This window comes from Lactuca virosa, chromosome 8 (genome assembly GCF_052849685.1).
Source record: "Lactuca virosa cultivar CGN04683 chromosome 8, Lactuca_virosa_CGN04683_v6, whole genome shotgun sequence".
NCBI classification, from domain to species: Eukaryota; Viridiplantae; Streptophyta; class Magnoliopsida; order Asterales; family Asteraceae; genus Lactuca; species Lactuca virosa.
In genome coordinates, this window is record NC_136433.1 from 259,505,891 (window position 1) to 259,577,979 (window position 72,089).

Genomic DNA, 72,089 nt, shown 5'->3' on the forward strand with positions numbered 1-72,089 from the left:
GGGGGGTTAAAAGAGGGCTTAGAGAGAGTATCGGGAGTGAGAGAGTAAGGGAGGAGCAACCAAAATCGGCTGACCCTTGATTTCTATTTATAGGGTGAATTTTCTGGGTTCACGTCGTGGGTTTCAAGTTCTCACGTCGTGGGGCTTTATCGTCACTGCATGCATCATCACAAGTGGGGTCTGACAGAGTCCAGGTGACGTTTTTCTGAGTTCACGTCGTGAACACAGTGCTCACGTCGTGAGTTCTGACACAGGATCAGATTTCGTGCCCCGAACTTCAGAAATTCATATCTTTCGCATACGAGCTCCGTTTTCGACGTTCTTTATATGCACGCGTAGGTGAGATTATGCTCTACAACTCTCGTTTAGACTTCATTGGCTAATTTTGACTTTATTTTTATTATATTATTTTTAGTAGGCCGGGACAGGAAAACTCCGTTAGAAATTCATAACTCCTTCATCTGACGTCCGTTTTCGTTTCTCTTTTTACCGTTGGTATACTATCAACGAGATCTTCGATTCTCGTTTAGATTGTTTCGGCTAAATATCGCTCGATCTCATATTCGAACTTCGGGCTGTACACTGCTAAGCCGAAACTTCGAAAAATCATGACTTCCTCATACGAAGTCAGATTTGGGCGTTATTTTCATGCACGCTCTCTGTTTAACGTATTCTACGACTTTCGTTTAGATTGCTAAATCCAAATATCGCTCTATCGTAAATTCACTATTTACATCGCGCTTTGTCGTGCCGGTTCTGTCGCGAAACTTCGACATGTCATAACTTCTTCGTTATAACTCGGATTTCACCGTTCTTTATATTTTCGGAAACCTTGAGACATATACTACAGCTTGGTTAATATTAATCCTTCTAAATAATCTTCCATAAAAAAATCATTTTTGATGCTTATCATCTCTAAATTGACTAGCCCGGATCTACGGGCGTTACAATGGGCTACACTGATGTTCTTACCACCGTCACGAAGGTTAAGAAATCGTGTTTGCCGCCCCAATGGAATGGATTGCTTACTCTTCTCATCAAGAGTTTGGCGGAAAGGAGTGTTGGGTCTGATGGTACCAGCAAGGGTTTTCTGACCATTCTATATGGTCTTTACAATGGGCTAAATCTCGACTATGGGTCGATTATCTGGTCACAGGTGGTGCAAAGTCTCAATACTTCAACAAGACACTCTGAAGTTTCTTGTGGTCGCTTCTGGACCATCATCACACGTAGGGCAATTGATACTTTGTAGATTCCGGTAATGAAGGATGCCCTTGTCTCATCTGTGGCTACTTTTCACACGAAGAAGATCATCTTCTCCGGTGCCTCGAAATTCTCTCACATTGGTTCTATTCCTGAGACGATGTACCGATGTGTATCAGCCGAAAGTAATGTGATGGCTGATTACCGAAAGCTTCCTCCCAAGGAACCGAGGGTATTGACTCCTGAACACCAAGCTGCTTTGGATGCTGTGGAGAAGCCTGGAAACCGAGGAAAAAGGGCAACCACCAAGAAAGGAACAACCGATGATGCTTCGTCTAAGCCTGCCAAGTCTAGGAAGCGAAGGTCTGAAAAGGGTGATTCTTCTAAGCCAAAGAAGATTAAGAAGATGGCGAAGAAATCCAAGAGTCCTTCCCCTTCGAGCTCAGACAACGATGACGAGGATGAAGAAGAGGAAATTCAGCATCATGAATCACCAAGAGGTAACACACCTCCTCAATCACCAATTCCAACCGAACCTCTTAATGATAAGATTCCAACACCTCCTCCATCTCCACCGAAAACAACTGTTCCAATTTCGGTTGCTCCTATTCCCCCACCTACCACATCTCAAACAATAACTTCTATTCCACCACCACCAACAGTTAGTACCATACCTATTTCTACAACTCCTTTACCACCTCCTATCATTTCCCAAGCAACTACCACCACTACAACCCAACCGACAGTAAACGTCAACGTATCTGATACGGGGGCGGATACTAAAACCGAACCTCCTGTTACTTCTAAACCTCTTTCACCCTCACCTTCAACCGATTCTGGTGCAACTCTCGATGGTGATAATGTTGAGTTTGACTCGACTTATTACAGTCCCTATCGTCTTCCCACCGACGATGATGAAGAGGCTCCTGTCACTCGTCATCAACTGCAGAGTATTGATGAGAAGCTTGATCAACTGCTTGCCGCTAACAAGCCCTACAATGATGTTGTGCTCAAAGCTTTTATGGACACCACTTTTGAGCAATATACTGGGGCCATTGACAAATCGACGAAGGATGTTGAGGATTCTACTTCTTCTTGCAAGAAGGCCACTACTGAAGTTGCTAAACTTGTTCACAACTCTCAGATTTTTCTCGAATCACTCAAAGGACATGCTGATTCAAATACAGCCAAAGTAAATGCTTCAGTTGATTCCTTATCCAAGTCACTAAAAGAAGAGCAAGCTAAATTTGAGCTTGTTCGTTCTTCCATTCAAGCTGAGAACACTTTTCTACTAAGCTCAGTGACTTCTCATCTTACAACCCTTCAAGCTGATTTAGCAAAGGAAAGTGCATTGAAGGAAGATCTTGCACGCCAAGCCTCTACTATAGAAGTTCAGAAAGTGCAGTTAGCTCAAGCTCAAAAAGGAAATCTCACTATTAAAGACTGAGCGAGCTGTCTTCAGGAGCTGTGCTGGGGATGTGAAGAATATGCTTACCAATCTTCTTGGTGCTCATGATCCTATGCTTACTCTGACCATCAAGAATCATTTAACTTCAAAGCTTCTTCCTGCCCTTGCTCTCTTGCATGAAATGAAAGGTGTTTCGGAGAGATTCATTTCTCCAAAACGAGGGGGAGAAGGTGCTCAATTTACTCAACCGAAAGTCACAGTTAAAACCGAACCAAAGGGTAATGAAGCTTCGGGTTCCGGGAACCAAGATAAGAAGAAAGGAATTGATGATGACAGTGATGAAGAAGAAGAGACAATTGCTGAGGCCCTAAAAAGAAAGAAAAGGGACAGAGAATTGGATGAAACACTTCGGGTTGCGAAGGAAGCTGAAGAAAGGGAAAGAAGGAACAAGGAAGAACAAGATGCTATAAACTGCAAAAAGGCCTTGTTTCCTCTCTGGACAAGAGAAACGCTTATCAAAGAGGCAATAGAGTTTCCAAGCGTCTACTGGCTGGAACCTGTCGCTTCTTTTGATTGTGAAAATTCAAAGGATTTATAGTTCGATATGCCTATAACACGAAAGGCATTTACATTTCATTGCTTTGATTCGACTGTTGAAGTTCCTTTCCCTCATCCTAAAGTTGATTGCGGAATTATTGATTTCTATTTGAAGTTCGGTCAGCCTCAGTACTTGACATGGAGTGCACAGAAGATTGTTACTGTCAAGGTACTGAAACCTTCTCCTGCCGGGAAATTCATAAATGTTAGTTTCAAAATCACCCGAGGATCAGCAAACTCGGTTTCGGTTATTTCCCTGGCAGATCTTCCAAATTTGAATCCTCATGATTGGATCCTGTTGTTTAACATTCTGCTCACCAATCTAAAAGAATACGAGCCGATCCTGGATCATTTAAAGAGGATGTTGGCCTCCTATATCCATGAAGTAGCTGCAATGGATCAGGAGATAGCGAAAGTTATGAATAAGAAACCGACTGTAAAGCCAACAGCAAAACCAGGAGATGTGAATAAAATGAGGATGGGCCAGATTGATTCTACACATCTTACTGTGATGTTCACAAGAGGCGAAGCCAATCGTTTTCTGTTCGCTCTTGTTGACAAACATCTGTTCTCAACAGACTGCTTAGAGCACATTATCAATATCATCCATCGGTGCAAGCAGAACTCTGAGGCAGACAAGAAGAACTTCACGGACATGCTTCGGTGGTATATCATGTTTCGTCATACTCTTTTGGCCATCATACCGAAGGTGTTCAAGACCATCAAGAAGTCTTCTATAGCTCAACCGAACTGAGCTTTCGGCTCCATTGACGCAAAGGGGGAGATTGTTGGGTATTGTATGTTGCATCATGGGCTTTATTTTGAATATCCGGATTGGGCCTGTCCATCTGTGATTATTATAGGGTTTAGCTATAAATAGTGCATGCATGTATGCCTTAGAAACTAACGTGATTATAGCGATTATTGCTTTTGTAACCCTAAACACCTCTACAGTCGAAGTTCTTAATCGAGCTCTTCTGAGGTGTTAAAGTTTAATCATTCGACATCTTTAAAGCCATTCCTGTGTACTTAATTGTGTCTTTAATTGTTTATCTGCTTAGAATCTATCGATCCTACTAGAACTTTGTTCTAACACGAAGTCATCAACTCCTTCAGGTAACGAAAGAATCGGTGCTTCGCACAATCTCTTCTTTAACTTCTCAAAGGCTTCCTTATGCTTCTCATTCCAAGCATAAGTAGCTCCTTTGTGGGTCAAAGCTGTTAATGGAGTAGCACTCGAAGAAAAGCCTTGGATAAATCGGCGATAATATCCGGCTAATCCTAAAAAGCTTCGAATCTCCGTAGGACTTTTTGGTTGTTCCTACTTCATTACAGCTTCAATCTTTGCTGGGTCAACCATTATTCCTTCTTGGTTAACCACATGACCTAAAAATTGGACTTCTTGAATCCAAAATTCACATTTGGAGAACTTTGCATACAACTTCTCCTTTTTCAGAACTTCTAGCACTTCGCATAGATGCTTTTCATGCTCCTGCTTGCTTTTCGAATAGATCAAGATATCATTTATGAATACTATCACGGATTTATCAAGGTATGGTTTACAAACCCTGTTCATCAAATCCATGAAAGCTGCTGGGGCATTGGTTAATCCGAACGACATAACCAAAAATTCATAATGTCCATATCTTGTTCTGAACGCAGTCTTCTTGATATCCTGCTCTCTCACCTTTAGTTGATGGTATCCGGACCTAAGATCGATCTTCGAGAAATAGCTCGAACCTTGCAACTGGTCAAACATGTCATCGATCCTCGGCAACGGGTACTTGTTCTTTATCGTCGCTTTATTCAACTCTCTGTAATCGATGCATATTCTCATGCTCCCGTCTTTCTTTTTTACAAATAACACAAGGGCTCCCAGGGTGATGAACTAGGTTGAATGAAACCTTTGTCCAATAACTCCTGAAGTTGTGCCATAAGTTCTTTCATCTCTGTTGGTGCAAATCGATATGGTGCTTTTGCTATCGGCGTCGTTCCTGGTAACAAGTCGATACGGAATTCTACTTGTCGATCAGGGGGCAATCCGGGAAGATCTTCGGGAAAGACTTCCGGATAATCACACACCACCAGAATATTCTGCACCTCCTTCTTTTCCTTCTGAGCATCGATCACGAATGCTAGATATGATGTACATGTTGGGTTTTGAGCATTCCAACACTCCTATGGTGTACATGCAACCCTATAAACCTTGGATCTATGTTTTCTCTATTATACATGCAAATATTAACTATTCCAAGGTTTCATCCTAACTAGCATATTATGAAGCACCTATACTACAAAGTTCTAGTTAGATGACATACCTTTTGATGTAGTTTGATGTCTTCAAGCTTTAAGAGCTTAGCCCCAATAGTGTGGAAGCCTCAAATGGAATCACAAATCACCAAAACACCTTGGAAGAACTTGAGAGAATATGTATGCACACTAAAATCGGCCCACTCTTATTTTCACACACTTGTGTCAATTTTGTGAGCCAAGGACCCCTTTATATATTACGGAGGATTAGGGTTACATCCATGTAAACCCTAATACCCATGACCTTTCATTTACATAGGATCCATGGGTTAAAAGCTCCATGGACCATCCATGAAAGCTTAGCCCAACCTAAATGAACTTGGCCCATTCCATATATATAAGAGTCCATATTTAATTAGTTCTTTTTGATCACTTAATTAATTCTAAATTAATTCTTGATCAATACTAATTAAATAATATGATTCCATATTAATATATTAGAACTTATAATATATTAATATAAATCATAAATATACTATTCTCAAAAGACTATCCATATCAATTGTGCCGGTGAAGTGCAACCCAAATGGACCATGCCGGGTCGGGTCAAGTACATACCAAATATAGTTATGGACTTAGACATTAATCCAACAGTCTCCCACTTGGATAAGTCTAAAACTATTATTGAGTATGACTTCAAAACCTAACTGGCAATCGTAGCTCTTAAAGCCGCTGTCGAACTCTGACCTTGTCAATGACTTGTCCATTAGATAAGGGATCATATATTCCTCCATTCTAGATATAATATGGACTGAGACATGGATTATAATCATTCTCTCTGTCCATTTGTTGTTTCTCGATTTTCGATTTATGATGACTGTCTGATTGAACAAATCAAATCAGTCCTGGCTTGGCCAAGCACTCACATGTGTCATCGCTAAATCATCGAGGGGCCCACATATATCGCTTTTATCCCGAAGGTAAAAGGAATGGATAAACTTCGACTCATATGGCTTGTTCTACTACTTGTTGAATCATACACAAAGGCACGTTTTATAACATTGAGTTACCAAATGCGTTTTCGTGCAATCAATGTATAACCAACTCATAGTAACAACTCATATCTCCAGGTTTGAAGAATATAAGATATTATCGTCTCATGATCACTCGTGATAAAATCCATGAAGTGATTCAAATGAGCGCGGGTTGAATCCAATACTCAGAACTTATGAGCACTCATGAGTGTTGTAGCACCACTTTGTCCACCAACTTGGACCTCTACAAACCAACCCATGACAGTCTTGATTCATATCTACTTCCAACATATGACCGACTGTGGATGGTTTGAATAACTTAATCATTCAGGAAGAGCGACTTAGTTATTCTGGAAGTCAAAACATGCAAAGTGAAACACAAGAATAAATGAATCAAATATGGTATCAAACCCTATGAATATAAATAAACACTTTTATTTATCACCATACTGATTACTCATTATTCATTGTTTCGGTTTTATCAACTTTATACTTGAATTAAAAAGACTAGTTGTCCCATGCTTCAAGCATGTACACTATGTTTTTCTTAAACAATAGCTTTGCCATACACCAAGTATGCACTCTATGTTTGTCTATGATCCTTACTTTGTGAAATAAACCAATTGAACATAATTTCAATGATTCTAATTTCACACTCCCAAATCCTTACCGAAAAATGTGAGAATTTCAAATTCCTATCATTTATCGAAATCTGTTTAGATTTTAAACTTATATGCACTGACCCTCCTGTAATGAATATGTACAAAGTCACAAAGACTTGTCAACAGTCATTATAAGGTATTCCAATGGAGATCAACTCCATGGAAACTAAGTCTCATATTCAAAATACATTGCTTTGGACATGCTTCTTGCATTAAGTTTTCTAATCTTACACAGATAACTTCCACCTATGGAGACAACTCCATATTCTCATTTTGACTATCACTTCTGAATAAGAGATGCCTCTTTTCAGAATATGTCAATATGGTCCTTCCAAAATTAGCACTATACTTCCAACTGTCTCTGAGCAACCAATCTTTGGTAAACCTCAGATTGTCCTCGACAATTGCTTAATCATTTTAGTCATATCCAATTCTAGACCTTTTCCCTTCTTAATGCCTCTGGGCATTTGGAAAAATTTAGAAATGACAAATATTATAGCACATGCAATCGATCCTGTACCCAAAGCAAATGGTACACGATTCATGATGTCTCACATAAAGACATGATTCTAGACCAGTCTTTTGCTACAATATTTTTATTTGCCATGTTTTCAAAATTTGACTATGAAGAGGGATGCCGTAATCATAATCGAATTTTGAGAACGCAATATATAGAATTTCCTTAAGTTGAACCAATCCAACATGAAATTCATATATATATTCTTGACTAAAGATGATTAAGGTCTTAATCTAAGCCTTTAGAACTGAAATGAAGTATATCCTCTCCCTTAATTATAGCAAAACAACTTTTTCAATCCCTGTAGCCTCACGAATCGAAACTTTTGTTTTCTATAATTAACATTGCTAACTTGCAACACTAACAATAATTATCATGCTCCCACTAACATGATGATTATTAGCATAACACTTATGCTCCCACTAGCTTTCACATGTACTCAGAAATCAGCTGGACTTCTAGAAATCAATACTTTATTGACTTTCTTACCAAAGTTCAGATTTATGATACGGGATGCTTTGATAAAACTTTATCAAAATCATACACCTTTCCTTAGATAGCATGCATGTGTGTCTAAACAATTTCAGAACTATGAAAAGGGATGCCGTAATCATAGTCTCAATTGTTTAGACCTTTTGCCATCTGCTTCAAATCTACTTGGTGGAAGTGTTTCCTCACCATCATTTTCATGAATCGGAGAGAAACCTTATGACCCTTAGATTTTATGGTGTATGTGTTCTTATCCATGTGAATCGTCAAAACCATAGTCACAAGACAAGGATAATGACAAATCCAAACTCATATGGACTGAACTTATGCAATCTTAACTTCTTGCCACCTGGCAGTACAGGGCCTGCCATTGCTTCCAAGTTGTTATGCAACCAATTGAGAACTTTCAGAACTCCTATGCAAAGCCAACTTTAACTGGAATGGGCACAGAATATGTCAACACGATAGGTTATAAACCTCAAGTCGTGTGCTAGTGAAGAACCTCAGGTTTTATTCTTGATTAGTTCTTGAAATTCTTTTTAGGATCTTTAAGACTCCCACTATCCTCTTGACATATAAGACTATCTTGCCAAATATTCAAGAGATAGTGCGGATTCTTTATCAAGACAAACACTTCACACAATTGGCCTTAGTTTGTCTTTGTTTTATCCAAAACATCACAACTTACCAATTTCAAATGTACAAGAGTAGGACACTTTTACTTTTACATTTGACAAGTGTTTTAAACCTTTCTTTAAGATATGTCACTCAAGTTACAATCTTGGAGTATGACTCTAAGAATTGTTTTGGAACGAAGTATGACTCATCTTCCTGATCTAACCATTTCAACAATTCATGACTCCTCTTCTTAGTCATAAGAATGCACTAAGATGACCTTTAGAGGACTAATTGTGATATGATTTCTAAATCATTAAGATGATCACAAACATGTTACTAAAGTACTCTCCCATCTTTTCAGATTTGAGAAACTTTTATCTTTCTGCCTAATTTGATTCTTCCTATTCGTTCTGCCATACATTGAGACTTTTCCAATGTTTCAGAATTATACTTAAACTTGTAAGTATAACCATATTTACTAAACTTTAGTAAATCAAATAGTCTTAACGAGCTTTATGGTGGACATGACCAGCGCACAAGAATGTGTACTCGATCCCTTTAGTCCTTCACTTGACTCACACATCCATGTGAACAAGTAATTAGTCTTGATTTTCCAATACTTGAAAGTTCTCATTCATCATACTATTCAACTTGCATGATTCCAAGTTTCGGTCCAATTGAAACTTGGGCGATGAGGAACTTTCCTGATTTGGTAAATTTAGACACTACCACAAATGAAAGAATCAAATCCATTTTCCAATATTGCTGTCAGTGGAATCATATAAGCAACAATTTTCCACAAGTGCCATTGTAAGGATACTTCAAATAAATAAAATTAAACAATTTTCTTTTATTTTAAAACTTTGCAGAAAAACTTATCCTTATAATCCACATGGAAAATTGTTGTTATCTATTCCTTAGCAATATATCATAACTTTTTAAGCAACTGCTCAAAATTCTGATGCGATCGAAATCCACCTTCGCGATCAGAATCAGCATATACTTCCTTTAAGATTTCTCTCTATTCTTTGATTCTTAAAACATCAACATGTGACCCAGTCACATCATGTAATGAGGATCTCAGAATAGAACTTAACAGAGTTAGATAATGGGCTCTACCTGATGTAGAGTCAAACTTATTGACTTTAACATCCTTAGGTAAATTTGGCAGCTTTGCAATCAACGCCCCTTCCTTTGGCAAAATTAACATATGGACCCTTTGGTAATGGGACTATCTCAGACTTAGCCTTTCTATTTACCATTTGGTCAAACGGGTTGACTATGGCCAATCCCTTTCCATTGGGAAGAGAATGCTTTTTCTGGATTTCCAGTGTAACCATTGTCACTGTCCATAAAGTTTTTGGGAAGTTGATCTTCTAATCAAATTTACTTTACTATCGTTCCAAATCATTGCTGATTCAGCAGCACCAAGCAAATAGATATGATCATTAAGGTTCATGTCATAGTCTGTTTCATAGTAGTCCCAAAGGAACTCACTATGTGACTTAGAAAGTGATTGAACATCCAACTTTCTCAAGACTTTGACACCCAACTCTCCCGGCTTGTCAATATGTGACTTCATCTCTAAGATGTGATCACACATAGACCTTGCTTGCCATTAGGGCTTGAGTGGCCTTGAACTTGTGGGTTAGGGAGAATAATTGGAGGAGGTGGAGGAAGAGAAGTATGACTTCCATGAGCCAAACTCGGGAATTCATATTCATTAGGAAAGCTTGGTTTGGGAAGATCATTGTTGTCTAAACCAGACATCAATAATGGGAGAAATTCACGTAAAGTTGATTTAAGTCCTTAATATAACACCCAATATGATATATTAAGGCTAGGACCCAACAAACTATTTTATAACTTGGAAGAGGGATGCCGTAATCCAAGCTATAAAATATTTGAAGGTAGGTGAATGACGATTCACCAATTTCCACCAAGATAAACGAAATGTATTATTAGGTTTTAATTGGTTTTGAAACTCCTAGATTCTTTTGAGATTCATTAAACTTTTCAATGACATGTTTCAATCTCGAGTGTGCCCTTCAGGTTTTGTGACTGGGATGCCGATGATCACAAAACAAGGTGTGAAGTAACCATGCAAATATACTTGGTACCCTTAATATTTACCCCTCAATCGATGTGCCGGTTAACCACACACGCTCCAACGATACTATGATAAACATTAAGTTACCCTTTGCCTACCTTGTTAAGTCCAGGTTAGTGTGCCGGTTAACCACACACGCTCCACTAACAGCTTAAACAAAGTGCAAAGTGTAATTTCATGGATTAGCACCTTATTCACATTTTCCTAAGTAACTAAGATTGGGAATTTATAAGTGTTTAGTTACTTAGTATTTATCATTATACTTATAATGAAGGGAGAATTATAGTCCTTGTCCTACCTGTTCGGCTAACGACCCTCCACCGGTCAAGGAAGCGGTGAGTGAGAGTGGACACCCATTAAACTGCCATTTTATAGGCAGTAACCTTATACCCCCCCTTATAGACCGGCTTCGTGAATGAGGCCTACTAATGGTAAGACGACTTGCTCTTATACATATAATATATTAAACTTTTAATATTATAATAGTATAAGGGTGTATTTTAGAAATTTAAAATACTTGGTGGTTTAATCTATTAATTAAACTAGACTTTTAATTTAATTAAACTCAAACCATATATTTATGGATTTAATAATACTCTTTTAATTAAACGCTTTAATTAACTATTAATAAAGTCCATAAGAGTTAATTTGAACTATTCAACAAAACATCATAATTCCAATTATTAAACTCAAAATTAAAACCATTTAATTAATTGTTTAAGTTATGAACCCAAGAGTTTTAGAATTCAATTCTTTTTTTCATAAAAAAGTTTTCTCAAATTCCAAAACTTGAGGGCAAGTTTTGTAATTCTTGAAAACCTTTGGATTCCATAACTTATGGAATTAATGGTGTTTTATGATGAAACTTTCCATGTTCCATAACTTAAGAACAAGTTATGGAATTCTTTAAAACATTAATACCAAATTTTGTAACTCCATAAAAACTTTGAATCAAATTTTTTTTTTTTTAAAAAAAAACTTTCATATCCATAACTTATGGAAGTTTCAAAAACCCTTAAGATCACAACTTTAAAAAAACTTTTGAGCTCCAAAATTTTATGACAAAATATGTAACTCCTTAAAACATTTAGATCAAACTTTTAAAACTAATAAAATAATCATATCATTTTATCTTTTAATAAATTTGACCTAATTCAACTCATATAACAAATGATTCAAATTTTACAAATAATTCGTTTTTCACAAAACAAGTAATTATCTTAAAATTTGACAAACGTCATGTTTTTTTTCCTTTTTTTTTTCAACTTGAAAATAAAACATTTGCATCAATATAACAGAAAACAACCTGGCTCTGATACCACTGTTGGGTTTTGAGAATTCCAACACTCCTATGGTGTACATGCAACCCTATAAACCTTGGATATATGTTTTCTCTATTATACATGCAAATATTAACTATTCCAAGGTTTCATCCTAACTAGCATATTATGAAGCACCTATACTACAAAGTTCTAGTTAGATGACATACCTTTTGATGTAGCTTGATGACTTCAAGCTTTAAGAGCTTAGCCCCAATAGTGTGGAAGCCTCAAATGGAATCACAAATCACCAAAACACCTTGGAAGAACTTGAGAGAATATGTATGCACACTAAAATCGGCTCACTCTTATTTTCACACACTTATCCAATTTTGTGAGCCAAGGACCCCTTTATATATTATGGAGGATTAGGGTTACATCCATGTAAACCCTAATACCCATGACCTTTCATTTACATAGGATCCATGGGTTAAAAGATCCATGGACCATCCATGAAAGCTTAGCCCAACCTAAATGAACTTGGCCCATTCAATATATATAAGAGTCCATATTTAATTAGTTCTTTTTGATCACTTAATTAATTCTAAATTAATTCTTGATCAATACTAATTAAATAATATGATTCCATATTAATATATTAGAACTTATAATATATTAATATAAATCATAAATATACTATTCTCAAAAGACTATCCATATAAATTGTGCCGGTGAAGTGCAACCCAAATGGACCATGCCAGGTCGGGTCAAGTACATACCAAATATAGTTATGGACTTAGACATTAATCCAACAGTACATCCCTTGGCCAAACACTTTCTGGCTTTCATTAGGGAAATGATTCCAAAGTTTACTCTGCGTTTATCTCCATATACCATAAACGACTCCTTCCCTGGGGGGGTTTACTTTTACTATCTTCTTCCTACACAATATTTCGGCATCATTGGCGCTAAGCCAATCCATTCCTAAAACTATGTCGAATCCATTTAACTCGATAGCCAATAATTCCTCGTGGAACTTATTCCCATCCAAGTCAATGAGGATGTTTTTCATACGATGGCTAACAGGTACAAACTTGCCACTAGCAATCTCGACTATTATAGCATTAATTAGTCTATCTACAGGCAAAGCTAGTTTTCTACCAAATTCATGCGAAATAAAGGAGTAATTGGCTCCAGAATCAAACAAAATTTGGGCAGGCAATTCGTTTACGAGAAAGGTACCTGAAGCAACATCAGCTTCTTCTTTCGCAGCTTCGAGTGTCATCTGAAAGGCTCTCACCTTCGGCTTTGGTGGCAGATTGGGTTTCGCTGCGTCTTTCTTCTTCGGGCAATCCCTCAAAATATGCCCTTCTTCATGGCACCCATGACAGTCGTTATCAGTGAAGGTGCATTCATTGGCATAATGCCCTGGCTTTCCACATCTGTAACAAGTGAGTCCCACGTTGCATCTCCCAGCATGTTTCTTCTTACACTTGTCACACCACTTGGCTTCGGCTCCTCCTCCGAATTTTCTCGAACCAGACTTCGAGAATTTGTTCTTTTTATTGGAACCTGAAGCTCCTTCAAACTTTCTCTTTTCGCCAACTTCAACCTTGCTTGCAACTCTCCCCTTAATCATATCTTCAACAGACTTGGAAGCCCAGATAGCTGCCTCCAAAGTAAGTGTCTGACGTACTGGCACCACATACTCCCATGGAAGTCCCTTTGCGTACCTGTCAATTTTTGCCAGCTCATCTGGGACAATTCGCAAAGCAAACTCCATTTTGTCTGTGAAGTTATTCGTATACTCGTCAACGGTCATTCTCCCCTTCTTCAACGTTAGAAATTGGTTTTCTAACTCAAGTACGTTTTGGGCCGAGCAGTACTTGCGCTTAAAGTGCACCAAGAACTCTGCCCAAGTCAGTTGCAGTGGCTCATTAGGGATTAGGGTTTTCCCCAAAGTGTTCCACCAACGAGCAGCACTACCCCTGAACTGACGCACTGCAAAGGTGGTTTGTAACTTGCCTTGTCAATCACAAGTCATGAAAGCCAATTCCATTTCCGAGATCCAGTCCATTACTCCGACATGATCTTCTTTTCCAGTGAAGGTCGATGGCTTGCAAGTCATAAAGTCCTTATACTTGCACCCATTTCTCTCCACTCTATCCTCGTGGTTATTCCTCCCAACCATGAGCGGTTCACTATGACCAACCGATCTGCTGTTGTTCCCTTCTTCAGATCGATCGTCATTTAGTTCACGTTGTTCAACAGGAACTGAAGGTTCATCCCTGTTGTTCAGCAACATTTGCCTCAATTCCTCCCTCTGTTCAGCCATCATGGTCTGAATCATAGTTCGTACTCCAGCCATGGTGATGGGTTCGGGTGCAACTCCTACTATCGGCACCTGTTCCACCACTTGAGGTTGAGGTTGTTGGTTTCTGTTTGCATTTCCTGCTCCACTTCGAGTTCTTGCCATTACAATCTACATACCGAATAAGGCGAATTTAGGTCTTTATCCTTGTTAGACATTTCAATTCCCTTATCACTCCGAAACGTTTACGTGTTAGTTCTAATCTCGTAATCATACGCTTAGAATCCTACACACATAAGGTTTCCAGATCCGGTCGGCAACAGACCATAGATCCGAACAATTAATGGCACATATGGCAATCATACATCATTTAGCACATAAAAGCATTTTAGGCACCTTTCCTAAAATAAACTAGTGCTTGTGTCTAAAATATGGTAGACACTCATATCACAATCATCACTTAGCATTCTAAGTTTAAGTCTAGAAATTTTACAATTTCTTAGTTCGCTTAAACTAATGCTCTGATACCAACTGTGACATCCCCTAATTTCTCGGCCAGAAAAGACCGATTTAATTTATGCTTTTTAAAATAAAATCAGAGAAATCTTTTCAAAAGATGTTGCGGAATAGGTCCCCAAAACAAAACATGATAAAAGTTTACCAAAACCTTTCTATAAGAAATGTATAGTTTCATTTCATATCAAAACCTCGGGATGTCATGTTCCGATACAGATCAAAAGCATAAACAAGACATTATAAGCCTTTTAACAGTTATTTACAACTACTGGCCTATAATCCAAAAATCTCTCATCGTCCTCCGACTATGCTCGGGGTCCACTACCCGTAATCATAAAAAGCTGAGTGGGTCAGGCTTGGGAGCCTGGTGAGCATATAGGGTTTGCAACCCACAATAATAATAACTTATTAAGTTCACCAATCAACAATAACCCTGATTACCCATTCCCGTTGTCCTCACTTTACGTCCCTAAACACCTATCACAAGGGACCTAGCCTAAGGAATATCATCGGGATGGACACTACTGCTAAGGGGTTTCCTCAGCCATACATGTCCTAAAGGCAACCATGAGGGGGATTGGAGTACGCCAATGAACATATAGTTCATCAACACCTACAAGTTGCGAACTTGTTAGTGTACAACTGGACTGTCTAGAAAGGTCCGTGATCGTCATCTATACTCCGCTAGACGACTTCAACAACAACAACAACAACACCGAGGCCTCTGATCATTTTAACACCCATCGACTATTTCGTCTACCCATGTTCTACCCAACATATTTGTAGATAAAATACATATACAATTTAAAACTTGTATAAAACATCTATTCATCAGTCACCTCAAATAAACAATTAATATATTTACACAGAACACGTATTTTAAGGTAAATACTTCATATCTATGTGTAAAGTGAAAATAACTACACACTCACATGTTTTGATGAAAATCGGGCAGCAATTCGTTTCCTAAAACGATCGTTTCTAATAAAACCGGGAGTTTTATTGAGAAACCGGGCTCTGCGAAGGTCGGGCTTCGAAACCGAAAAGATAAATTTTTCGGGCTTCTCGGGCACTTCGTGGCGTATTCCGGGGGTTATAATTGATACCGAGGCTTTGGGGGATGTTAAGATGAAGAAAATATGAAGAAAGGGGTGAAAGATGGTGATTTTCCAAATGTATCCGAGAAGGCTTGCAAGCCCTCTATTTATAGGAGTCCGAAGTCGGCTAAGGAAGAGAGGAGTCAGCAGGCGAGGGTGCGTGGCAGCAGCTGGGCGAGGGTGCACAGGTGGCTCGCACATGGGTTGCGCATGCGAGGGGCTCGGTGTCGGCCTCTGATTGGACCGCGGTCTAGTCCGAGGCTTCGGACGTGGCACCTCCTCCGAGACTCGGACACGCCATAAGGGACACGCGTCGGATTCTCACTGGACCACTTCGGATGACTCAACAGCTTGGATGACTCAGCAAAATTTCGGACACGTGGCGTGTTCTAAGCGAAGGTAACGTGGCCGAAGTCCACGTATGCGAAATTTCCCGGTTTTGGCATTTTTTCTCGATTTTCGCGCCAAAACTTCTAAATTCCATAACTTTCGCATACGAGCTCCGTTTTTGACGTTCTTTATATGCACACGTAGGTAAAAATTACGCTCTACAACTTTCGTTTAGACTTCGTCGGCTAATTTTGATATTAATTTTTATATTATTATGTTTAACAGACCGGGAGAGGAAATCCGTTAAAAATTCATAACTTCTTCATCCGACGTCCGTTTTCGTTAGACTTTTTACCGTTGTACTGCTATTGACGAGACCTTCGATTCTCGTTTAGGTCGTGTCGGCTAAAAATCACTCGATCTAAAATTTGAGTTTTTAGCTGTCTACTGCTAAGCTGAAACTTCAAAAAATCACAACTTCCTCATACGAAGTCAGATTTGGGCGTTCTTTTTATACCTACTCTCGGTTTAACGAACACTACAAGTTTTGTTTAGATCACTAAGGCTAAAAAGTAGTTTATCAAAAACTCACTTTTTACGACATTCAGCACCGTGTCGGTTTTGTCGTGAAACTTCGACAGGTCATAACTTCTTCGTTATAACTCGGATTTTGGTATTCTTTATAAATCTGTAATCCTTGTCACGACCACTACAACTTTCTTAATAGATATTGGCTTTATCTAATATTTATTTTCGACGCTCATTTTTATTCTTAATTAATTAACATCTAGTAATTAAGCATAAAACACATAAAACACATAATATTCACATAATTCCTTTTCATTTCTTCAAAATGAGTTACAAAGGTTAACCTAGACTATCTTATCAATATTAATGCCTAGCCTAGAAACACGGGGCATTACACTGTTCGCCTTCATCTCCCTAATCACGAAACCCTAATTATATACGGAGACAAACCCAGTACGAACCTTCGTCTTATCTCATGCATTAAGGCACAGAAGTGTCTACAAAAGAAGGACTTGGCGTTTCTGGCTCACATAGTGGATAAGTCCAAGGAAGAGGTCAATATTCGAGACATCCCAGTGGCTTGCGATTTCCCAGATGTCTTTCCTGAAGATCTTCTGGGGATACCCCCAGAAAGACAAGTCGAGTTCCGAATTGACCTTGTGCCAAGAGCTACACCCATTGCCAAATCAACCGATAGGTTGGCTCCTGTGGAGATGCAAGAACTGTCAAGCCAACTCAGCGAGCTCTTGAGCAAAGGATTCATCCGACCTAGCTTCTCACCCTGGGGAGCTCCGGTCCTTTTTGTTAAGAAGAAGGACGTATCCTTTAGGATGTGTATCGATTATAGAGAACTGAATATGCTCACTATCAAAAATCGCTACCCACTTCCACGAATCGACGATCTATTCGACCAGCTCCAAGGAGCAAATTACTTCTCTAAGATAGATCTGCGATCCGGCTACCACTAACTCAAGGTCCGGGAAGAGGATATCCCCAAAACCGCTTTCCGAACCCGCTATGGACATTATGAATTCGTTGTAATGCCCTTCGGTCTAACGAATGCCCCTGCCGCATTCATGGACCTGATGAATCGAGTCTGCCGACCATTCCTCGACAACTTTGTCATCGTTTTCATCGACGATATCCTGGTCTTTTGTCGAAGCGAAGAGGAGCATAGCCGACATCTCCGGCAAATCTTGGAAACCCTGCGGACCGAAAAGTTATACGCAAAACTCTCAAAGTGTGAGCTCTGGCTCCGTAGCGTAAACTTTTTGGGTCATGTTGTCAGTCAAGAAGGGATACATGTGGACCCTTCTACGATCAAAGCCGTTGAAGGATGGGCAGTCCCAACGACACCCACAGAAATTCGTCAATTTCTGGGTCTCGCAGGCTATTACAGAAGATTCATTAAGAACTTCTCCAGAACAGCCAAGCCACTTACCCTGCTTACACAGAAGGGCGTACCATTTGAATGGACGGAAAAGCAGGAGGTTGCCTTCCGAACTCTGAAACGAGCTCTCTGTAGTGCACCAGTACTATCCTTACCAGAGGGAACTGAGGACTTCGTAGTTTACTGCGATGCTTCGAATCAGGGTTTAGGCTATGTACTCATGTAGCGTGGGAAGGTGATAGCTTATGCATCCCGACAACTAAAGACACATGAGGTGAATTATACCACCCATGATCTCGAATTGGGAGCCGTGTTCTTTGCTTTGAAGATTTGGAGGCACTACCTTTATGGTACGAAGTGCACCATTTTCACTGACCACAAGAGTCTCCAACACATTTTAAATCAAAAGGAGTTAAACATGAGGCAACGAAGATGGTTTGAGCTGCTAAACGATTATGAGTGCGAAATCAAATACCACCCAGGCAAGGCTAACGTGGTAGCTGATGCCTTGAGTCGGAAAGAATACTCAAATCGTCGTGTGAAAACTATTTCAATAACCATTCAATCCCATCTGTCCTCGCAAATCAAAGCAGCCCGGTTTGATGCCATGAAGACAGAAAACAGAACAAGTGAAGTGTTATGTGGAATGGAAAAGAACTTCGAAGTCAAGGAGGACGGAACATATTATTTCATGAACCGAATTTGGTTCCCTAAACTTGGGGGATTCAGAGAGGTAGTCATGAATGAGGCTCATAAGACACGATACTCCATCCATCCGGGATCAAATAAGATGTACCTGGATATTAAGCAATGTTATTGGTGGCCTAACATGAAGGCATAGATTGCCACTTACGTTAGCAAGTGCCTCACTTGTGCTAAAGTGAACGTAGAGTATCAAAAGCCCTCGGGACTATTACAACAGCCGGTAATACCCGAGTGGGAATGGGAAAGGATTACCATGGACTTTGTGACCAAATTACCCAAGACAACTGATGGAATGGATGCCATATGGGTAATAGTTGATAGGTTGACAAAATCCGCCCATTTCCTGCCAATAAAGGAGACATACAAGATGGAGCGACTGACAAGAATCTACATCAAGGAAATTATGAGACTCCATGGAGTGCCAATATCTATCATCTCAGATCGGGATAGTAGGTTCACTTCACGCTTTTGGCAATCACTTCAAAAGGCTATGGGAACACAACTTGACATGAGCACTGCTTACCACCCACAGACGGATGGTCAAAGTGAGCGAACCATTCAAACGCTTGAGGATATGCTTCGAGCATGTGTGATAGACTTTGGAAGGTCGTGGGATACCCACTTACCTTTAATTGAGTTTTCGTACAACAACAGTTATCACACAAGCATCAAAGTTGCTCCTTTTGAAGCATTATATGGTCGTAAATGTAGATCACCGTTGTGTTGGGCTGAGGTAGGTGACACTCAGCTAGCAAGAGGACAGACACCAAACAATGCATTAACAGGACCAAAAATCATACGCGAAACGACAGAGAAGATAGTTCAAATTAGAGCTCGACTTCAAGCATCACGAGACCGACAGAAGAGCTATGCTGAAAAACAACGAAAGCCCTTGGAGTTTCAAGTCGGGGATCGGGTGTTGCTAAAGGTCTCTCCCTGGAAAGGAGTGATTCGTTTTGGGAAACGGGGAAAATTAAACCCACGGTACATTGGACCATTCGAGATTCTTGCCCGAATCGGTCCAGTGGCCTACAGGCTGAAGCTACCTGGCAAGCTCAGCAGTGTACACCCCGTGTTCCATGTTTCCAATTTGAAGAAGTGCTTATCCGATGAAATTCTCATCATCCCATTGGAAGAAATCAAAATCAATGAGAATCTCCTGTTCATCGAGGAACCAGTTGAAATCATGGACAGGGAAGTGAAGCGTTCTAAGCAAAGTCGCATTCCGATTGTGAAAGTTCGGTGGAACGCCAAACGTGGACCGGATTTCACATGGGAACGCGAAGACCAGATGAAGCAAAAGTACCCTCACCTATTCTCGCATTCTCAAATCTAGCTCCAAAAAGAATTTCGGGACGAAATTCCCTCTAACGGGGGGATGATGTCAAAACTAGCAAATTGGCTAGGAAGTTCTATCTTTATGTAAGCATTATCAATAATTGTAAACATGACTTGAAAACATGATGTTTATTCAATAACAACAAAATTCCATCAAACACTCTATACAACACTTCAAATAGTCAACAAAAGATTGGAAACCCTAAAAATCCCGGTTTAAGTCCAATAAGGATTAGGATTTTCTTATTTGGGCCTAATGGACCAATAAGTCTCCAATTTGACTAGTTTGGGCTTAGAACTCGTAATTGGGTTCTAATTCAACCCACTTTCATGAAACTTAACTTTCATGAAACTTAACTTCACATTATGGAACTCAAGCACTAAAGGCCCAAATTCTTCCTCTCATTTCTCCCTCTCGGCCCAACTACATATTAAAAAAAAATAGGAAGAGTTGACTTTTATGATTGCCACCTCCTTATTACCCTTCATACCTCCATGTATAATCCAACATATATCCATAATGGTCATTTCACTCCTTTCTCTCCCCTCTCTTCTTATCTTCGACCGAGAGGAAACACACACACACACATTACACAAATTTTATCCATTACTCTTAAGGATCATCTCCTTTCTTCATTCAAAGAAATCTCGAAAATTTAGCTTGGATTCAAGGATCTTCATCAAGTGTTGTCAATCTTTGCTTTTTAAGTTCGAAATCAACTCAAGGAGGCTTGCTAAGACCAAAAATCTTCTTCACATCTTCTTCAAAACCGAAACAACTAAGCAAGGTGAGTTCATACCTCTTTGTTTTTGGTTTTTACATGATTTATGGGGGAGAATACAAGTAAAATGTGTAGATCCATGTGTTTTTGGTATGATATGTGTGATTTCTTGAATTTATTTGATGATTATGTGTTAGAAACTTGATCTATTCGAGATTCTTAACCTTGTTAAGGAAATATGTGACCTAAGATATCTTATACATATTATTATCAAGGCAAAAGTATTATACAAGTTCAAACTAAGTAAAACAAAACACAAATTCTATTTATTAACCATTTTTGACAAATAAGCAAAAGATGGAGGAAATGATGTGATTTATGGTTTTTATAAGGGTCAAAAGGGTCAAATCACTTAAAATATGAGTTATTATGAAGATCACGGTTTTTAAAGGACTAAAAGTGTAAATTTTAGCCTAATGGGCTAAAGTTTGGGCTTTTAGGCCCAATTTGCGAAAAATATGAAACTTAAGGGACTGGAATTGCAAGTTTATCAAAATATGAGTTAAAAACATAAATAAACAAATTTCAGGGGCTGAAATGTCTTTCTTACCAAATAGGACTAAAAATGCAAAGTTTTTGGATTTTGGGCTAAAATTGTAAAAATTGCGAAAATTTGCTCTACAAGTGTAAATCTTTTTAATTAAAGGGCTGAAACTATCCAAAACCTTATTTTGGGCTGAAATCATGATTTAAATGAGTGTTTGGGCCGAAAATGTCAAGAAACATAATCTAAGGACCTAAAACGTCATTTTTCATAAAAAAGGGTAAAAATTTGTCATTTTTACTAGAAAAGGGGCTGAATTGGTCAAACAATTATTTCTGGGTCAATTATGTTAATATTAAAATAATTGGGTCAAAAATACATAATTTTTAATAACTTATGGATTTATATAGAAAAATATATATATTTTTTTATAAATCTAAATATCATTATAAAACAATTTGGCGAATGTGGTGACTTTTCGATTAAACAATTCGTATGAAACAAACCTTACGACATTAATACTATACAAAACAAGTAAACATTATACCGGTTGGGCTTTAATACTTCTAATCATGCTTATTGGGCCTTCGTGACCATTAACATGACTATTAGGCCCAACATAAATAATACATGTTTATTGGGCCTCAGGTGACCTAATTACATGACTAATGGTCCCTCAATGGTTTTTACATGCTATTGGGCCGTAGTGGGCCATTTGCATTGCTAGTAAGGTCCAAATCAATCATATGTGTGATGGGCTAACGTGTCCGTCCCATACTCGACAACCTATAATAACATGCGTGATTAGTGGGCCCCCGTAGTCCTCTTCTCTTCGTCTGTTAGGCTTACCTCTTATTCAAGTAAACATAAATCAGGTCGTTAAACAAGGTTATTCAATTTCATTTGGATTTAGTGAAGTAATAACGGGCGACACCAATAAGTGTCGGTCGTAGTCTGTAGTTATAATCAAAGTCTCCTGGAGGGAGAGCGAGAGTTTGTGTATAGATCTATACGGGGGTGACTCCTCCACACCTAAGCTATTCGATACAGTTAGACTCGGCCAGTCTAGGGTGACAAAATATTAAATTCTATACCGGCTTTCACTAGAATGCCAAGACAGACGAAATAGTCATTATTATGCATGGTTATAACGACTCACATAGAGATCCAAATACCATCTAAGTAATCATGGGAAATCATATTTATTTGTGATGATACAATAATACAAAACGATCATATTATTTATATCGGAAAACATCGGGTTTTTCGGGGGAACAACATTATTCACTTTCACTTTCGATAACTATAATGCAAGAATTCATACTACTTTTACACGTTTTGAAATTATTCACGCATATACTTATGGATCATCACACCTATTTTGTAAACACTTGTCTTTTCAGAAAATATCGGATTTTCTGGGTTTTACAAACTACACAAAACATTTTCATATCAAACCTGCTTATGAACTCACCAACATTATATATGTTGACCGTTTTCAAAATAACTTGTATTCTCAGGTAACAGATAAGCTGAAGAAAATTGCCAAGTGTGTTAGGATGTTATGTTTTGTGACTCTCAAACAATTTATGCTATGAATTATGTAATGTAAACAATGTACTGGATGTGAACAATGACGGTTGTAATGTATTAATGCATGGGGATGTTTATGTTATATTTCATGTATATTCATTGTGATGATATTTCAATTTAAGTCACACGAGCCCTCGGACGTTTCCGCCGTCTGGTTCGGGGGTGTGACATATATATATATATATATATATATATATATATATATATATATATATATATATATATATATATAAAGGAAACCAGTTCAAAAATATTATGCCATAACCCTTTTTCTTCAAAAACATCAAACAAACTTCAAAACTTCAAATTTTGGGGAAACCATTTCAAGAAAAGATATCTGTAACACCCCATTTATTAAATAAATTAATAAATAAATTAATGAATGTATAGTAGCCCTAAAATCAATAATTATATATAGTAAGGTGTTGGTCTCGAGAAGCTAATTGTCATAATTTTAGAAGTTGGGGGTTGAAAGTGTAAGTGTCGGATTGATTTCGTAAATAATTGTGAAGGCAGGGACTACTTGGTAAATTATTGGGACTTAATAAAATGTAGTTGCGCACCTACACCTAGTTGTGATAGGATATATGCACATATAAACTTTAGTTGGAATATTTGATCTAAATCCTTGAGATCAAAAACATTCCGGGTATTAAGGTGTATTCTCATCGCGGGTCTGAGTCTTTATATATGACTCTATATTCTTATTTATTGTATTCTCGCTTTAACGATTGTTTGTTACTTCAGGTCTATCTGATAAGGCTCTGGCTAGTCAGGACAGTCGAAAGGGCAGGATCAATTTAGCATATAGCCGTTCTGAAATCTAGCAACCCAAATCGACATGTCTATCCTTGTCACCGCTCCCGTAAGTAGTCCTTCAGTAGAATAATTAATAATACTTTTTATTTGTAGGCTAAGGGATATACCTAAACCTAATAGAGTAAGCCCTAAACTATAGACGTGCTTTCCTAAGAAAGTACTAGTTCACTATAGTTAATAGCTCTGATACCAATTTCTGTCACACCCCCAGCCATCGGCTGAAACACCGGGTGGTGTAACGTCATTCTTCGTATCATAGTTATATAACATACATTGAACAGTACTAAAGAAAATACATACCTTTATTGATAACTGAAAGTTACATAACTGTTTTTCTAGAACCTATTACATAATATCCGACTATGTCATACTTCTTAATGAACAGAAAGGTAATAGTAAAACTTCTTCTGTTCGAATACATACCAGCTTTTCAAGTTCCTGAAAACACATGCATTTTAAAATACGTCAACATAAATTTGGTGAGTTCACAGGTTTTCACTCCGTAAAATAATACATTTTCCATGTTCAAAAGTATACTTTTGAAAGTATCATTTTGACTCTCCAACGTTTAGTATATATATCCTAGGTATAATGGTTTACTTACCAAATAAGTATATACCTATAAGTCTCATATATTATAAATATAAATGTTTGTAATTCCATACAAACGAAAGTTGCTACGTATAAATCTTATTTCAATTCTATACGAGTAAAACCGCTACGTATAAATCTATTTCAATTCTATACGAGTATGTGTGTTAGGTATAATTATCTACTTAATACACAAGTAGTACCTAGGGTATAAGTAGGGGAAACTTATACTTAACATTAATACTTGTATACGACAAAGTATAATGTTTCTAACAATTTGCTACCATGAGCCTGTAAACGCTGCTACGAAAGAATACCTCTGATAAAACACACTCATGATTTCCATGAGAAACAATACACTCATGATTTCCATGAGAACAACACCGTACGCTTCATCGACGCCAGAACAATAACAGGTAAAAGGATAGTTCGTCACTTGCTTATGGTTGACTGTAGCTAACAGTCACAAGTGGGGTGGTCAACCCGTATACTAATTATACACGACTTCCTCGCTCACACGGGATTAACGGTTACAGTTCAGAGGATTTCCGCTAAGATCCCCAATCTTAGTTGATGAATACAATTACTCATGTAGACTTCGACGGCTTCCTATAGCTCTAACAACAAAAGCATCTTCATGTCTAAAACCCTAAATTACTAGACTATGCTTTTAAACATTACTCCTAACTTCATAACATTTAGGCAGTATAACAGCTATAGCTTGAAATAAAACCAGGTTTTATCTTGACATAAAACAAATAACAACAACAACATATAACATACCAAGTTTTATCTTTTCATAAAACTAACAATAACAACATACTTTATAAATTAACATATAGAACTTCCGAATATAACTTCGGAACTATATCGCACACAACATATATATATATATATATATATATATATATATATATATATATATATATATATATATATATATATATATAGAATCCTAAGTATAACTCAAGATCTACATTAGTATACTACTATAACAATAACATGCTAACAACTTTACAATAGTTGTATACTTTTAAATACGAAATAACTATATCCCGGTTATTATAACTATCTACGTTGATGCTAATATACTATCATATAGATATAATAATAACGTATATATAATATTTAGCATGCGTTTCCCCCGAAATATTAGAAAGTGGGTCCGTGAAACTCACCCTAGTAGCGTGATTTTATGTAATCTAAGCAGAAACAGTCAGCGTACGAGGTCGTCGGGGCTCGAGATACAAGATGGCTTCAGCAAAGGAGAAAGGAGAAAGAAGTTCAGGTGTAATAATAGCTGAAGTCGGACCTGCTATTTATAGTAAGGATTTTGGACTCTCACGTCATGAGTTTTATAGTCTCACATCGTGAGTTTGGATCTTATCCCCGTAGACTTGCCATTTGCGTCCCTAGCTTTGGAAGGTGGCCATGTGACTCATCACGTCGTGAGATATCCTTGCTCACGTCGTGAGTTTGGATCTTATCCCCTCGCAGCCTCGTCACACACCTTCTAGATTCCGATATGTGGATAAACGACTCCTCACGTCATGAGTTCTGTGCTCATGTCGTGAACTCAGTCAGATTAGGGTTTCTGACAGCTGAATCTTCAGAAGGTTGTAACTTTCACATACGAACTCCATTTTTGACGTTCTTTATATGCGTGCGTAGGTATTTACATGTTCTTCTAAAGAGTTCCATCGAACTTTCACTATGGGAATACGACTTTGCTTTAATCGTTTGACTTCTCGATCCATGATCTCAACAGGTTCTTCTATAAAGTTGAGTTTCATATTGATTTGTATCTCTTCGAGAGGTATAACAAGAGTGTCATCGGAAAGACATCTTTTGAGATTTGATACGTGAAAAACATCGTGCACATTAGTTAGCTCTTGAGGAAACTTGAGTTGGTATGCGATAGAACCAATTCTTGCTAGAATTTCAAAAGGTCCTATATACCGTGGGTTTAGTTTGCCTCATTTCCCGAATCGAATTACGCCTTTCCAAGGAGAGACCTTCAACATTACTTTATCTCCAACTTGGAATTCTAAAGGCTTACGTCTTACGTCAGCATAACTCTTTTGACGATCACGTGCAGCCTTTAATCGATCCTTAATTTGCACGATCTTTTCAGTTGTCTCGTTGATTATTTCTGGTCCAGTACGTAAGGTATCGCCTGTACGTTCTCTGGCCATCTGCGTATCTCCAACTTCTGTCCAACACACTGGGTAACGACATCTTCGTCCATAAAGAGCCTCAAACGGTGCAACCTTGATGCTGGTGTGATGACTATTGTTGTAGGAAAACTCAATTAACGGTAAATGAGTATCCCACGCATTTCAAAAGTCTATTACACAGGCTCGGAGCATATCTTCTAAAGTCTGAATGGTTCTCTCACTCTGACCATCAGTCTATAGATGGTAAGCTGTACTCATATCTAGACGTGTTCCTAAGGATTTTTTTAGAGATTGCCAAAACCGTGAAGTGAATCTACTATCTCGGTCAGAAATAATAGAATTTGGAACTCCATGCAATCTGACAATTTCCTTATGATAAATTCTAGTTAGCTTCTCCATCTTGGCGTTCTCCTTAATTGGTAAGAAATGGGCGGACTTAGTCAATCTATCGACTATTACCCAAATAGTGTCGAACCCACTAGGAGTTTTAGGTAACTTAGTGATGAAGTCCATTGATATTTGCTCCCATTTCCATTCAGGTATTTCCGGTTGTTGAAGTAAACCTGAAGGCTTTTGATGTTCTGCCTTTACTCTAGAACAAGTCAAACATTTGCTCACATAAGTAGAAATTTCTGCCTTCATGTTTGGCCACCAATAATGTACTTTTAAATCTAAGTACATTTTGTCAGATCCTGGATGCACGAAATATCTGGACTTGTGGGCTTCTTCTAAGAAAAAGTCCCTGACTCCACCGAACTTAGGCGTCCAAATTCGGTTCATAAAGTGTCGCGTTCCGTCATCTTTTTGTATAAGTTGCTTTTCCATTCCTCGCAAAGCTTCGTTCTTGATGTTTTCTTCTTTTAGAGCCTCAAGTTGAGCTTCTCTAATTTGTGCGGTAAAGTTAGAATGGATAGTTATAGTTTATGCTCGTACCCGACGGGGTTTAATATATTCTTTCCGGCTCAAGGCATCTGCTACCACATTTGCCTTTCCGGGATGATAATGAATCTCACATTCGTAATCATTCAACAATTCGACCTATCTTCGTTGTCTCATATTAAGATGTTTTTGGTTGAAGATGTGCTGGAGACTCTTGTGGTCGGTAAAAATAGTACACTTAGTACCGTATAAGTAATGTCTCCAAATTTTTAGTGCAAAAACTACAGCTCCCAATTCAAGATCACGGGTAGTGTAATTATTCTCATGCACCTTAAGTTGTCGTGATGCATAGGCGATAACTTTTCCTCTTTGCATCTGTAACGACGTAAATTTTCAAAACAATTTTTCATTTTTAAATCATACTTTCAATCACACGATAATCATAAAACATAATGTATTCACTGTGTCGTAACAAAAACATGTCGCAGAATCTCAATAACATAAACTCCATAAGTGTGTACGGATCATGCCGGCGCCTTCCCGCGATCATCACTAGTACCTGAAACACATAACATAACAACTGTAAGCATAAATGCTTAGTGAGTTCCCCAAGATACCACATACAACACATACCTTTCCAGGCCATAATTCTATAGGATCTTCCGATCCATGTGTCTCAGGGGACTTCCGTCCCGAATCCCGGTAGACCTTCCGGTCCTACCCGTATCGACCTTCCGGTCCGTAACCTCTTGACCTTCCGGTCCATGTCATCTTGACCTTTTGGTCTATATCATCTTGACCTTCCGGTCCATACCATACATAGCATACATAGCACATACATATCACATAACCGCATATAGCACATACATCTCATAGCATACAAGACCTTCCGGTCACACATAGGTACCCTTCCAGGTACAGTATAGTGAGAAGACTCACCTCAATGAAGTCGGATAAACTCTCGTGCTCAACGTCCCGACCTAGCCTCCTCCTATTATTCAAATAACATTCCCGATCAATATTCTCTCATAGCCTCATCTCTACAGATTGGGTAGAAGGCCATTCTACCCTTCCCTGAACTCTCTTGAATCAGTCTTGACCAGAACCCTAAAGTCAACGAAAGTCAACGGTCAAACTTTGACCCGACTCGTCAAGTACACAAGGGCGACTCGGCGAGTCCATGCGGGTTCTCTGAATCCTTTCAGCCTCTCTTGGCTCATCGAGTCATCGTCCCACTCGACGGGTTACACCTGTCACGAATCGCGGGGCAACCCCGACTCAACTCGTCGAGTCCACTTATGGACTCGGCGAGTTGCTTCCATGTTCTTACTTAAATGACCTTCTAAGGTCAGATCTGCTTCCCTAACTATCAGATCTACCCTTCAAGTGTTCAAATGTCACGTAAAGGTGCAACCTTTACGTGCATGCAACCCATAACAAGTCACAAATGGAGAAATAACTCTAAAAATGGCAACCTAGTCCCCAATCTCTCATTTGCTTGCATAAAGCTGAGGGATAGTGACTCTGTGGACCTCTAATCATCCAGATCTGATGCTATTAACACAAAGGGGACCTCATACTCACTAGATCTTACATAAAATGGAGGTAAAAACCCTAAAATCATGAAATCTATCATATCAACATGAAATAGAAAGGATTATACCTCCAGAGATGAATTCTCAAGATGATTAGCCTAGATCCAAGCCCCCTTCACGCTCTAGATGGGTGTTTCCTTCTTCCTTCTAGCAAAACTACACCAAAAGTGATGTATTAGCCTCTTCTTGCTCTCAACTCTCCCACTGCTCTCTCTACGGTTTCTCTGGGATGAAGTGGCCGCAAATGGAGGCTATAAAGGCCTTTAAATAGGGCACAGACCCCGAGAGTTAGGGTTTCAAATTACAGCGTGGACTCGCCGAGTCCACGCATCGTCTCGTCGAGTCCTTCATTAAATCAGACAAGAAATGCGCGCTCCTACTCGGCGAGTCTGAGCGCCTACTCGCCGAGTCCGTCCATAAAAGTCAAAATAAATGAACTTTATAGCGTACCTAGAAATCCGGATGTTACAATTCTCCCCCACTAGAATCAGATTTCGCCCTCGAAGTCTTGCTCGTCAAACAACTCTAGATGCTGCTCCCGCATCTCCAGCTCCGGCTCCCAAGTCAGCTCGGACCCTTTCCGATTTTGCCACTGGACCTGCACCAGGGACACTTCCTTGTTCCTCAGAACCTTGATCTTCCGATCCCGGATCGCGATTGGCCTCTCAGCATAATTCTGGCTTGCATTTACCTGAATATCCTCCAGTGGTACCGCTGTCGACTCGTCGACTATACACTTCCTCAACTGAGACACGTGGAAGGTGTCATGAATCTGGCTCAGCTCCGCAGGTAGCTCCAACCGATATGCTACCCTGCCGACCCTCGCGGTCACCCTGAACGAACCGATGTATTGGGGCCCCAGCTTGCGCCTCTTCCTGAATCGGATCATTCCTTTCCAAGGAGACACTTTCAGGAGTACGAAGTCTCCCACCTGGAACTCAAGCTCGGATCGTCGCCTATCCGCATAACTCTTCTGACGACTCTGATCCGTCAATAACCTCTGTCTAACCTGTTGTATCTGCTCTGTCGTCTGAAGCACTATCTCAGTGCTACCCATCACACGCTGCCCTACCTCTCCCCAGCAAATGGGAGTCCGACACCTCCTCCCATACAACAACTCGAAGGGAGGCATACCAATACTCGAATGGTGGCTGTTGTTTTTAGAAAACTCAGCCAACGGCAGATACGTGTCCCAACTTCCCCCGAAGTCCAACACACATGCTCGGAGCATGTCCTCGAGCGTCTGAATCATCCGCTCACTCTGCCCGTCCGTCTGTGGGTGGTATGCGGTACTGAAATGCAGCCTCGTACCTAACTCCTCATGGAACTTCTTCCAGAATCTGGAAGTGAAACGTACATCTCGATCTGACACAATCGAGATCGGTACTCCATGACGCGATACCATCTCGATCTGACAGAATCTGGAAGTGAGCGCTCTTCGTCAGCCGGTTGACAATCACCCAAATCACATCGACACCTCTCGCGGTCCTTGGCAATTTGGTGATAAAATCCATGGAAATCTGTTCCCACTTCCACTGGGGAACCTCAAGTGGCTGTAACTTGCCATGCGGACGCTGGTGCTCGGCCTTAACCCTGCGACAAGTCAAGCACCTCTCAACAATCCATGCAACATCCCTCTTCATACAGGGCCACCAATAGTCTTTCTTCAAATCCAAATACATCTTAGTGGCTCCGGGATGGATCGAGAACCTCGATCTAGGCGCCTCCTCCATCAGAATGGTACGTGCCCCGCCTGTATATGGCACCCAAATCCGACCTTGAAAGGTCATTAGCCCTCATCTATCGGTCACGAACTCAGATACCTGCCCAATCACCCGCTCTCTCTTGCGGTTTTCCAGTCTCACGGCCTCTGCCTGGGCCTCTCGAATGGTGTCCAACACCGGAGTCATCACTGTCAATCTCAAGCAAACATCTCGTATCGGGGCACTCTCCGCCCTACGGCTCAGGGCATCAGCTACAACATTAGCTTTGCCCGGGTGGTACGGGATCTCACAATTGTAATCCTTTACCACGCCCAACCATCTCCTCTGGCGCATATTCAGATTGGGCTGATCCATCAAATACTTCAAGCTCTTGTGGTCCGTGTATATGGTACACCGAACCCCATATAAATAGTGACGCCATAACTTGAGGGCGAACACCACTGCCCCCAACTCCAGATCGTGGGTGTGATACCTCATCTCGTGAGGCTTCAGCTGCCTCGATGCATACGCTATCACATGCCCCTCTGCATAAGTACTGCACCCAATCCTGATATCGATGCGTCACAATACACCACAAAATCCTCCATCCCTTCCGGGAGGGCTAACACAGGGGCTTCGCATAACTTCTGACGAAGTGTCTCAAACGAGGTCTGCTGCTCCGGACCCCATGAAAAAGCAACACCCTTGCGGGTCAACCTGGTGAGAGGCACGACGGTCTTGGAGAAATCTCTGATAAATCTCCGATAGTAGCCGGCCAATCCTAGAAAACTCCTGATCTCGGTGGGTGATCTCGGCACCTCCCACCTCATAACCGCCTCAATCTTGGCCGGATCGACCAAAATCCCATTCTGGTTGACGAGATGCCCCAAGAACTGGACCTCCCGTAACCAGAACTCGCACTTGGAGAATTTGGCATAAAGCCTCTCCGTCCTCAATACCTCGAGGATCTCTCTTAGATGCTCCTCGTGCTGCTCTCTAGATCTCGAATACACTAAAATATCGTCAATAAACACGATCACCGATCGGTCCAACATCGGTCTGCACACCCTGTTCATGAGATCCATGAACGCTGCCGGTGCATTGGTGAGCCCGAAAGGCATCACCACGAACTCGTAGTGCCCATAACGAGTCCTGAATGCCGTCTTCTGGATATCCTCATCACGCACTCTCATCTGATGATATCTAGACCTCAGATCAATCTTGGAGAACCAAGACGCTCCCTGCAACTGATCGAACAAATCGTCGATCCTCGGTAATGGGTAACGGTTCTTGACCGTCAACTTGTTCAACTCCCGGTAATCAATGCACATCCGGTGTGAACCATCATTTTTCTTGACAAAAGGGATCGGTGCTCCCCAAGGGGAACTACTCGGTCTAATAAACCCCTTTCCCAGTAGCTCCTGAAGCTGCGAGGATAACTCCTGCATCTCTGGCGGTGCAAGGCGATAAGGCGCCTTGGCGATAGGCGCTGCCCCCAGAACCAAGTCGATACATAACTCTACCTGCCTCTCCGAGGCACACCCGACAACTCCTCGGGAAAAACATCCGGGAACTCACGCACTATCGGAACGTCATCCATCGAACTCAGCCTCCCAGCGGTCTCTCGTGTGTCCATCACATAGGCTACAAACCCGCTGCAGCCCTGCTGTAAACTCTGTCTCGTTCTGGCAACCGAACAAAACGCTGACCCACATCCGGTACCCTCGCCGTACACCGTAAGTACTCCCCCACTAGGGTCTCGTATCGTCACCAACTGTCGCTCGCAGTCTATAACAGCCCCAAATCGGCTCAACCAATCCATGCCCACTATGACACATACGTCCCCCATTGCAATCGGGACTAGATCTATCGGGAACTCAACACCGAAGATCTCGAGTATACTTCCTCAAATCACATCCGTAGCATACACCGATCGCTCGTCAGCTATGGAAACGCGTAGAGGTCGACTCAACGCCTCTCGTCGGCTACTGATGTGTCGACTAAACGCTATCGACACAAATGATCGACTCGCACCCGAGTCGAATAACACTAAGGCAGGTACAAAACTCACAAGAAAAGTACCTACGCATATCATAATATAAGCACGATATCTCAACTCAGCATAAATAAATAAAAAAATACATACCAGCCACAACATCGGGCGCTGCGTGGACCTCCTCCACTGTCAACTCGAAAGCTCTCCCGCAAACCTTCGGTGCCTCGGCCTTCGCTGGCTGAACCTTGGTAACCCTGCAGCAGGTGCAGATCCCTGTGCTGATCCCTGATGTAACTGCGGGCACTCGGCCTTCCGATGGCCAGTCCGGTTGCAATGAAAGCAAACCATAAACCCCTTGGGGCAATCCTTGGCGATATGCCCCTCCTTGCCACATTTGTAGCAAGCACCTGATCGACAGACCCCATCATGTCCCTTTTCGCACTTCCCACAAGTGCGGCCCTTCTGGCCTCCAGATCTCGTATCAGCGGACTTTGCCCGCTTGGCTGCCGGCTGAGACTGTGTCGGCCGCCGATCCATCCTCTGAGACTCGGCCTCCTCCCTGGCCTGAGTCTCCAACTCAATCTCCCTCTTCCGGGCATTTTCCTGAAGCTCAGCAAATGTCCGGTAAGTCGAGTTCGATACGAACTCCCGTATATCCCTCCTCAAAACGCCCAAATATCGGCTCATGCGTGCCTGCTCAGTAGACACCTGCTCAGGGCAGAACATCGCCCTCTCATGAAACTTCCTGGTAACCACAGTAACAGAATCAGTACCCTGCTTGAGGGTCAAGAACTCCTGAACCAACCGTTCCCTCTCCACCGGGGGAACATACATATCTCTGAACGTAGCGGTGAACCTCTCCCAGATCACCTCTGAAATCTCTGCAAGAGTGAAGCTCTCCGCCACGAACTTCCACCAGTCCTTCGCTCCCAAGCGAAGCTGGTTCAGCGCGAACCGTACCCTCAGATGCTCCGGACATGAACACGTGTAGAAGCATCCCTCGATACCAGAAATCCATCTCATCGCAGCGATCGGATCCTGCGTCCCATCAAACTCTGGTGGCTTCGTGTTGCTGAACTCCCGAAACAACAACGAGTCACCTCCCTGAGGCCTGGCAGCAGCCACAGCTGCAGTAGCTGCAGCAGCCGCAGCCTCAGTCACCGGTGCGTACCGCTCATCAAAAGTCTCAATCAATGTGGTCTTGATAGAACCAAACATCTCCGGAATCTCGGCTCGAATCGCCGCTGCCACCTCATCGTGGATCATCTGACGAAGCTCCTCGTCACTCACGCCGCTCGTCTCAAGTCTGTGGCGTGTCCCAACCATGATGTCTCTGAAATACAACATAATAATATCAGAAACTCGCTCGAGCATACTTGCGCTCGATAACTCAACCCTACTTGTTCCCCAGTACCCTAAGGATTCTTACTTGGACTGTGCACTGATCCGGTGTCTTCAGTAGTACGGGCCCTATACTACCATCCACACCGCATCAATTTTCACCCCAAGTCCTCCTCCTAGGATCCCAGATCACAAGTACTCTATATCTCACTGGCATAGGCTACCCTTCGGTAGACCTCTCATCAGCTCCTCACTGCTACCTACTCGCTCTCAAGCATCACATAGCAGCAAAATCCTTCCTAGGCTAAGGCATCACAAAATCAGGCCACTCTAGTCCTAATATGAATACCTAGCCAACTCTAGCATGCATATCATATCATAACATATCTCATAACACATAATGTAAGGGTATTTTGGGAAATCACCGTTCAGGCGCTGGCTGATCGTACACACTGCTTCCTACTGCCTTTCTCAAAATCTTTTACTCTTTTAGAAAAATTGTTTATCTTATGAAAAACTTTCTCAAATCCTCAGTTTGAGTTCAGATTCATCCGAAGATGCACCCGAATCCCTCAAACCAAGGCTCTGATACCAACTTGTAACGGCGTAAATTTTCAAAACAATTTTTCATTTTTAAATCATACTTTCAATCACACGATAATCATAAAACATAATGTATTCACTGTGTCGTAACAAAAACATGTCCCAGAATCTCAATAACATAAACTCCATAAGTGTGTATGGATCATGTCGGCGCCTTCCCGCGATCATCACTAGTACCTGAAACACATAACATAACAACTGTAAGCATAAATGCTTAGTAAGTTCCCCAAGATACCACATACAACACATACGCCTTTCCAGGCCATAATTCTGTAGGATCTTCCGATCCATGTGTCTCAGGGGACTTCCGTCCCGAATCCCGGTAGACCTTCCGGTCCTACCCGTATCGACCTTCCGGTCCGTAACCTCTTGACCTTCCGGTCCATGTCATCTTGACCTTCCGGTCTATATCATCTTGACCTTCCGGTCTATACCATACATAGCATACATAGCACATACATATCACATAACCGCATATAGCACATACATCTCATAGCATACAAGACCTTCCGGTCACACATAGGTACCCTTCCAGGTACAGTATAGTGAGAAGACTCACCTCAATGAAGTCGGATAAACTCTCGTGCTCAACGTCCCGACCTAGCCTCCTCCTATTATTCAAATAACATTCCCGATCAATATTCTCTCATAGCCTCATCTCTACAGATTGGGTAGAAGGCCATTCTACCCTTCCCTGAACTCTCTTGAATCAGTCTTGACCAGAACCCTAAAGTCAACGAAAGTCAACGGTCAAACTTTGACCCGACTCGTCGAGTGTACAAGGGCGACTCGGCGAGTCCATGCGGGTTCTCTGAATCCTTCTAGCCTCACTTGGCTCGTCGAGTCATCGTCCCACTCGACGGGTTACACCTGTCACGAATCGCGGGGCAACCCCGACTCGACTCGTCGAGTCCACTTATGGACTCGGCGAGTTGCTTCCATGTTCTTACTCAAATGACCTTCTAAGGTCATATCTGCTTCTCTAACTATCAGATCTACCCTTCAAGTGTTCAAATGTCACGTAAAGGTGCAACCTTTACGTGCATGCAACCCACAACAAGTCACAAATGGAGAAATAACTCTAAAAATGGCAACCTAGTCCCTAATCTCTCATTTGCTTGCATAAAGCTGAGGGATAGTGACTCTATGGACCTCTAATGGTCCAGATCTGATGCTATTAACACAAAGGGGACCTCATACTCACTAGATCTTACATGAAATGGAGGTAAAAACCCTAAAATCATGAAATCTATCATATCAACATGAAATAGAAAGGATTATACCTCCAGAGATGAATTCTCAAGACGATTAGCCCAGATCCAAGTGTTGGATTAATGTCTAAGTCCATAACTATATTTGGTATGTACTTGACCCGACCCGGCATGGTCCATTTGGGTTGCACTTCACCGACACAATTTATATGGATAGTCTTTTGAGAATAGTATATTTATGATTTATATTAATATATTATAAGTTCTAATATATTAATATGGAATCATATTATTTAATTAGTATTGATCAAGAATTAATTTAGAATTAATTAAGTGATCAAAAAGAACTAATTAAATATGGACTCTTATATAGATGGAATGGGCCAAGTTCATTTAGGTTGGGCTAAGCTTTCATGGATGGTCCATGGAGCTTTTAACCCATGGATCCTATGTAAATGAAAGGTCATGGGTATTAGGGTTTACATGGATGTAACCCTAATCCTCCATAATATATAAAGGGGCCCTTGGCTCACAAAATTGACACAAGTGTGTGAAAATAAGAGTGGGCCGATTTTAGTGTGCATACATATTCTCTCAAGTTCTTCCAAGGTGTTTTGGTGATTTGTGATTCCATTTGAGGCTTCCACACTATTGGGGCTAAGCTCTTAAAGCTTGAAGACATCAAGCTACATCAAAAGGTATGTCATCTAACTAGAACTTTGTAGTATAGGTGCTTCATAATATGCTAGTTAGGATGAAACCTTGGAATAGTTAATATTTGCATGTATAATAGAGAAAACATAGATCCAAGGTTTATAGGGTTGCATGTACACCATAGGAGTGTTAGAATGCTCAAAACCCAACACCAAGCCCCCTTCACGCTCTAGATGGGTGTTTCCTTCTTCCTTCTAGCAAAACTACACCAAAAGTGATGTATTAGCCTCCTCTTGCTCTCAACTCTCCCACTGCTCTCTCTACGGTTTCTCTGGGATGAAGTGGCCGCAAATGGAGGCTATAAAGGCCTTTAAATAGGGCACAGACCCCGAGAGTTAGGGTTTCAAATTACAGTGCGGACTCGCCGAGTCCACGTATCGACTCGTCGAGTCCTTCATTAAATCAGACAAGAAATGCGCGCTCCTACTCGGCGAGTCTGAGCGCCTACTCGCCGAGTCCCTCCATAAAACTCAAAATAAATGAACTTTATAGTGTACCTGGAAATCCGGATGTTACAGCATCTACACACATCCCAATCCTTGATTTGATGCGTCGCAGTATACAACGAAATCTTCTGTCCCATCTGGAAGGGATAGGATTGGTGCACTACACAACATTTGCTTCAGTTTCTGAAAAGCAGCTTCTTGTTTGTCTTCCCAGTTGAACTTCGTATCCTTCTGGGTTAGTCTTGTAAGCGGCTTGGCTATTTTGGAGAAATTCTCTATGAATCTGCGGTAATAGCCAACAAGTCCTAAGAATTGACGCACATCTGTTGGCGTCTTTGGTGCTTCCCAATTGCTGATTGCCTCGACTTTGGATGGGTTAACATGAATTCCTTCATTGCTAACTACATGACCTAAAAATTGTACTTCTCTAATCCAAAACTACATTTGGAGAATTTAGCGTACAACTTTTCTTTTCTTAGTAGTTCCAAGATTATTTGCAGGTGTTGACCATGTTCTTCCTTGGTTCGTGAATATATCAATATATCATCAATAAATACGATCACAAATTTATCCAAGTATGGTTTGCAAACACGATTCATGAGATCCATAAACACTGCTGGAGCATTGGTCAATCCAAAAGACATAATTAAGAACTCATAATGACCATAACGAGTTCTAAATGTTGTTTTTGGAATGTCGTCTTCTTGTACTCTGAGTTGATGGTATCCTGATCTGAGATCTATCTTTGAGTAGTAGCTGGATCCTTGCAGTTGATCGAATAGATCATCAATTCTTGGAAGCGGATAACGATTCTTGATCGTTAGCTTGTTCAGCTCCCGATAATCAATACACATTCGAAAGGATCCGTCCTTCTTCTTGACAAACAAGATTGGTGCTCCCCAAGGTGAAAAACTTGGTCGGATAAAGCCTTTGTCAAGAAGTTATTGTAGTTGGCTAGACAATTCTTGCATTTCAGATGGAGCCAACCGATAAGGAGATTTTGCTACTGGTGCTGCTCCTGGAATTAAGTCGATTCGAAACTCGACTTGTGGGACGGGAGGTATTCCAGGTAGATCTTCAGGAAACACGTCAGGGAAATCACATACTTGAGGTATGTCCTTGATTTCTTTTATTTTTCTCTTCCTATCTACAATGTTGGCTAAGAATGCGCTACATTTCTTATGTAGATATTTCTGGGTCTCAGTACAAGAGATGACTTTGAGGTTCTTCCCATATTTATCACCATAGATAATCAGGGCTTCGCCGTTTGGTAAGGGTAGTCGTATGGATTTCTCATGACATAGAATTTCGGCATGGTGTGAAGATAACTAATCCATGCCAATTATGACATCAAAACTACCGATAGGCATTGGCATGAGGTTGACGTGAAAAAGGTAGTTATTAAGAGTTAACAGACAGTTTTCTAGGATTTCATGTGTTCTCTCGGTTTGACCATTAGCGATTTCTACTTCATAGATTTCTTTTAATTTGCTAGACTTATGACTTAACAATTTTCTAAACGTCGGAGTTATAAAAATTCTATCTGCTCCAGATTCGAAGAGTATAGTAGCATATAAATTATCTATGAGAAACGTACCAGATACGACCGAAGGGTCCTGGATAGCCTCTCTGCTTCCGATCACAAACGCCCTGCCATGTCCTATGCCTCCTTGACCCCTTAACTTTGGACATTCTTTCTTGATGTGTCCAACCTCCCCACACTCATAGCAGTTTCTTCCTTCACCACGGAATGTTCCAGTATTTGTTTGCTTATTGACTGTTGTAGGTGTTGCGCTCCTGCAGTAACTAGCAGTATGTCCCTTCTTCTTGCACTTCGTGCAGACAAAACAGTCACCTGGATGATGACGGTTGCACTGATTGCACCATGAAGATTTTGGTTGCGTAGGTATTTCTGTTGTGGCTGCATAATTGGTTGCCACTTCTTGTCTTTTCTCAGATGATTGTTTGGGATTCTTCCTATTAAACTTGCGCTTGTTTGTTCCAGATTTGGGAGACTCAGCCTTTGAGACCAATTCTGTTCCTTGGATCTCTGTGAGGGTTAGTTGATGAGCTATTCTCTTGGTGTTGTCATAGGTCGTAGGATTTGATGCGATCACCATGCCTTTGATTTGCGATGCTAAACCCCAAATATATCGCTCAATCTTTTTATATTCAGGGGTTACAAGTGCTGGAAACATTACTGCAAGATCATTAAATCTAGCGGTATAAGCTTTTATCTCTGAACCCTTCATGGTTAGGGTCCACAATTCTTGTTCCAGTTTATGTATCTCCTCCCTAGGACAATACTCTTCTACTAGCATCATTTTTAGCTCCTCCCATTTCATGGAATTTGCAGTATCAATTCCATTGTATTCACATGGCTGTTCCACCATGTGAGTGCTGCATCAGCGAAAGTACATGCTGCAAATCATACTTTACAATCATCTGGACAAAAGCTTATTTGAAAGACGGACTCTGTCTTTTCTATCCACCTAGTCAAATTAACTACCCCTTCATTTCCATGAAAGCTTTTTGGCCTGCAATTCATAAAATCTTTGTAGGTACACGTTCTAGCGGTCCCTACATGGCCTTCATTTCTAACTCCATCTCTTGTGACATTAGATAGAGCCGCAACAATTCTTTGAGATATGATTTCTTCAAGTTGTGCTGCACTTATTGGGGGGTTTGGTTCTAGTGCTTGTTGTTGTGGTGCTGATGGTCGGTTAGGGTTTAGCCGAGCACTACTCCTTCTAGGCATTTTGTTTTAGTTCCTATTATAAATAATAATAATTTTATAAGTTTCATGAAGAATTAGTCATTTACTATACGAGTACTTTAATTATTCTTCAAAGTGTAAAACATAATGGATAACACAATGATTACTGTAATATATGCTTCATATTATTACCAGTGGTTACATCAGTTTATTTAGGCTTATAAGAGAAACGTTTCTATAAACATTGCAAAATTTGCAAGGTTTTCTACATCCTTACTATAAACTTTCCTCCTTTCGCCTTAACTAGTCTGATTTCTCTATTTACACAACCACTAGTTTTAGCTTATCTACCAGAACCTAAGTGATGACCTAGCACGTCAGTGACATTAACCACTTGCTCCTCAAGTGCTTGAGTTCTCTTCTCAAGACTTCCCGTGCGTTCTTCATTTCTTGAGTTTTGATTGTAGAGCTCTAACTCTGCAATCCTTGCATCGTGAGTAATCATGTCGTTATAAGCGAAATTTATACGATGATGGACATCCATCACCGATTCCTGGTCTCGAGTCCTTTGTCCTTCTAGCCTTCGTACTCTTCCAGAGAGATGAGTAGCCCTTCTTTCGACAATTTCCATCTTATCGTCAATTTTCACACTTTTCTCGAACAATTGAGATAAAGTGTTAACTTCGGAAGAATGTGGGAGATGTGGTCGAGATGATTGACCAGTCTCATACATCTTAGCAGCTCTTTCTTCCGCCACCCACCTATCAACGGTTTGTTCGATTCGTGCAGGTTCATCTTGAACTCTATGACTTCCTGAAGATGTCGCCTTCTGATTCTTCTTAATCCTTTTCCATATTGGTATGGATTTACATGCCGTGCGTTTCATTTTTGCTCCTCCTGGAACTTGACGGTAAAGAGTGTTCATTGGTGGTAAAGATGATGCCACCGATTCTGTTTCCTCCATTGGTTCGCTTTCTTCCATTGATTCACTCTCTTCCCATTCGTTGGAGGGTAAAGGTGCTCCATCGTCAGAAGGTATTGGATGAAAGGTGGTTGGATTTATAGGGTAGTAAGGATCGCCTACCATCATAGGGAATGAAACTTCCTCTTCTTCATCCGTATCCTCGATGATTATCCATTCACGTGAATGTGCCAAGTCGAATTCCTATACATTTTGGATCACCAAGAGTTTTAGTCTATCAAATATTACTCCCAAATTAAATAGTTCATATGATCTGATCAAATTAAAATGTAGTTGCGCACCTACACCTAGTTGTGATAGGATATATGCACATATAAACTTTAGTTGGAATATTTGATCTAAATCCTTGAGATCAAAAACATTACGGGTATTAAGGTGTATTCTCATCGCGGGTCTGAGTCTTTATATATGACTCTATATTCTTATTTATTGTATTCTCGCTTTAACTATTGTTTGTTACTTCAGGTCTATCTGATAAGGCTCTGGCTAGTCAGGATAGTCGAAAAGGAAGGATCATTTTAGCATATAGCCGTTCTGAAATCCAGCAACCCAAATCGACATGTCTATCCTTGTCACCGCTCCCGTAAGTAGTCCTTCAGTAGAATAATTAATAATACTTTTTATTTGTAGGCTAAGGGATATACCTAAACCTAATAGAGTAAGCCCTAAACTATAGACGTGCTTTCCTAAGAAAGTACTAGTTCACTATAGTTAATAGCTCTGATACCAATTTCGGTCACACCCCCAGCCATCGGCGGAAACACCGGGTGGTGTAACGTCATTCTTCGTATCACAGTTATATAACATACATTGAACAGTACTAAAGAAAATACATACCTTTATTGATAACTGAAAGTTACATAACTGTTTTTCTAGAACCTATTACATAATATCTGACTATGTCATACTTCTTAATGAACAGAAAGGTAATAGAAAAACTTCTTCTGTTCGACTACATACCAGCTTTTCAAGTTCCTGAAAACACATGCATTTTAAAATACGTCAACATAAATTTGGTGAGTCCACATGTTTTGACTCCATAAAATAATACATTTTCCACGTTCAAAAGTATAGTTTTGAAAGTATCGTTTTGACTCTCCAACGTTTAGTATATATATCCTAGGTATAATGGTTTACTTACCAAATAAGTATATACCTATAAGTCTCATATATTATAAATATAAATGTTTGTAATTCCATACAAACGAAAGTTGCTACGTATAAATCTTATTTCAATTCTATACGAGTAAAACCGCTACGTATAAATCTATTTCAATTCTATACGAGTATGTGTGTTAGGTATAATTATCTACTTAATACACAAGTAGTACTTAGGGTATAAGTAGGAGGAAACTTATACTTAACATTAATACTTGTATACGACAAAGTATAATGTTTCTAACAATTTGCTACCGTGAGCCTGTAACCGCTGCTACGACACAATATCTCTGATAAAACACACTCATGATTTCCATGAGAAACAATACACTCATGATTTCCATGAGAACAACACCGTACGCTTCATCGACGCCGGAACAATAACAGGTAAAAGGATAGTTCGTCACTTGCTTATGGTTGACTGTAGCTAACAGTCACAAGTGGGGTGGTCAACCCGTATACTAATTATACACGACTTCCTCGCTCACACGGGATTAACGGTTACAGTTCAGAGGATTTCCGCTAAGATCCCCAATCTTAGTTGATGAATACAATTACTCATGTAGACTTCGACGGCTTCCTATAGCTCTAACAACAAAACATCTTCATGTCTAAAACCCTAAATTACTAGACTATGCTTTTAAACATTACTCCTAACTTCATAACATTTAGGCAGTATAACAGCTATAGCTTGAAGTAAAACCAAGTTTTATCTTGACATAAAACCAATAACAACAACAACATATAACATACCAAGTTTTATCTTTTCATAAAACTAACAATAACAACATACTTTATAAATTAACGTAAAGAACTTCCGAATATAACTTCGGAACTATATTGCACACAACATATATATAGAATCCTAAGTATAACTCAAGATCTACATTAGTATACTACTATAACAATAACATGCTAACAACTTTACGATAGTTGTATACTTTCAAATACGAAATAACTATATCCCGATTATTATAACTATCTACGTTGATGCTAATATACTATCATATAGATATAATAATAACGTATATATAATATTTAGCATGCGTTTTTCCCCGAAATATGAGAAAGTGGGGCCGTGAAACTCACCCTAGTAGCGTGATTTTATGTAATCTAAGCAGAAACGGTCAGCGTACGAGGTCGTCGGCGCTCGAGATACAAGATGGCTTCAGTAAAGGAGAGAGGAGAAAGAATTTCAGGTGTAAGAATAGCTGAAGTCGGACCTGCTATTTATAGTAAGGATTTTGGACTCTCACGTCGTGAGTTTTATAGTCTCACGTCGTGACTTTGGATCTTATCCCTGTAGACTTGCCATTTACGTCCCTAGCTTCGGAAGGTGGCCATGTGACTCATCACGTCGTGAGATATCCTTGCTCACGTCGTGAGTTTGGATCTTATCCCCTCGCAGCCTCGTCACACACCTTCTAGATTCTGAGATGTGGATAAATGACTCCTCACGTCGTGAGTTCTGTGCACACGTCGTGAACTCAGTCAGATTAGGGTTTCTAACAGCTGAATCTTCGGAAGGTCGTAACTTTCACATACGAACTCCGTTTTTTACATTCTTTATATGCACGCGTAGGTATTTACAAGTAATACAACTCTCTTTTAGACTCCAATAGCTAATTCTAAGTCTATTTAAATTTCCCCTTATTATAGAGATTTATAGTGTTCGGTTTATCATAACTTCTTCATGCGAAGTCAGATTCAGACATTCTCTATATTTTTGGAATCGTATGGACGTATACTTTGAGTTGTATCATAAAGAAAGTTCATATTTGTATTAGAATTTATCATGAACTACATAGCACTCTTATTACATTACTAGTTTAACAAAATTACATTTCATGATTGGCCTAATCACATGTGATTGTCTTATTGACCTATTTTGACTAGTGTTACACTAAGGCACTAAGGCCGACCCACTAGTAGTTGATTATAGTTGAGATGATTGTCTTTGTGATAATTGTCTGGTTTGCTACTACCTGGTATGTTTATGTGCTAGCATGTTATGTTATATGCGATAGGGGTAGTAGGAGGGGAATAGTCCCCAAGTTCGGTTGTTAGGACCGAAGGGTAGGTCGGGCACCCCAGATATATGCCTGATGGTATGTTTATGCTATGTTTTGTGTGGTAGTAGTAGTGGGTGAAAGAGTCCCCGGAGCCATTTGGAATAAACCGGAGGGTAGGTCAGCACCCCAGAACAGCTTGACATGGGTAGGTCAACACCCCAGAATTGCTTGACATGGGTAGGCCCGACACCCTAGAATTGCCAGACAGGGTAGGTCGGCGCCCCAAAATGGCCGGACAGGGTAGGTCGGGCACCCCAGAATTGCCCGGAAGTATGTTTGTTGTATGGTATGTGGTATGATGGGAGAACTCACTAAGCTTCGTGCTTACGGTTTACTGTTTTGGTTTCAGGTACTTTGTTTTCAAAGGAAAGGAGTCGGCTCGATCGCAACGCATCACACTATGTTTTCCGCACATGAGATCTTTGGGATTACACTCTGATATTCTTTTATGATAACATGTTTGACTATTAACACTTTGGTTTTGACATGAGATGTTATTATGGATGTTTTTATACTTATGGTTTTATAAATCTTAATTTAAAAATAAAATTTTTGGTCTTAAATTTTGGGATGTTACAATATCATATCGTCATTAACTTCAAATTTCCAAAATAACACAAAAGATAAATAATGTAAGTTATAACATCCAAAAATCTAAGGCTAATTCTTTTAAAAATAAACTAAACATCCATTTTAATAAAATTACATTCATGTCAAACTATATGTTCGAAAACCATTATTCAGAAATTAGGGTTATAAATATCAAATCATAACTCGATGATGTGTGTATACAGTCCCGACTTTGCTATCCGATAAGTACCTACAAAATGTTTAATTCACAATTGTAAGCACAAAGCTTAGTGAGTTCCCCTAAATATCTCATACATCACAACATAATAACCAAATACGGATTATCAACAGCCCTGGAACTATCAGCAGTTTTGAATGTCACATACAACACATAGTACAAACAACTATGGGTTATCAACAACCCTGCGGACTATCATCAATCCCACGGACTTACAGTAGTCCAAGAGTTATCTGCAATGCAGTTCACATATAACAGTGATCAAAAGATAAGACCCAGCTGGTCAACATATACTACCACACATGCAAGTATAGTGAGAAGACTCACCTCAATCCTGAAGACAAGATAAACCACACACTCGAGCCAACGATATCAAGTCTCCTCTTTCTAAACATATACATAGAAAAAACCCTAATTAACAATTAAGGTAACAACTAATCTATGCCCATTGTACATAATTCTACGCCAATCGTAGAGCTACATTGTCACACCCTGCCCAGCCGGCGGCGGAAACGATGGGCGGTGTGATGTAGGGGTGTTGGTTCTCGGTTCTTCAACATACATTGAACAATACAAAACGATATGTAACATAAATATCATTTTTATTTATAATTAAAATGTTACATCGGATTAATAGGGTTCCTATTAAAGAAAGGTGCCCTAACAGATAGACATGAACGATAAACTATAATGGTCTTCTAGCTGCTTCCACGATCAAATGTTACTTCTACGAGTGTAGGCTTTTGTCTCACCGTCTCCTAGGAATACATGAGGTTTTGAAAACGTCAACGTAATGTTGGTGAGTTCACAGGTTTTGTTGATATCGATCAAACTCTTTTCGAAAACATTTAGGATCTTTGTTTATGAATAGGATTATCTTTCAAATTCCTAAGTTTTCTATAACTTTTCTTTTGTCTTTTAAACCTTATGCTAGAATATTATTGTTCCTAATATTTTACAAATTTCCATTTTATGATATTTTGTCGATCCTTACTTACTATGTGTTTTTAAGATATTTTTATTGATCCTAAGTTTATTATAATCTATTTAGGATATCTTTAATTAATCCTAATCTATTATAATTTTCATTACTCGGAGGCATTCCTCTGGGTAGTCGATTTCCTTAAGCTTTTCGGATAGTATTACTATGAGCCCCTATAATCGACACTGTAGATTGATATCTTTCCAGATCTCACAAGGATTAACGATTATAGGCCAAGGTAGCCAAATTTAATCAAGGCTGACGAGTGAATAATTAAGCTCACTAACACTTTAACCTTAAGTATTTTATCTTATCTTTAAATCATTTATTTTATAAAACCTTTCATAATTATCACTGTATACCTTTACTATATATGATAATTATTATTATTTATCTCATAATTATATTTGTATATATAACTTTTAACATATATATATATATATATATATATATATACACACACACACACCCATACACCCTATAATTATGCTTATTTTGAAAACATGATATTCGGCAGAGTAACAACTAAGTACAGTGCATATCCTGATAATTTTATTAGCATAGCCTCTAGGTACTAAGTTATCCTAGGAATTTGGCCAGCGTACCATCTAGGTAAAATTATTTCCTAGACTATTGGACATCATAAATCTTAGGCATAATACCATAGCTTACATCTAGGCATGGTATCTATATATCATCCTAAAGTTATATGTAGCTATAATAGTAAAATCTTTAAAATAGTAAAATGGGGCCGTAAAACTCACTTGTAAAGTGTGAAAACACTGAAGTAGGGTAGAATTGGGACTCGAGACTTGCCTCGGGATTGACCAGACTCGAGACTTGCCTCGGGATTGACCAGACTCGAGAAATTAACTTAAATATATAATTAAAATAAGATTTTCTAATGATTTTTGGGGAGAGAACTCAAAGAAACATTTGGAGTGAAGAGTGAAATGAGCAGGCTGCGACTATTTATAGGCTGAAAGCCCATGCGCGCGTCGCGCAAGGAAGGTGCGCATCGGTTGCTTGCGACATGGCTACAGTGAGTTCTTGACATGTGTCCGTTTCCTGTCAGCGATACGTACCCCCTTCTAAAAGTATGTGCGCTCCGTGCACACCTCTTGCGCGTGGCGTATTTCGAGAATCTTCAAAAATTCGTATCTCTTTCATATGAACTCCATTTTCGATGTTCTTTATATCCACATGTAGTTATCGACGATATCTACAACTTTCCTTTAGGTTGTATTGGTTAACCCCGACTTGTATTTTAAGCCCTTAGTTTTAAATGATTTAATGATTTTGCAAAAATCATAATCCTCTCGTATGGACTCCGATTTGGCGTTCCTTTTATCAAAATTTCTATCTTAAAGAGTACTAAGATTTACCTTTTGGTAACTTTAGCTAAAACTCAATCGATCTCTAAATACTATTTTGACGTAATTAATGTTGGTTACGCGGTTGATTTTTATATCTTATAAAATTCATATCCCCTTCATATGAATTCGGATTTTTATGAAATTTATATTTTCGAGATCCGGATGACACGTACTTTTCAAATACACACACACACACACACACACACATATATATATATATATATATATATATATATATATATATATATATATATATATATATATATATATATATATATATATAAATGTTCCGGCGCACTAATTTTAACGATATACGGACGATTTGGTTGATTTTTACTATCTTTCTCAATACGAAACCTTATATATTTTTATATCATATGTTGGTATGTATATATCTATATATATATATATATATATATATATATATATATATATATATATGTATATATATATATATATATATATATATATATATATATATATATATATAATGTATTAAGTCTATTATACTTGACTTTGGCCATTTTCATAAATAATGATCGGTGCCAAAAGTCACAATTGCTACATTCTCCCCCTGTTTGAGGAATTTCGTCACTGAAATTCAAGTAGAAGTGCCAAACGTGAAGGCACCATTTGGGAGAAATTACAAATATATTTTTAATTATTATTAATCATTTTTGTAATTTGGTTCTACAGAGAGTAATTTGACTATCTTAAAATTTAGAACTAATGGTAATGATTAATAAAACAATCACCTATCATTAAGATAGTCGTGATTTTTAACCCATCAATCGATTAATTACTGATGTCTAGAGAGAGAGAGAGATCCTTCAGTCAAGTACTTACCGAGACTTAGAGTGAGAGTAAGAGTGATCCCTCAGTCAAGTACTTACCGAGACTCTTAGAGTGAGAGTGAGAGTGATCCCTCAATCAAGTACTTACTGAGACATGGAGTGGGAGTGTCTATGATAACTTAGGTCTGAGTATTATTACAAAGACTTCTCCGCCCTTCATTATCATCCGTTTATTTATCAGAGTGTTTATAATAACAAATATGTTACTTAATAAGTCCAAGCATCATTACAAGGACTCATTCACCCTTCATTAATATCCGTTATCATCTTTATCTAATTATCTTGATGAATACTATCACATGCTGCTTTTTAAAAATTAGCTAGTTTTTCGATTGAATGATTTTACTCTATAACGGTTAGACTCAGACGGGAGCTGCGAAATAGAGCTAAATCAATCTTCCTAAAACCATTGAATTTTTGAAGCATACAATCTATGTATCCATTCATAATTAATAGCATGCTTTTCTTAGACTCATAATTTAAAGATTGTTTATGTCTTCTATTATATCATTAATTAATTTATATGTAAGTTATAAGGAAGGACTTACCAATTCTTATCGGAAGATCCTGGGCATCGTCACTTGTGCTAATGGAAAATACTCTTCCTTGAGTATTTCCCCCTTTGATTTGTGAACCTAGGGAATTCTCTTTTGAAGTGGCCCACTTCTCCATATTTGTAACATTTACGGTTCCTACCAATACCGATTCCTTGGGTAGTGGCAAGTTTCAGACTCCTACAAGACTTAGCAATGTGTCCTCTCTTACCGCAGTTATTACATATTAGCTCTCTGAACGCACCTACGTGATGGTAATTGCATTTGTTGTATAATGTAAGATCTCCTGCATATTGCCTTAAAGGAGTGGCCGACGGAATAGTTGTTACGTAGACTTTCCCTAAGTCTTGTTTCTTTAATTCTACTTGCTCTAAATCTTCATCAGGCTTTTTCTTTCTATTTCCTGATCCTAGGAGATCAGTCTCTATAACCATGGTGCCCTGGAGGATTACTTGATTGGTCAAGGTAAAGGCTTGTCTCTTGGCACTATCGTAAGTAGTTGGTATGGAATTCGTAACCAATCCTTGGATAGGTTGTACTAAAATCCATATGTACCTTTCTACCTTCTTGTATTCTGGGGTGACAAAACTAGGACAGAAGATGGCGAGATCATTGAAGCGACTGCTATAAGTTGTAATGTCTGCATCTTGCATGGCAAGATTCCAGAGCTCTTGCTCTAGCATTTGCATCTCCTCTCTGGGACAGTACTCTTCAATTAGTAATTGTTTTAATTCTTCCTAGGATATGGAATTTGTTGCGCTAATTCCCATGGTTTTGGTATGACCGTTCTAGCATGATAATATTGTATCCTTGAAGGTACATGCAACAAACCTAACTGTACATTCTTCCGTGTAGAAACTAATTTCGAATACTGGCTCCATCTTTTCGATCCAGTGAGTCAGTCCTATTACTCCTTCTTTTCCTAGGAAGGTTTTGGGCTTGCAGCTCCTAAAATCCTTATAAGTACATTCTCTTGGATGGTTTCCATTTCCACCCCATGTACTATCTCTTCTGGTTTCTCTTCCTTGTCCAGATCCGACATTCCTAAAGTTAGTTAGGGCATCTGAGACCCTTTGGTCGATAAGTGCCTCGATAGCTGCTTGGTCAAGATTGGTTCATGATCTGGGGTTTCTCTTAGTGATTCTCCTCTGAGGCATGTTCGGAACCTATGTTCGATGTAAAAAGAGGATGTTACTCAAGGAATAAACATACGAATATCACAAGAAGATTTAGGTTAGGAACGAAAACATTGATATGACAGAGAGACTATTTTCTAAAGAGGTGGTGAGGATACTACACTCAGACCTTTCATTGCACTCAAAACATTAGGGCTTTAACTTTTCTGGGCTTCTTAATCCTTTTCTTATCTTAGACTTAGATCCTTCTCTAAGCTTTGAATTCTATGGCTTTTCTTTGATGATTCCCAACTCGTCATTAGTCAGGTAAATGGTATTTGGTTCACATGTTTTCCTTATTATAGTTTTACCTCATGTGGGGAACTTCCTAAAAGATTTGAAATAACTAGAGTTTATTCCTCAATGATAGACTCTAGTTTTTCTTTCCCTGGCTTCTTTCCAGAGTAATACTTGACTTCTTTCCTTAGTCTGCCTTTAGTTTTTTTATTTGCATACTACGAGAATTTTATCTCCTTCCTTAGTGGAATTTGTTTCCTACTCAACAGGATCGTCTTCATCGTAGGACTCTAGGGGGTTCTTGGAGGCTTTTACGATGATTCGGTTATCTCTTTCATGGTTTATGAAGAATCGTCCTCCTTATAAGGTTCCTCTTCGGGGTTAAAGAAAATAGAGGTATGGGTACCTTAGGGAAATAGGTATCCTAGGCTTTAAGAGACGATGGCACAACTTGATCTTTCTCTAAAATGGTCTCATTACCCTGTTTCCAAGATCTGTCATTCTCATGCAGTAATCATGTTATCTTTCCTAGATAGTAATGTCTGATTCATCGAGTTTTCTAGGTTCTATGGAATCCTCAAGAGTCTAGTCTATCAGCCACAATATCCAAGTCTAGATGTATATCAGTCTAACCAGTTCTAAGCATAGGTTTATAGTCTATGTCGAGTCGTGGTTCGTCCCATATATTGTGTTAATCTCATATATCGCATTTGACCTAAACTCTTGAGCTTGGGTGTCTATGGGTTTTATCGGGTTTTCTCATTGAGAGATTTGGTATTATTAATTTTTGTTTTGTACTACTAGACCCTACTATAGGGATCAGCCAGGTAGGAAAAAGTCAGAGGGCAGGACCATTTTGGCGTATAGCCGTTCTGAAATCCAGCAACCCAAGGAGACAATTCCAACCTAGTCACTTTTCCCCATAGATGATCCATCAATAGAGAAATTAATAATAATAATTTTGTTAGTAACTTTGAGTACAAACCTAATCGGAGTATAAGTCCCTAGGTTATAGTCATATTTCCTAAGGATGTACTAGTTTGCTATAGCCAAGGCTCTGATACCAATCTGTCACACCCTGCCCGACCGACGACAGAAATGTCTTAAGGATGTTGGTTCTCAGTCATTGAACATACATTTAATAGTACAAAATGATATGTAACATAAACATCATTGTTATTTATAATTAAAACGTTACGTCGAATTACCACGGTTCCTATTACAAAAAGGTGCCCTAACAAATAGACATGAGTGATAAACTATAGTGGTCTTCTAGCTGCTTCCACGATCAACTGCTACTTCCGGGAGTATAGGCATCTATCTCACCGTCTCCTAGAAAATACATGAGGTTTTGAAAAAGTTAACATAATGTTGGTGAGTTCACAGGTTTTGTTGATATCGATCAAACTCTTTTTTGAAAACTTTTAGGATCTTTGTTTATGAATAGGATTATCCTTCAAATTCCTAAGTTATCTATAACTTCTCTTTTGTCTTTTAAATTTATGCTAGAATATTATTGTTCCTAATATTCTACAAATTTCCATTTTAGGATATTTTGTCGATCCTAACTTACTATGTGTTTCTAGGATATTTTTACTGATCCTAAGTTTAGTATAATCTATTTTAGGATATCTTTAATCAATCATAATCTATTATAATTTTAACTGCTCGAAGGCGTTCCTCTGGGTAGTCGATTTCCTTAAGTTTTTCGGATAGTATTACTATGAGCCCCAATAATCGACATTGTATATTGATATCTTTCCAGCTCTCACAAGGTTAACGATTATTGGTTGAGGTAGCCGAATTTAATCAAGGACGACGAGTGAATAAATAAGCTCACTAACATTTTAACCTTATGTATTTTATCTTATCTTTAAATCTTTTATCTTATAAAACATTCCATAATTATCACTATATACCTTTACTATATATGATAATTATTATTATTTATCTCATAATTATCTTTGTATATATAATCTTTTAACACACACACACACACACATATATATATATATATATATATATATATATATATATATATATATATATACACAATGTAATTATGTTTATTTCGAAAATATGATATTCGAGAGAGTAACAACTAAGTACAATGCATATCCTAATAATTTGATCAACATAGCCTCTAGGTACTAAGTTATCCTAGGAATTTGGCCAACGTAACATCTAGGTAAAATTATTTCCTAGACTATTGGGCATCATAACTCTTAGGCATAATATCATACCTTACATCTAGGCATGATATCTATATATCATCCTAAAGTTATATGTATTTATAAAAACTACTAATATAATTACAAAATATATTTTTATAAAGCACTTTAAATATAACATGTATTCCCCCCCACCCCCACCCCCTTGAAAATCTTTAAAATAGTAAAATGGGGTTGTGAAACTCACTTGTAAAGTGTGAAACCCCTGAAGTAGGGTAGAATCGGGACTCGGGACTCTGGGTATTGCCTCGGGATCGACCGACCTCGAGAAACTAACTTAAATATATAACTAAAATAAGATTTTCTAATGATTTTTGGAAAGAGAACTTAAAGAAAACGAGAGAAAGAAATGTTTGGAATGAAGAATTAAATGAGCAAGATGCGACTATTTATAGGCTGAAAAGACCATGTGCGCGCCACGAAAGGAAGGTGCGCGGCGGGCGCTTGCGACGTTGCCCTTTCAACGTGGTGCTTGCGACATGGCTCTAGTGAGGTCTTGACATGTGTTCGTTTCCTGATAGCAATACATACCCCCTTCTAGAAGAATGTGCGCGCCATGCACGCCTCTTGCACATGGTGCATTTGGAGAATCTTAAAAAAATCGTATCTCCTTCATACGAACTCTATTTCCGACATTTGGAGATTTTCAACTTTCCTTTAGGTTGTATTGGCTAATTACGTCTTGTATTTTTAGCCCTTATATATATTAAATGATTTAATGATTTTGCAAAAATCATAACTCTCTCGTACGGACTCCGATTTTGGTGTTCCTTTTACCAAACTTCCTATCTTAAAGAGTAATACGATTTACCTTTTGGTGATGTTAGCTAAAACTCAACTGATCTCTAAATACTATTTTGACGTAATTAATGTTGATTACGTGGTTGATTTTTATATCCTATAAAATTCATATCTCCTTCATAGGAATCTGGATTTCTATGAAATTTATATTTTCGGCGTACTTATTTTAATGATTCACGGACGATTTGGTTGCTTTTCACTATCTTTCTTAATACAGAATCTTATATTTTTTTATCATATGTTGATATATATAGCGTATTAAGTCTATTAAACCTGACCTTGTCCATTTTTTGTAAATAACGGTCGGTGCCGAAAGTCGTAACTATTACATACACTAAGCGTACAGAAGTCCACGCCCAGTGTAGCTCTACGCTGAGCTACGCTCAGCGTACTGAGGTCTATGCACAACGTAGATTCCTTGCTCCCAAAAACTTATATTAAGCTCTTAATACAACAAGCCAAACTCTCAAACTTCCATATCTGATCTAAATGAATGTCATAATGGATAAAGTCTCTGACTTTATCACTTTGCATGGCCATGATGAACACACAAACCAAACTCCAAGTCCAGATTGTCACCTTTTGTTCAAGAACTCATGTATGGATGGATGAGAGTGTCCAAGCTCTCATTTTTATGACTCCATAACCTCAAAAACATCATAATAAGGCATTCAAATGGTCTTAAGTAACCCATACTCACAAGGACCAAGATTATGGGGACAAAGGCATAAATTCATAACCATACTAGATCTAACATGAACAAGCATCAAGATGAAAGCTTTATACCTTCGAAAGGTAGATGTTTGCTTGCAAATCCCAGATCTACACACCTTGAAGCTTCCAACTTGGTTCTACAAACACCTTCTTCCTTCAAAGAGCACACAAAACTCTTTAAAAGCTCCAAAACTCACAAATGGTGGCTAGGGTTTCAAAGGATTGATATGAGGCGATGGAGGTTCGTCATGGGAAGGATTCCAAGAAGTTAGAGCCCTTAAATACGGCTTAAAACCTCAGGGTTAGGGTTTTGGTCTACATCGGCTACTCCCAATGTAGACCAATAAACTCACGTCCAAAATTCAGCACCTACGCCTAGCATAGCTTTCCTACGCCCAACATAGGGCAAAATTCCAATTCAACTTCAAATAGTCATAACTTATTTGTTTCAACTTTGTTGTTAGTGTTCTTTATACGCATGGAAAGGTATTGGCGAGCCCTACGATACTATCTAGTTACCTTTGGATTAACACATGTTAAACTAAAACCATAATCCATGCAAGAGCCTGACTTATAACTTTTCCCATTTTACCATTTGGTTCCAACACACAAATTGGGGGTTTAGATCTCATAACTAATATTATCAACATTCAATAAGGTCTAAAATTTATATCCTCAAAGTCCAAAGCCTTTACATGATCGAATTATGGTTCATAATCTTGAATTAAGAAACGTCCTAAAAGAGGGTGGTACAACTCACCCCCACTTAAACTGGATTTTGTCCTCGAAATTCATCCCATTCAGAATATCTAGAACAACACACACGAATTCCATAAGCTCCCTCCAATTAATTCGAATACAAGGCATCCATGAAAAAACTTGAGAGACCACCTAGAACCCCATAACTACCAACACCAACCTAAAAACATGAAAACAGTCAGCCGCACGACTATCTCTGCTTCCCTAACTGTAAGGCCCAACTCATAACGAAAACCATTCAAACCGGGGAAACTCTTCAAACTGGAACTACAACCCAATTCCATCAATGTACTCCTAAAACTGGAAACCCATCAGTATAAACTATAGAAACCATACTCTAAGACATATGATCATCCTTTCGTCGTACTTACATCTAGTCCATGGCTATGATTACCACCAAACCATGCTTAATGAATACCCAAAACATCTTGTTCGTGAATTTCAACCAATCTCAACTATGGAAATCATGCCCAAAAGACCTCAAATACACACTTGCCTCCCTAACAAGCCGTGGCTAACTAACTGCTCCCATGAGCGAAACTATAGTTAAAACCAAACTCGTGTGACACCCAAGTTCCCAAAACAACTCAAGTGCACAATCATTTGAATAATGATGAGACTTATAACCACCCGCATCACCGATCTCTTACTATTATAACCATCATACCACTACCCATATGTTAATCTCAACTAGTCTAGCATGTACCCTACTATGACATAGGTAAAATAGTGAGAGGATTAACACGAAACCTTATCATAAAACGAACACGAATCCACTAGAAGAATCCTAATAATGAACTGCTAATATACCACCATGACTTTTCTAGGATGTCAACCTTTTTTTTATTATGTCTTTTCTTTCTGAAGGGCTTGCGGTTCATTACACCAAAGTCTTTCAGTGAACTATTGAAGCTATCGAGAGAGTACCAAATGCTGACGGTAACGAAGGGGCCGATGCGGCCGGTTACCGGGAAAAGGTTCCCGGAAAACTACGTTCCACACTCTACAACTGCCCAACCCAACCCACTGGTCACTGAACCATCAATGATAACATTATACCGCTCTAGCACCCGTTAATGCCACACCATTAACAAACCATACACAAGTCTCCGCTACATAACTTCCAGTCCCACTCACAAGAGTTAAATCCATGATGGCTCATGACATTCCGTAACACCATCCAACCATTAGAATCAGAAGCTCATGGATCCTCATTGTTCTTGCCATCACTCAACCACAAACATGAAGACTCCCGACCAACATCCAGCGGGCCTAAAGATACACTATCATCATCCCATTGACCGGTAGGAGCCCAACAAAACACCTCACTTAACACTTGCCAACACAGGAGCCATACGATTCTAAAACATGCACCCTTCCATAATCAAACTGCCAATGACACATCCTCGAAAGAAACGTGACCGCACATAATCAGGAAACAAAATAGGCAGGCAAATGCCTTCTCTAACTTGTAAAAACAGCATGACACACTCCCCAGGAGAGAGCATAACACTTCTCAGGTTAACCGTGTTCCTTCTTAATAGTGAACTTACCCCAAGAGGTAACGTACCAGTGAATCGAACAAAACGACGAACATCAGCCGCTATTAAACACATTCTTTTAACAACCATAACAAGATTTCATACCTTGATGAAACTGAATAGACCCCACCAATGTGAAAAAGACCAATAAAATTTTCATTTTCGGAAAGGATTCCAAAATTAACCAAAATTGTTGCCAACACACTGAAAATTGAACAACGTCGCCCCGATATCTGAACTTCAATCAAACAAAGACAGTTGCCAAATCAAACCACAAGAAGCAACAATTCCACAACCAAGCAATTGATAGGACACCTACATAGAGACCAAGACACCAGCTTTATTGAACTTGACTAAGGTTTGAATTATCACTTGCACCTTTAGCTGATACAACTTGAAGCTCCCGAATAACCTAATGAACTCTAAGCCTGATCAACCATTTCCCAACTCAACCAAAGACAACAAACCAATAACGTGGATAACGATGCTTCTTATTACCAATGCACAAATAGAGTGGTTTAACGCCCCTCTATCCAAATTCATGGAGCTATCCAAAAAGGAACTACTAGCCACAACAAGTTCCTTACCGATCAACTTTCTACTGTGAGAACAACACATGCGTTCTCAAAGACATGCATCTTACAAAAGCTTACTCTCCACCCACACTTTGTCCAAATCTTAAATTATTCGCATCCATGAAGGAATCTGATGGGTCCCTAAAGGATGCAACGAGAAAACTTCCTAACCATGAATACTTGATTGTAACCCACTTTCTTTCCCCCATGCAGCCATAAAACCGAACCAAAGTCTAGCATACCTGAATTGTAGATTCCTCTGATCCATCACGATAAAACCATAAAATCAAATCAACCAATGATCCTCCAAGCAGAATACCCAGTTCTCCCCACTTAGGGTTCGAACCATCATCGCCTTACGTCTACAACACCAAAGCTTCAGACCGGATTAACGATGAACACTGTAACACCCTGTTCTAGGTCGTTTCATAAGTCGGGGTCGTGACCTGAGGACCAAGTATCATAAGGCTTCGAGCCTTGGGAAAGAGAGGTTTAGGTCCATTTGGTGATGGATAATGTAGATTGTGGGTACCGAGTGTTCGGTTGTGTTCTGGAGCACAAGGGTATGATCGTAAAGTGATAGTTCGGGCGTTTTATGAATTTTGGAACTAAGCTCGGGAAGTTTTAAGGAAAAGGAGAGTTGATAGAATTTAGAGCTACTCATTACCTTACTGTGGATATAAAGAATGTCGAAATCGGACTTAGAACGAAGAAGTTATGGCCTTCGGAAGATTGATAGTCTTAGTCCCTAGCCAAGTACGACGGGCATACTCTAGGGGTATGTCGGGCGAACTGGATCGACGATCGGATCGCGAAGGCACCCACATACGGGGGGCGTACTTATAAGTACACAGGGTATAAGGCCAATAGGGGAAAACCCTAATTTTTAGGGTTTGTGTCCTATTTAAACACCTTAAGTTGCTCCTAGACTCTCTTATGACCAGCCTCCACCTCTCCAAACCCTGAGAACAAAACCCTAATTTCTTTTTGAGTGTTTTGAGCTTGGAAGTGATCTTTGAGAGGGTATTTGGTGACCTTAAAGGAAGAAGAACTCTTGGAAGTTGCATTGGTGTAGCTAGAGCTTGTGGATCCAGAATCATCATCAACTTGGAAAGATTTTTGAGGTATAAAGCTCTTAAGTTGATGGTTCATTTTTTTGGATCTAGTTAGGGCTTGTTTTTTTTGCTTCTTATCATCCTTTAAGTCATGAATGAGAGTATAAGCTACTACAGAAACTAGGGATGGTAGATCTTAACATTTTTGAGGTCCCTTGTTCATAAAAACGCAATCTTGGTGGGTAATATTGGACCATGCATGAGTTAGGGTTCTTATTATGGGTTTTATTGAGTATTGGATCCCATTAAGATATACAAAGGGGTAAAGTTGCCAACTTTACATGTTAAGACATCATTTAGGATCATATCTAAGGATTGGACTTAGTGGCTTAATAGATTAAGCACTTAATGGCGAGTTTGGACTGTTGTAGAGTACGTTGGGCGTACTAGCTCGTAAGCAGCGTATACTAGGGCGTAATTCTGAGTATGTAGGGTGTACTCAGTAGCCTTGACTTTTGTTGACTTTTGCGTTTCAGGCCATATTTGGACAATTAGGGTTTTGGGCCTTGTTGGGCCACTAGCCTTTCTGACTTTGGGTCATTGTTAGGATTTGGGCCTTCTTGAATTTGGGCCCATATTTGGGCTTTGGGTGTTATTTAGGAATTTGGACCATATTGGGCTTTTGGAGCCATTGGGTTGGGCCTCGGTTATTAGGCCAAGTGAGGAAAGGGTAAAATGGTGTTTACCCTGGGTGTTGGAGAAATGAACTAGATTCACAGTTATGGTTTATGGACCAATTATTAATTGGGGTTTTATTTCATTGGTTAGCGCGGAGTTTTTCCGATTCAGCAGCCCGAGCATCTATATGACTGACAACAAAATGAGGTGAGTTTGCTCATTATACTATAGGACACTAGGACAAGTTATGTGCTTGTAGTCTTTATGACTCTTGTTGTATGTGTGATATGCATGTGTGTCTGTTTGCTATATGTATGTGGGGTGAAATAGACACGGTATAGCCTTGATCTGACATATGAGTTGAAATAGACTCGGGGGTGAAATAGACCTGGTACGGCCTTGGGCTAACACATGAGTTGAAATAGACTCGATAGTGAAATAGACCTGCCATAGCCTTGAGCTGGCAGATATGTATGGTATGCGGTATTTTGGAGAACTCACTAGCTTCGTGCTTACAGTTTATGTTTAAAATGTTTTTTCAGGTACTCCTAGTTCGTAAGGGAAGGGCCCGACTTGATCGTAGCGTATCCACCAATGTTTCCGCACTTAATGATTTTGAGAATTGCACTCTGATAACTATTTTACTCTGATATACCTTCCAATGATTGAAATGATTAAATGGTGTTTATGTTAGAATTAAAAATGAAATTTTTACCTTATAATTTTGGGACATTACAAGTTGGTATCAGAGCCTTGGTCATCAAATCGCAAGAACAATCGAGTCACAAACATACCTTCGCTGCAAAATAGAGACAATTTATTACAATCCAAACTTCACCTTCTCACAGCAGAACCGATGAGGAGATCACTGTCTCCTATCTTAATCATCAACTGATCCACATCCGATCTCTCCTCCCTCGAGAGCACTGGAGGCAAGGAAAACACAACTCCGATGCAGAAAGTAACATCTCTTACCATCGGCTGACCACTCAGCCTCAGGCTGAAATCCTCGAGTCGATCATCACAACGGCTTCCATCTTGAGTCATGCGACTCAGACTGATACTACTTCAAACAAGGTCCTCGAGGTCTCTGAATCAGCTAACTCTCATAGGTATGCACCAACCGAACCCAAACTATCACTGATACTAAAGCCTAAACGATTATCGGTCTCATTTTAAACAATCATTGTCAACATGTCGACAACAATGTGGACAAATGCAACTAACACTAGTGTTATACCACACTATCTACCCTTTGCTAGCTCCTTAGATACCTTTTTGACCCTTCCTAGTCTCCGTACGAATCCTATGCTTTCAGTAGTACGGGCCTATACTACCTTCCACACCTATCCGTACATGTCCCAAGAATTTTCTCAAAGCTTCTAAGTCACTACAGACGACCACTATCAACCGCATGTACCCGTGCTCCCACAGGTACACCACCTCTCTTCCTAGACTCTCCTTCTAGGATTCTTCTCACACATGAACACTCACTAGAACGCTTTTCTAGGAACTCCACCACTTCCATGTGTATCAGCACACCCATATGCTTAGAAAAGCCACCACAATCTGCCTAGATTCCTACCTTAAACTTTCTTATACGCAAGTGCTCACACAAGAACACTATAGCACTCCTCCAAGGTTACTAGGATTACTCACCCTCACCCTACCATCAGCTGCAAAATAAAATTCTACCAATGTCAATTAACGATCTTACAAATACAATTACATGCAACAAGGATTAAATAGTCCTTCAACTGAAAGATCCTTCACTACAACGGTTGGAATCAGACGAGAGCTGCACAATAGGGTCAAATCAAACATTCTAAAAATATTTAATCCTTATGACATGAGACCTAGCGTATTCAATTAATAGTTAACTAACATCAATATAGGTCTCACATAGCACAAATTAAGCAACATTTGAGTTGGAAAACCAACAGGAAAAAAGGCATCATAAGGATCAGACATTTTTAATACACAATTCCTGAGGATCCTTAGCCAACACACTATCATGCATCTCTAACAGCTCGAATATGACACACAAAAGGCATCTCTCCTAAGTAGGCACTCTAGCATGCAACCTTAAGTAGATCCTTAGCCTAACTTATAACATGCACATCATACTATAACACATATAACAACAAGTCAAATACAACGTATAAAGCAAGTGTGGATATCTTGGGAGATCACTTTTCCGAGTTCTGGCTAACTGTACACATTGCATATACTCTTTTCTTCTCTTGAAATGAATCTTTTCCAAAAATGTTTATAAAAACTCTCAGATCCAAAGTTTGAGTTTGGAATCCCATGAGTGTTCATCCAAATCCATCAAACCAAAGCTTTTATACCAACTTGAAACATCCCAAAATCCCAGGCTAAAATTTTCATTTTTATAATAAATTAAACATCGATTTTCATAAAATTACATTCAGGTCAAAATATTTGTTCGAAAACCATTATTCATAAATCAATTATAAAGAAGACAATGCAAAATCTCAAATCATAAGCTGATGATGCATGTGTACAGTCCCGCCTTCGTTATCCGATAAGTACCTACAAAATTTTTAATTCACAACTATAAGCACAAATCTTAGTGAGTTCCCTAAAATATCTTATACAACACAACATAATAATCAACTATGGGTTATACACAGCCATGGAATTATCAGTAGTCCTGAATGTCATATACAACACATAGTATAAACAACTATGGATTATCAACAATCATGGGAACTATCAGTAGTCCCATAGACTTACAGCAGTCCAGGAGTTATCGGCAACTCAGTTCACATATAGTAGTAATCAACAGATAAGATCAATCTAGTCAACATATACTACCACACAGGCAAGTATAGTGAGACGACTCACCTCAATCTTGAAGACAAAATAAACCACACACTCGAGCCGGTGATATCAAGTCTCCTCTTGCTAAACATATACATAGAAAAAACCTAATTAACAATTAAGGTAATAACTAACTCTTAAAAGGTCTAGGCTCACAGTTAAACCTCATTTGGGAAACATGAGACACTTAGTTGACTTATGATTCACATAGTACACTAATATACGCCCAGCATAGAGCTACGCTCATCGTATAGACACATACACCAAGCGTAGAGCTATGCTCAACGTTCATAGGGCAACACCCAACAGAGAGCCCCTGCTCCCAAAAACTTCTATTAAGCTCTTAATATAACAAGCAAAACTTTCAAACACCTAGATCTAATCTAAATGAATATTTTAATGGATAAAGTCTCTGGATTTATCCCTTTTCATGGACAAGACGAACACACAACCAAACTCTAAGTTTATATTGTCACCTTTTCCTCAAGAACTCATGCATGGATGGATGAGAGTGCCCAAGCTCTCATTTTCATGAATCCATAACCTCAAAAAAACATCAGAATAAGGCATTCAAATGGTCTGGAGCAACCAATACTCACAAGGATCAACATTATGGGGACAAAAGCATAAAATTCATAACCATACTAAATCTAACATGAACAAGCATCAAGATGTAAGCTTTATACCTTCCAGAGATAGATGTTGGCTTGCAAATCTCATATCTATACACCTTGAAGCTTCCCACTTGGGTCTACAAACACCTTCTTCCTTCAAAGAGCACACAAAAGTCTCTAAAAGCTCCAAAACTCACAAATGATGGCTATGTTTTCAAAGGAACGATATGAGGTGATGGAGGCTGGTCATGGGAAGGATTCCAAGAAGTTACAGCTCTTAAATAGGAATCAAAATCTTAGGTTAGGTTTTTGGTCTGCATCGGCTATGCCCAGCATAGCATAAGCTACGCCCATCATAGTTCATTAAACTCACGTCCAAAATTCAGCACATACGCCCAGCATAGGGCAAAATTCCCTATTTCCAATTCAACTTCAAACAGACATAACTTCTTCGTTTCATCTCCGTTTTTTGCATTTTTTATATGCACATAATGGTATTGACAAACCCTACATTCCTATCTAGATACATTTTGCTTAATACATGTCAAACTAAAACCATAATCCATACAAGAATCCCGACATATAACTTTTCACATTTTACCCTTTGGTTCCAACACACAAATCAAGGGCTTAGATCTCATAACCAATATTATCAACATTCAATAAGGTATAAATTTTATTTCTTCAAAGCCTAAAGCCTTTACATGATCGAGTTACAGTCTATAATCCTGAATTAAGAAACGTCCAGAAACAAGGTGTTACATAAGTGATTTACACAAGAAATAAGGGTGGAAAACTCTAAACCGTTGGGTGTTTCAGTCACACAACACTTAAAAATATTTATTCTTGCAACAAACTCAGTATGAAAATGAAATAATTTAATGTGTGGTTATGACATATTTGAAAACCATCTCATACTTCGATTGATACAAATGCAAAATTAAGTGGGAGAAAAGGAAATCCCTTCTCCGACCCGACTAATTATCGTAGTCGTTTTGGGGGCTTTATAGTATTACATGTTATGGGATCTGATATTTTTTATGCAATTCAATTGGTTTGTATCCATGCATAATCCATACAATTATCATTTGAATGCACTTAAATGTATTATCCAGTATCTACAAGGAATAATCTCTTACATGCTTCACTTATCAAAATCAAAATGACGACCTTGACTGATTACAAAAATGATGATTAGGTCGTGTCTTGACACTAGGCATGTCACATCGGGATATTGTGTTTATCTTGGTGATAATCTGATATCTTGGTCTTCCAAATTCTAGTATACCATATCAAGATCCAATATAGAAACCGAGTATCGAGGCGTCGCCAATGTCCTTTCTAAAGCATGCTGGTTGTGAAATTTACTCCTTGAACTTAACTACTTTTGCACAAAGACAACATCGTTTCTTGCAATAATGTTAGTGTTGTCTACTTAGAAAGAAATCTCGTTCAACATCAACGCACCAAACATATTGAAATAGATATTCACTTTGTTTATGAAAATATCGCTAAAGTAAAAATTTGTGTTGTTCATGTTCCATCGCAATACCAAATTGTCAATGTGTTTACAAAAGGACTTCCATGCATATTGTCCGATGAATTCCGCAATAATTAAAGCATTCTTCAACATCCAACTTTAATTGTGGGGAAGTATTAGATTAGCATTAGTAGTTTTATATTTATCTTGTTAATATTGTTTCGTAATGAGAATTTCCTTTTCGATAGAACATAGTTGTATATTTAAACAAACATTGAGGTTTCAATTAAGGATGATATTAATTTCTATCATAGGTGAGTGACTATGGTTCATTGTCATACTATTCGTACATTGAGGTTAGTCAATATGAAAGTGGAATCACCTTAAATAAAAAAACCTATGCTAAAAAAACATATTTGAGAAAGTAGATATGATCGAATGCAATTCATGTATATACCTAATAGAACCAAAGTTGGAGCAAACCAAGGATGAACTACAAGAACCAGTAGATCCCAAAACGTATATACACATTATTGGTGGGTTGAGATATTTGACTCACACTCAACCAGATATTTTCTATGTCGCTGCTATAGTAAGTTAGTTCATAGAAAAACCAATAATGAAATATGTACAAGTTGTGAAAAATATTCTGATATATCAAAGGGACTTGATTATGGCTTGATTTACACTAGAGGTTGTAAAGAAGTTATAGGAGGATATACTAATAATGATCTTTCAAAGCACGTAAATGATACATGCATGGAGCACAATCGAAATGGAATTATGCCTCAATGAAAACTTAGTCAGTTGGGTCTCACATAAACAAAAGTGTGTAGTTCTTTCCTCATGCGATTCAGAATTTATGGTTGCAACAAGTGTAACATGTCAGGGGATATAGACTCGTTCGTTGCTCAATGAGTTAACAGGAAAGAGCATATGTCCTTTGATGTTACATGTTGAGAACAAATAAAATCTATAATTGATAAAAAAAAATGTTTCATGGGATGAGTAAGTACATTGATAAAAGGATTCATTTTATACAATAGTATGTTGGTAAAGAACATGTCATAGTTAAACTTATGGAACAACCAACATATATGTTCAATGACAAGGAGAAAGTTTGAAGATATGAGAGACATGATGTAGTAAAGCAAGTAACCAATCGTGGATTAGGGGGAAATGTTAAAGTAATCCAAAATATTCAAGTTGTTTGAGTTATCTATTTTGATTTACTTTTAGTCTTTCTATCTACATCATTTTAGCATAGATAAACATAAATTATTTTGTTTCTATTTTTCTTGGTTTACTTCGTGTATAAGTAGATAGGGTTTTTTAAAGTGTAATAAGAACATCATAGTTTTTCCTTATGTTTTCCTCGACTTTGTTTTTCCCCTATTTCTTATTCAGAGCAAAGTTGCAAGAATGTGATTCTTATAGATTTAATATATAGATATAACCAAGGTTCTAAAAAACGTTAGACGTGACTTGGCGGCAATGTCAAGCATCAAGATTTTACGAGTTGTGGCTAGCCACATCATTTGTAATGCATGAGTTAAGGCGGTAATTTTGTATATAATTAATGAATATATATATATTTTCTAATATTATTCATTTTTATATAAATATATGACTTAAGACGACATTTTGTTAAAGTGTGGCGTCAAGTACAAGCCTTGGACCCATGGCGCGCCATGGCGAGCTTTTAGAACCTTAAATATATTTTCCGTATAAAATGAAATGTTACTAAATGTAGAGAAATAATGGAAAAACCCATGGGAGGATTAAGTGGTTAGAGTTACAAAATGGCTAGAGTTACCACTTAAAAATACTTTTTACTCCAATGGTAGAAAAGTACATAAAAAGTTATTCAAATAGTATCAATTTTAAGGTTGGAAAGAGAATGACAATGTATGTGTCTGTATTTTAGAGAGATAGAGAGCAAAATTTTGAGGGTGATATAAAAGAGAGAGTTACATACAATACAATGAGATCTCGAGGGTTGGCGGATGTGATCGACTAGATCTCAAGGCAGCGAGATGATAATGGGTAGACTTGGTCAAAAGCAACAATTTCCTATAGATGAGCATTACTCAATGAAATGCAATAAGGTATTATTTGTTTTTTAAGAGGTAAAACTTTTGTAGTCTAAGGATGTAACGGACTGTTTCTCGTTAGTAATTTACGAAAAGATTTTAACAACTGATAAAAATAATTATATAATTAGAGATAAAAATTTAGGGAATTATCCCAGTGAATAGAACGAATAAAAGGCATTATACAAATTTTAAATGATTAATTCATAATTACAAATAATTATAAAGATGAATTAGTAATTAAGAAAAGAATATTAAAAATATTGAATATTAAAATAATTTAAAGGTGAGTATTTGAGGGATTTGTTATCCTTTTCCAGAAGAGATGCTGAAATTGTCAACTTAAAAACATTGTAATGCAAACATATTTGTTTTAAGGTACTAAAACTATTATTATGGATAAATTTAGGGTTCATACTGAAAAATCCAAAATTAAGCCCATGAATTTGATGGGAATAAGGTTACATGAACTTCTTTTGTTGCCCAAGCCTTTCATGTACATATAAGTAGCTGTGTGAACCCTAAAACCCACAAATGCAAACTTATACACATATTTCTTAACAAATAAACAAAATCGAGAGATGTGTAGAGAGGAGGAGGTCACTGGAATTTTTGAGGTTTGCTCTTAGAATCCCACCAGAGAAGGAAAAAGGAGAGTATGGAAAAGAGAGATTATTTGGTGCTTGTGTTTGAGGTAACCACTGTCATCACCATTTTTGTTTTTTTTTTCTTCTTTTTCTGCATCATTGTCGTACACCACCAAGATAGCTTCTTCCTACTGGTTAGTCATTGTGAAATCACCATGGTACCACCATCTAAGGGTAGTTGTGGTGCTCCAGTTCACTAGCCTTCTGATCAAAGAGATAGTTTTTGATTATATGTGTGTTTCTGGTTTGCAAATTGTCATTGTCACAATGTCACCTCTAACCGCCATGCCACAGCCACCGAAAGCTCCCCACTTTTGGTGTTCCTTTTGGAATTACCACATACCACCATGCAAGGGTGGTTATGTTAGGGTAGAAAAGGGTTTAAGTGGAAATCTGAATTCACAATGGATCACGTAGGCTCGCTTTTCGAACTGACATTTCTACCTTATGCTCAGGTTACAAGAAATCTGGTCTAGGATAAGCTAAAGGGACACTTATGAATCTAGGCATGGAAACATAAGCCAAATTGGTAGAATATTTCTGAGTTCATCAGAAAAAAAATGTGACAGCCCAAAAAATATGTCACCAACCGTCGTTAGAGTCTAACATTGTCAACAACATGTAATATGACAACCATATAATCATTCAACATATAAATAAATATATTCGATTTTTTTTCTTAATTACATCAACAATCAGGCTCGGATATAAGTGCACGAAAAATATTTTCGCCTTAAGAGCAGGCCAACATATTAAGAATATATGCGTTGCCATGATTCCAAAAATATAAACTTCATAAAAATCCAACTTGGTATGGAAGAGATATGATTTTTTTTGTAAATAAAAATTTACTGCATACTAAAAGTTACAACGTCAAAAACTACAAGGAGAACGGTTGACTTTTGACAGAAGTCACCAAAAGAAGAAACATGGTACTGCTAGAAGCATGAATTTTAAGACAAAGAACACCTAAAATGGAACCCATATGAGAGAGCTATGATTTTTATAAAATCATAATGGCTATAAAATATAGGCTAAAAATGAATGTTGAATTTAGCCAAAATGACCAGAAAGAGAGTTGTAGTGTATGTCGAGACCTACATAGATATATAAGAGTCATTGAAACAGAGTTCGTATGCGAGAGATACGAATTTTTAAATTTCATTTTTTACCCACGCGTGCACCTGTCATCAGGATACAAATGACGTGGTACGAGGAAAGGGGGACACGTGGCAGCTCATTGGGGCTCATGCGCACTTGCGCGGCGTGCAGTCCAAAATCTGCTATAAATAGCAAGCCCCGACAGTTTAAGATCTCACACCTCAAAATTTCCCTCATTCTCTCTCGATTGTCGTACCACTAGTTCCCGATCTACTCTACACCAGCGGTTTTACACATCAAGGGTGAGTTCACGGCCACACTTTTTAGTTTTCAAACCTTTTACCGAGGGGGGGGATACATGGTACATTACAAACTCTTTTTCATAATTATTACTAACTATATAGCATTAATTATATAATTATGCTTAGAACACTAGGATAATATTGTGCCTGGTAGATACATTGCCCAAATTTTATGGATAATATTATGCGTATATGTTATGCTAACTCAGACACTCAGAAATCATGCATACTCGGTTGTTATGATGATAAAACTTTTAAGGAAACACTATACCTAGTTGTTATGCTAGCCAACCTATAGCCACCCTCTGTATAGCTTTATACTTAGTGGTTACACTGCCCAAATACCTGGCCAAACCGAATACTATAACATATATATATATATATATATATATATATATATATATATATATATATATATATATATATATAAGGTATAATGTATATATAATAAGTATCATCTATAAATACAACAAAGAATAACAACATGTTGGACTAGTGGAGGCTCCACACAAACAAGTGTTAGATGAGACACAATTCATACCTAACTAAATAACCTTTAGCTACCCCAGCCTATAATCGTTAAATCTTAAGTGAGCAGGAAATATATGTATAGATCTATAGAGGATTGACACTATCACATGTGGTTGTTAGCAACAACCTGACGGCAAGTCGAAGCAGGCATAACTTTCTAAACTATTTTCGACGTTCGATGAAGCATCGTGGTTTTTTGAGGATTACTCTACACAGTCAAAGCTCGATTATATGAATTCGTCATAACATTGTTTAGGATAACAACAACGCTAACATAACAAACCCTACTAAACATTTTAAAGATTATAAAACTTGTGAACTCACCAACATTATGTTGACCTTTCAAACCACATGTATTCTCAAGAGAATGAGTCCGGAAGACGATGAGCGAGACTCCGATGATGCAGCTAGAAGCTTATGTGTTTTATTATACTATGATTTTGTAACGTACTTGTACCTTAAACACCTATGTGATATATATTATTTAATGAATAAAAAGTAACATTTGCATAATACTTGTATTGTTCATATATTATGTTGACCTGAAATCCAACATCCTAATGTTGCACAACCTAGCGTTTCCACCGCCGGTCGGGGGTGTGACAAAAAAGAGCTTAGAAAAGGGTGTGACGGCTCAAAGAGAAGAGTCATATTTATACTTGAAAATTAGGGTTGCGTTTAGGGTTGTCATCTTCTGAAATAGTCAAGTAATCCCAAAATTAATGGCATGATCGATGGTTTCCAAAACCGACGAGATTTGATAATTTTACCATAATCACCCACTAGAATTAAGATTTTTCCACTATGATCATAACTCAAATTTCTGGAGACCTTTTGGGGTATTTCCCCTTGGATCCCGCTAGGGGCGTTGTCCCTATGACCCTGAAAGGGTGCGTGCCCCTTTGACCCTGCGATTTTGTCATACTGGATTATAATTTGATTTTATACGTGTATATGTTGCACACTCCGAACATATAATATAGAGTACAAAATATAAACCCCTTACCTCACATATTAGTTCCAATTACACAGAATACCTGGTGACACTAATATCACTAACCCCCCCCCCCCCCAATGTTAGTGTAACCCATGAACTAAGATAACATTAATCTAAACAAACCAAACCAGTATATAAATAAAAACGTCAAAGCGACTGAATTCCCATCTTATTATCTTTTACATTTCAAATACTCGAGAATCAGGGTTTTCTAAAAATTGAACCCAACTGCATGCCTGAAGATAAAATACATACTAGTTTATTGTCTAGTAAAATACAACTTGACACTATTATAAAGCTGTGTTTCCTAATCCTCTCATAATTGTATCAAGGCCAAGTCCCCAACCTCTTGAAATGCGGCTACACTTCATAATCACGTAGGTAATTCCTTTATTTCATGTATTTGCACATATATTTTATCAAATGAATTATTCAGAAGTGGAACTTCAACCTAGTCAACTATAGAACCAAACACATTACTAAGATGAATAATTTAGGTGTTCTAATCTATAAGTGTGAGTTTTCCTCAAGGAATTCAACTTCTAATGTCATATTAGAAAGGAATTTGTTGTCTTGCCATTACATAATTATATGTCCTTTAATCTCATCCTAATAACAGATTTGTGCACTAAGTCTCTTGTCAGACCTTTAGTCAGGTCTGCAAAATTTTGTTGCATTCACAAACTCAACCGAAATCACACTATTCATGATTAGTTCTCTAATCATACCGTGTATAACACCTAAGTGTCTAAATTTTCGATTATAAATGTGGCTAAATTTTCGATTATACAATGTTGGTAACACCCATGAGACTATTTTGAAACTACTGTTCAAACTCTGATATTTTGTTAAATGGTTTTTGTTAAACCTTGTTTTTGGATTAAACCGCAGCTTTAAATTTGTTTTAAAAATATGGGGTGTTACAGTGAAGTGGTGCGCCACCATCCCACATCAGCTGGGAAGGAGAACAAAATACTTCTTATAAGGGGGTGTGGAAACCTTCCTTACAGGACGCATTTTAAAGTCGTGAGGGTAGTAGATCCCATGAGAACTCTGTAGTTAAGCGTAATTAGGCAAGAGCAGTATCCGGATGGGTGACCCTCTGGGAAGTCCTTGTGCTGAGTGGCCCAAAGTGGATATACGTGCGCCTAGGGATATTATAAATTGTATCAGAGCCAAGGCACGAGTGTGTTCGACATTCGATGAGGGAATCAGCCCTTATGAGGGGGGGGGGGTGGGAATTGGTGTGACACCATCTCATATTAGCTGGGAAAGAGAATGGGACACTCCCTATAATGGGGTGTTGAAACCATCCTTACAGGACGTGTTTTAAAGCCCTAAAGGAGAATGAAACAGTCCTTATAAGTGTAACGCCCCATTCCTGGTATGTGATTTAATTAAAGTAATTTTCATTTCTTAAAGGGGTACTCGACGAGTCAGTAGCCCGACTCGTCGAGTAGAGACGGGATTTGCACGCGGGTTAAGTTGGCAACTTGACGAGTCCATATCCTCGGACTCGGCGAGTCTGCCTGTCTGGATGAAGCCCTAATTTCAAGGGTTTGTACCCTATTTAAACGTCATTATAGCCTCCCACCCCAGCCTCCAGCACCTTTAGAGCATTTCCCCTGTAAACCCTAGCCCCCATTGTAAGGGTCGAATTATTGTAATTAGTCGAAGTATGTTTTGAACTCTTCGAATATTTTGTAATGTATTTTACTAGGGCGCTTTTATTCGAAGCTTTAGAGTCAATGTCTTAGTATATTTTTTGTATGCTTTCAGTTCCCTATAAATAGGGTTATTTACTAGAGTTAGATAAGAACTTTTACAGACTTGTCTACTATTCTCTGTAAAGAATTCGAAAGCATAATAGAGCATAACAAGATCATATTTACATCGTGTGTTCAAATCTCATATTCTTACTTGAATTCATACTCTGATTAATTCATTACTCGATTCATTGGTTCATCAATTGGTATCAGAGCAGGAATCATATCTCTGATCTGATTTTCACGCTGTTCAAAAAGTTTTTGAATCAACTTTTTGATTCAAAAGTTTCCGCACTTTTTGAAAGTGAAAAATTGTCTAGATCTTAGTCTGTGATTCGATTCTGCATTTGAATTGTTGAATTGAGTGTTATTCTCATCAATTGGATTCGATTCATCTAGTTTGTTTTCAAATTCTCAAATCTTTTCAAACTTCTCAAAATCTTCTTCCGTACAACAATGGCGAGTTTCAATCTCAATTCGATGACCTCGTTTTCTCATCTGCTAGGTTCATCAACCAAAATTCCAATGCTAATCCCTGAATACTATGATCAGTGGGCTGATCGTATGCAGGATTATCTGAATGGTCTGGATGAAGAATTATGGTCATGTATCACTGGAAATATCAATGTTCCAGTGAATGTTCAACCAATTCGATCATCTTCTACAAATTCTGGAGTTGATAATCAAACTGATCGTCTGAAGAAACTGGAGAAGAGGTGTATGAGGGAACTACGAGGTGCATTACCTCCAGTTGTGTACAAATACGTTAGGAGTTGTACAACTGCAAAGGAAGTCTGGAACAATCTGAAAGATAAATTTCAAGGAAGTGAGAAGACAAAAATCAATTCAGTTAAACAATGTTTGGTTGAGTTGAAAGATTTCAAACAAAAAGAAGGAGAAACAATTGAAGTTTACTATGATCGTCTGAACGAGTTAATCTATCGGTGCAATCGCTATGGAATTACCAGGACATCAATGGAATTCAATCTCATCTTTGTAATGGGGCTTCGAAAAGAATGGAGAAGTGTGAGTATGATGGTGAAGAATCAGCAAAGTTTTGATACATCAACTCTCAATGATTTGTACAATCAATTGAAAACACACGAAATTGAGGTAAATGAAATTGCTGAGGAATCGAAGTTGAATT